The following is a 72,089-nucleotide window of genomic DNA, read 5'->3' as shown; positions in this document are numbered from 1 at the left end:
TACAGCTGAACCTTGGTATAATCTAACAGAGATAAGAAAATCTCTTATGTTTTCTCTCACTGTGTGCACAATAGTTTTAAAGGATAAAGAGATAATTTTATTAATTATGTATAGGTAATTTTGAAAAAAAAAATGAGTGAAATTATGTTTACTAGCTGATTTGATGGTTTCAAAAACTTGACAAATCTCATAATTTTTAAACTATGAAAAACTTATGGAATGTCACCATTCTTTCCAAACAGAATTGAAAAATATACCCTATAATAATAAATCATGGCTTACTATGATCCAAACAAGGGGTTAGTTGTGGATGGAAATTAAAGAGGAAAAATAAAAAAATAAAAAAAATTATTATTTAAGTGTTTTATTAAAATAAAGGAATTAAAATTTTCCTTAGAATAGAATTATTTAATTTTTATAAGTTGTAATTTTGTTATTATATAATATTATTTAATTTTTTCTATTTTTTATGTCACTTTAAATTAAAAAAATATTTTAAATTAATAAAAAATTTATATATATATATATATATTTTTTTTTTTTGTTTATTTACTATATTTGAGAAATTTCATTTCTCTTTTGTGTTTTCTCTTCATTTTCCTCTAAACAAATAAAGGTTTAATGCATTTTTGAAAGTACAAACATGGACTCGTTGAGTAAATAAAAAAGTAAGAGGACTTAATTTTAAAAATGGATAATTTAAAAATCTGAAGATGTGCAATTGGGCTTGGGGATTGGACAGTGCAATAGCAGCAGAAGAAGAAATGGAGAAGGCAGAAGGGAGCAAGAAGACGTGCTGCAAAAGGAAGATAAGCAAATCTGAAACCTCTTCCATTACCATGAACATACCATCTTTTCTCTCATATACTGGCAACCTTCTGCAAGCATGGAAACCGACCTAACTCTCTTCTCAAAGTCCCTTAAATTCTCTTCCCCTTTTCATCCTCTCTTTGCTCCCCAATCTTCTCAGTCCTCTCTCTCTCTCTCTCTCTATATATATATATATATATATATTATACCTGTTTTATCTTAATTCACTAAAATTGTATCTTAGATAGCGGCGGTGTCCAGACACTGCTTGTTGGACCGCAAAGATTGTGGGGCCCGCTTCGCTATTGTCCTTGGAAATGAATGAACGAATTGCTTTGGATATTGAAATTGTGAAGTTTTTTTATCTCAGCTTTAAGGAGTTCCATTAGGAGAGTTTCAATGGCTGCGTGAAATGCTCTTCTGGATTTGTCTCCGTTGGAAGGCTGTGGTTATTGGAGTTCTCTGCTCTACAGAAGCTTATGTGAGTATTTTAATTATGCTTCTTCAATTGGGTGCTATTTCAGATACACCCCCAAAGTTGTGGTTAAAGAATGTTCTTCTGTTTTTTATGTCTGAATCAAGGAATTATTAGGAATGATGTGGCTGTCAAAACTCAAACATGTCCAGTTATGATTGTCAATTCTGTACTCTCATCAGTGCAGTATGAGTAGCTGCATTTGTTTAGTCTAGTTGGTTTGGATGTCCTTTTCTTGGCAAATGGATCGTTAGGCTCTGTTTGGATGAGGGTGAAGGAGGGGTAAAAAAAAGGTAAAGAGGAAAATTAACTTATATGCCCTGTTTGGAATGAGCTAAATTCATAGAGGGTATGTAAGCAAGGGTAAGCCCCTTGCCCCTCAAATCTCAATTTTCTTTACGCCCATTTGGGGTGCTAGGAGGGATAAGGAGGGCAGGGTAAGGAGGAGGAGGGGAGGGTAGGTGAGAGTTATGATTATTTTGTTTCTTGCATATTTATATTTAATCTTACTTCACCTCATTTGCAAATATGAGGAATATATATTTCCCTATTTACCTTTTCATTAATTCAGCCTTTTTAAAATATGATTTTTTTTATTATAATCTTCTTTATTTTTTCTTCTCCTTACCTTTCTTACCTTTCCATTTATTAACCTTCCTTCACCCTATCCAAACAAAGCCTATCCTGGTTGACCTTCATGTATTTAGAATGCTATGGACCATATCCTTTGATCCTTTCTTACCTTTCCATTGAGGACCATATCCTTGTTGACCTTCATGTTTTTAGAATGCTATGGTTAACGCATGAGAAATTGCCTACCCTACTCAATCCACTGAACTTTTGTTAAGCATTTAGAAATTGAAGTTTTGCCAATAAGCATCCCACATGTGGATGAGTGGTAAATTGCAGAAGAAGCAAAAGAAAGTTATGAGCAGTAGGACGTTGCTGTTTGTATCACTTAATTCATAGGAGGGTCAGTATTTCTGTCTGCTTCATTATCAAAAAAATGCTTATATGTTTATTAAATTCACAGGCGGGAAAATATATTTGTAGCATGGTTTCCAAATCTTCTCCTTCCTACCTTGTTTCAGGTCCTCTCTCTCTATCCTCATCAGTTGGCTCTTGTGTTTCTCTATTTGCTTATTTTTATTTTGAACAACAATACTGGAAACCTTTCAGGTAACTGTAGCATCTTAGATAGGCAAGAGAAGACTATGAGTTTTTGTCTTAGAATATAGCACATATTTATCCCAAAAAAAAAAAGTATCCAATGAAGTTTAATTGATTGTCATTTTAGTACCTTTTTTCTGCTAATATTATTAAACCATATTTATTTGATGCTCATGTAGCATAAACAACAATTATGCTTTAATATTATTCATAATGACTCTTATATGGATAGCCACATGATCAGGGGTGAGCAAGAAATTTTTTTATAGGGGGCCAATATTTATAGATATAGAACATAATATCATTTTCTTAAAACAAAATTTTATATATCCAATGATCAATTCATTAAATTGTGAGCAGTTAGATTTCTTTTTCTATAAAAATGTAAATCAAGAGGAGCATGTATATATATATATATATATATAAAATTTTAAGTTTTATAATTGATCATGGTATTTATTTAAATATAATATAATAAATTAAATATATAATGTTATTTATTAAATTATATCATATTATAGTAAAGATAATAGTTATCATATTGAACAATTATGATTACATAAATAAATCAATAGAAAAATATAAAGAGTGAGCAAAACTAACATTGATACTAAAAAAAAATATAGGACAACCTTTCTATCTCATTGATCTTATAATCTAGCATTGATGGTGAAAGAAGCAGCAGTTTATGCATGTGAAGCTGCAGGAATACCAAAAGCCAAAGTTGGAGGCTTAATGGCTTCTTAATAAGGTGATAAATCCTCCAATTGGAAGCAAAATTTATATTTATTGATTAGGTTAGTCCAGTTAATGTTTATTAGACTAAAGTTTCTATACTGGAGTGCCAATGGCTTAAGCATGTAATTTCTTGAATGAATGTCTATCCCTTGTGTTTGGATTTCTTGAACATTTGATGGTGAAATATTCTGTTCTACTATAATAACTTAATGTCCATTAGGATTGGATTTATTCAGGTTCCTTTCTCTTCAACATTGGTTTATTTGTGCACTAAGGACAACAGAAGTGTAGCTTCTGTCAGGATAGAATTTAAAGAAGATAGACACCCTATCAATTTTTCATGATACAATATCTTTATTCTGTAACTAACATCTGCAACCTTGAGCAACCGGAAAAGGTCCCAAGGAATCTGTCTGAAGCTTTCTTTGTATTTTTGAAGAAGCTGTGGACAAAAGTACTTAGTCAAATGCTACTTTGTAACCCTTTGATATCTATTCCAGAGAGACACTTATGTATAGCCAATATTACAATTAACTATCTGTCAGAAGGCATTTTTAGGCCTTCAACTACTGCCATCCAATTTGCTCCTTTGCCATCTCTTTTGGTCCAAAGAAAGATTTTTGGTTGGAGTGAGGATAGTTTTAAAACTTTCATGTGACTTTACTGAGAGGCATCACCGTTTATTGTGAGAAGGCCCTCAACATCTATAGTTGAGGAGGATGACATTTTTAGTTTATTTGCAGAATCTCTGAACTATAAAGAATCATCTTATTCATTTCTTTCTCCTATGTTTCAGAGTTTCATTTCTTGTCTGTCTATTACTTCAGATGAATTAGACATCTTAAATTTCCTGGAGGGGGTAAGAAATGAATTGGGCATACCTATAATATATCAGTAGGATTTATGGGCATTAAGAACAGAGAAACAATAAAAAAGTAAGATGCATTTCTTCCTGAGAATTTAGATCCATTTTGCATTAGGATTTCCATTTTTTCCTCTATTGATGATATTATGAAGTGTGAAGAAGCATTCAAAGAGGGTTATACACATGCAGATGATTTTGGCTCTGGTGTACTTGCAAGATTATCCTTTCACTTCGCTTTTGTAATTGAGTGGAACCTACTTTTGAGTAAGTAAAATCTTATTAATTTCCTTTTTTTCCTTTCTTTTTCCTATTCTTTTGTAACGTTAGGTTGATGCCACAAAAATAGTGGAGTATAGTGCATCTTGGCTCACCAAAAGAATTTCAATACGATATCTTCTTCCTTACAGGAAATGCATATATGGCCACTCAAATTGCCAGTAAATAGTCTGCTGATTTTATTGGTTGATTGATAATAGGCAACTGTATTTAATGCACACTGATCCTAGTAGTTATCTTTGGCTGAGATTCTGCCAAGGCAATTGATCCATGTGAGATGTCTAACAATCTTATTTGTTAAAAAGACAAATTGATACATCACTGTGTTGGGCCACTCAATCAATGGAATTTGTTTCTTTGTAAAATGTGAGATGCCCCATGAACTGCAGCCAGTATTCTCAAGACCTGTAGCTGCTTTTAATCTTATTCTTGCTTTTATATTTTTAATTTATAATGATTGAGGTGAATATAAAAGAATTTAGAACATGAAACTTTCATGGATTCCGCTTTTCCAAACTTCCCATTTGCTTCACTTTATTTGCAATATATGTTTCTGTCATTCTCAGGGTTTTGTAATACCCACAACTACATACATGCGTTGAAGTACAAGCGGTGTGTCTGTTATATGGTGGTTTATTGTCTGCTGACATTTGTTTTGTTTGCTTTATGATCATCAGCATCTCCCCTTGTGTCTTCCTTATATGACTTTTGGCTTTTTGTATTTTCTATTCAATTCTATTTTCACTGTTTCTTATTTTCCTTAATTAGCTCAAAAAATGTTTGTAGTTAGTGCATCAATTTCATCTCAATGCATTTTGGATCTCCTTAACGTAGATTCAAAAATCTTTTGGCAGATTGTAGCTAAAGCTAACACTCAAATCACATGCTTACTGACCTATGATCTGGACAAAAATTGTGTAATGAAGGAGTCTTGTCTGTGAGACATGGAGCATGGCTTTGGGCCAATGTCTCTAAAAAAGCTGACTCATGGGCATGCCTTTAAAATATTCAGATCTGTTTGGCATTGTAATTCCACCTGTCTTTTTATTTTAATTTTTAAATTTTTTGTGGGGGATGCGAAATTGCCTTCTTACTTGCTTTTGAGAAAAGCAACAAATTGAGGCTCTTCTGAAAAGTAGGCCAAACCTGCTTTATGAAATGAAGATGTCAATTCCAAAAGCATCTTGCGCCACCAGTCATGAGTCACAAAAAGCAGCTAGTCTTGTGTCAATTATCATCTAAATGATATTGGTTGGCACTAATGTGCTCTTGAGTTTACTTTGAACAATTGAAATATCATAGTTCTCTATGTTACAATGCATTTAGTAGAACTTTGCTTGGTTAAATTGAGCTGAGATTTGTATAGTTTCAGTGAAGATTTACTTACTCTTATTTGTTTTGTTATTCTTGAAAATACTCCATTAGTGCACTTAATATGCATTAGAGTTTAACTTGGTAATACCTGTGTGCTATCATTGATAAAACCTGCAATTTGTGACATTTATAATCTGACCATATAGTGGAATTTGCTAAGTTCCACAATTTACCAAGATGTTAAAACTGACATTCCAAAATGGTTGGGAATGAGAATTAAATGACATGGAATGACATGGTTAATACAATTTTATTGAAATGAAATACACATTGGTGAGAGTTGTTAAAAGAGAGGGTTACCTCCTTTTGTGTAGCTTACCAATTGTTATTTAGCTTGTTAGGCCTCCTTTGAATTAAAAAGAAAAAGCCAAAAAAAAAAAAAAAGAAAGACATTGGTTAACTTCAGATTCAAAGATACATTGAAAGAGTATTTCTCACACGCTCTTTGCTGTATTTTACTTGAATACATGTGGGCAGGATTTGCACATGTTGCACTTCAACGTTGGAGCCAGACCAGAGAAAAGGCCAATCATGCTTTGGTTGAGCCATTTTCTGGTCTTTTTAACGTGATTACTGTGAATCTGTTCCATGCTATGATTGAGTTAATGGGTGCTTTTGATCCTACCTTCAGGAAGGCGTGCTTTGCTGGAGCAACCTCTTTGCCATTTGGAAAGGAAGAATTGGCTTTATTTTAACCAGAAAACCATTTTCAATTATCTGATCAATAAAATTATTATGGAATCTGGGTTCTTGGAAGCCCTTAGGACGGATGGTGGAAGTGGCTATTGAAAAGAAAGATCCTTTTCAAAGGATGAGGTGACTTCATCTTCTTAATAATGAGAGAGAAACCATCAAGGACATGACCAGAATACACCTCGCATGGAAATTGAAAATTTTTTTTCCGGTATATGTTCAGCACCAAGACCTGTAAGAAGCTGTATTCTTGCAAATTAAACTTGTCAGTGGAGAATTAGAATATGGGGGGGATGAGTATCAAGACAATTCCTTGTGACACAGATTCAGGTAGATAAAGAATTTCTTAGTAAAGAATAAAGAGATTCATTCAAACTTTTTCTCTTGGCCATTCCTGTGGAGCGGCAACATTCTCTCTTCTCTCATGGATCTCCTTCCCGTAAGAAAGGAGAAGAAACAGAAAAGATGAAAAAATATAGAGCAGTTGTAAGGAGATAGAATGAAGCTAGAAGCGAAAACTGTAGCTGAATCGATCAAGGATTTAAGTATCCCTGAGATAAAAGAGGCTGTGCAGGAACAAAAGCTTATAAAGATGAGTACCGCAATCAGAGAGAGTCTCAAATCAATTGTTAGTTGATAGGCTGGGTCTGGGGAAACACGTCTGAGCCCATATCGACACCATGCCATGCCAAAATCCAAAAAACTTTCTTTATCATTTCTATCTACATATATGTTTACTCCCTCGTCTATGTAGAGAGCATTTTTCACTTTTGTAAACTTAAGTTTCGTTTGATAAGACGTTGGATAAGTCATATTGAAATAGAACAATTTATTATATTATATTTTTTTAATGTCTCATATTGAACTAGACATTTTAGATTTAGTATGACTTACCCACTAGACAGGTCCAAATCCACCTATTCCAAGAAGATTAGTAGGATGAAAATTTTTAGTTGCCTTCTTCAATGTGTGCAGGTCAAAATAGCTTATGGTCAGAAGGTACCACTCCAACAAATCAGCAGAAGCTGCATTAAGGTATAAAAAATTTCAACTTTACATGGCTTATTATGTTAAACACTCAATTGTATTACCTTTCTGCCTTTTATTTCTTCTTAGTACAAACTTCGTTCTCTTTAAAGGTTTAACAAATTTCCAAAACAATATGTTAAGGATCAGCAATGTAATGAGAACAATCATCCCTCCAAAAGAAGAATACAATGAAGGTTTCATTTGTTTTATAAAAAATATTTTTCGTATTTTTTTTGTGTTTAGCATTCTTAATAAATAAATCAATAGAAAAGAGATTATTTTTTAAATTTTGATAATTTTATTAAAATATAAAATTACTTATATATACATGATATAAATATATAATTAATTTAATATTATAATTAAATAATTAAAAATATTTTTATGAAAAAATATTTTAAAAAAATAATTTTCATAAAAAATACCAGTCATTTTTTATAGAAACAAATTCAATCAAAGATTTGTGGTGGAGATGTCGAGCTCTGCATCCGAAGCTTGGCTGGATGTGGAGAGATCACTGCATGCGTTTGATTATTTACATTGCAGTGGTCATTTAAAGGAACATTAATCACCATATAAATTGAGCCAAATCACAGACATATTCCACTTCCACCCCAAGCAACATTCATCTCCCATAAGCTTTCCCCATTCAAATATCGTGTATAGAAAGTCTAAGAATGGCTCTAGTACCCGCTTTGTATGATTTGGCTTTCAATACATTCATATTAGTTGAGATTATCAGTGTTTTACCTTAGATTTCTCTACTTCAATTGATTAATTAAACACCCAAATTTTGTTTAGCTTTTAGAGTATTAAATTGTTATTTGAGTTAATTTTATTATCCATAACAAAAATATATTTTGTTTCGCTTCCTTATTACGAAATTTAAATTTTCTTAAATTAATTTTGATATTTAGTTATAATTTATGGTGGAAAAAATTTTAAAAAATAAATTTTGGAATATTAAATCTATTTTTTAAAAATTTATTTATTATCTACGATAAAAAAGTATCGACTTTTTTCTTTAATAAAATTTAAATTTACTTACATCAATTTTAAATTTTAGATATAATTACTCTAATTTTAAAAATTTAGTCTTTTTTTTATTTTTTTCGTTTGATTTATTAAGAAAGCTAGTCCATCCTCCAATGGCATTTACATTCCTGTAGAATATAGATACTGACAGATGCTGTGCAATCGGTACTTTTGTCCCTTGAACGTTAAGAGCTCCTTCAGACCCAAACCCCGTCTCATCATCCGATCAATATTGGGTATCTCTCACTCTCAGACAATGGAATTGGACGAAAACAACAAATACAAGAGCTCTCTGGATTTTCTCACTCAAAAACCCTACACTCCTCCTTCCTGGGCTTCCCATCTCAATCCCATTCCTCCTCACCGCTTCTCTCTTGGTCATCTTCCTACTCCTATTCATCCATGGAAGCTTCCTAATTTGCCCAATGGCACTGAGCTTTGGTTGAAGGTAATACATGACGGATTTTTATTTTAGTTTTAATTTTATCAACTTTTGATATATTTCTCTTGATTTTATATAGCGCGATGATCTATCGGGCATGCAATTGAGTGGTAACAAAGTCAGAAAGTTGGAATTTTTGATGGCCGATGCAGTGGCTAATGGCGCTGACTGTATCATTACCATTGGAGGCATTCAGAGCAACCACTGCCGTGCCACTGCTGTTGCTGCCAAGTACCTTAATCTTGACTGTTATCTTATACTTCGCACTTCCAAGGTCATTTCTTCTACCATTTTTTTTTTTCACGTCTATTGTTTATTATTTATATATTTATTTATGGGTCGTTAAAGTGAAACCTATTCCCACTTGCAAATTAAGGCTTGTTTTACCATTTGAACCAACCCCAGTTGGTATTTGTTATCATTATTGTTTCCGTTGTTTTTTTGAGAATTTTTTTGGATGAGTTGCAGGTTCTTGTGGATCAAGATCCTGGATTGACGGGCAATCTCTTGGTTGAACGTCTGATTGGAGCTCATGTTCAACTTATTTCAAAAGAAGAATATGCACAAATTGGGAGTGTGGTTTGTCGTTGCTCCTTAATTTACCACTTATTCTGCATGCAAGCATTTCATATTATCATCATGTGCCTCTACTTGGCTTTTCTGTGAGCTTTGTGTTTTTCTTTTGCTGCCATTACCTTCTGAACCTTGATATATCAATGAGCTATTTGCATTGCTGCCTTGTAACCCAGGCCACATTTTAATTTTGATAGTTGACTTTTATTTTATTTATTTCTGGTATCAAAGTGCTTAGGGGGATACAAGGTGATGATGCTAGGTTTCATATTTCAGTGTCAGAGGTCAGTTGTAATTTGAGCAGTGTTGTTAAGATGAGATTTTTCAGAAGATATTGGAGTAAAGTGTTTTTCTATCTCTATTATTTTGCAGGCAATTTTAACCTTTTTTCGGTTGTGCACATGCCTGAGTCTGTATTTCTTGTGCTTTAATTCTTTTCTTTGTTCTGTTCAACTCTCTGATTGCTGGTGCTGAGCATCACTCCATTAAATCAGTTCATCTGTTGCTAAATCTTTGTTCCATTAAACTTTCATATAACCTTGGTTTGGAATTGAGGATCATCAGCTAGAGCTTTTAATGGAACCAATTTAATTGATGTTCAACAGGATGATAAACTCTTATTTTTGGCAGTTCATTTTTTCTGTTGGTTTCTATTGTATTTTTCCTTATCTTTTTCGAAGGGATCTTTTATCTTGCTCTCTTCCTAGTAATTTCTTTCTTCAGCTTGTTTAACCTACTTTCTGATCCTTGTGTTGTATAAATTTTCTAGCCTTAGAGGTTATACTGTTATTCATGATACCATTCATTGCAACAATTACCCTTCTCTATAATTGTACTCATGGAAGGCATACTTGAGGCACAAACTGCTTAAGTCAAGTGGGAAGCACACACATAGGCTTGCCTTGATAATATTTAATTTTACATCTGTTTTTCTTTTCTTTCTTAAAATGTCACTTCATCTAGAATTCTCTACCATTGCTTCCGCTATGTTTGTGAGCTTGCTATTCTTTCATGCATAACAAATCAAATTAAAACAATAAAAGAAAGAAGCCTGTAATAGACAAGAAATTGAGAACATTCTACACAAAGGGGAGGAAAAGAACTGCTGTTAGGGTTTCTCTGCACAGAAACAGGTCCATTAGCTCTCTCTCTCTCTCTATATTGTTCTGCTTCACTACTCTTCTTTGCTCGATCAATTTTCCTTTTCTTTTCTTCTAGCTCCTCATGGTTCTCTTCACATCTTTGTCTTTCCCTTTTTCTTCCTTCCCTGTCTATTATTCTGCTTCACATAATCCAAAAAAATAATTACCTGAGACTCCCTTATCTACATTCTATCTTTTCTGCTTCTCAGTCCTCATTTTTCTTATTCTTTTCATGCCTGTTGTTCTCCTCCTTTTCTAGATGCCTCTTAGTCTCATTTTTCTCATTGTTTGCGCCAAATTTTTCTACAAGAACCTGCTGCAAACTATTCTAGCTTGCATGATGAGTAGTTGTCTTGGAGATGTTTTAAGGATTGTTGCTATTTACTAGGAATGTAAGATCATAGTTTTAAGATTTTCTTTAACATCCTTTTTTTTCCCTAAAAATATCGATATTGAGATTCTAATTATATTATGTTATGAGTGTAACTATTTTTCTTATATGCATTAGTCATCTTTTTGTGTGCTTGTGCATGTGTGTGTAACTTATCTCTCTTAGTTATGTGTTTTTTGCCTTGCATCTAGGCTTTATGATCCTTTGAACCTTGTTACACCTTTTTCCTTTAATAAAATATGCTTGTAAGTGAAGTTTGTAGTCATATTCAAAGCCATTTATGAAGAAGGATATTTAAAGAGAGTAAGATATTTTTTGCTTAGACCTCCTCTATTATTAGATGAGATTGTACCCCACTAACCCCATGTTTGGATATGGGGAAAGTGGTAGGGAAGCAAAATAAGTTGTGGAAAATAAGGGAGAATTCTCACTTTCCTTTGTTTGGAAAGGGAAGGGAAAATAGGAGGAAGGAAAATAATAATTATTTTACCCTATTTATTTTCTCTCCAATCGGGAGAGAAAATAATAAAAGAGGAGGAATTGTGCATTGAAATTTGTGCAATTATATATATAGTATTTATTTAATTTTTTATTTGTGTGCTTATTAAGTAAAATGGTAAATACAATTTATAAAGTATGGGTAAAATAGTAATTTTAACTATTTTTTCTTTCACTCATTCTCTTTTCAAGCAAGGGAAAATAAATTTATTTTCCTTTCATCCAAACACAAAAGGAGAAACTAAAGGAGATAAAATAAAAATATTTTTCCTTATGTTATTTCCTTCCCTTCCCATAAATTATCCAAACAGAGCGTAAATGATGGTCACATTCCTCACACCTGAATGAATATTTTCTTATCTTGTTTGGGACTTGACAATGTGTTGTTTTGACAAGAAAGAGACATGCAATTATACGCTATATTTTGTTCTTTGAACTTTGTTTCAGAGGTGCACGTGACTGTACTCCCAGATTATGATTTTTGGGGGTTGCAGAATGTGAAATACTTTTTTTAGAATGTAACACATTGTATGTATCCATCATTTAGCTTATTTTCAAGCTCTGTAAACTGTTATTTTCCTTTGCTTTGAAGTAGTCTCTAACATTCCATTTAAATGGTTACATTAAAATTATGGTTGTCAAATGTTTTGGATGGTTCTACCAATATTTTATTTCACAAATTCTGTTGTGTTTCTCCCCATGCAACCTCCCTCCCTTTATTCACTTGAATTGGTACCTGCATGTGTTTTTAGATCATATTTAATTGATAGGTTTCATTGTCTTTGGTCAACCTTTGTTGTCAGACTCTCACTAATATCTTAAAAGAAAAGTTGCTGAAGGAAGGGAGAAAACCATATGTTATTCCCGTTGGTGGATCAAACCCCATAGGAACTTGGTGAGTTCAGGTGAATAATTTATATCTTGTTTGATATGTCAGTTTTAGGTTTGCAATTACATTATTGATCCTCATAAACTGATCAGTATTTCATCATGTGAGACTGGTTAAGCTGTATTCTATATCAATCCTCTGGAGTGTCTCAAAATATTTCTGATGCAAGGATCCAAAATGCTCCAAAACAAAAATACATTTACCAAGTCAACAAAAATCAGCTTTTTTATGTGACTCTGAAATCCTTTTAATTATCTGATGTATAAATAGAGTTGCCGAGGTGATATTTTCAGGTTGCAATTCTATTCTTTAATCAAGCCATTGGAAAGAATGTTGAAATTTGATTTGGAAATGATGAACAATGGTAGGAGAAAGTACTAACATTCTTGTAGAGGGAAAGAAATCCTCAGATTTGAGGGTTGGTGGAAAATTGTGTTTAGATTCAAAGATTTGAGGTAGTTAAGTAAGAGGAAAAGAGATACATAGCAAAAAGTGAAGAGAGGTGGGTTTAGTTGTGTTGCATTTTGTTTTTGTTTATCACAATATCTAATATTAGGGAGAAGAAGGGAAAAAGCTACAGAGAAATATTTGGAAAGATGGAATAGAGAGGAAAACATACTGAGCAACTTGCAAAGGCAAGTTTATAGGCTTAGAGTTCAGAGCACAGAGCCTTTCCCATTCCACTTCCTTTATCAAGGATCCAACTGCTAAAGGCAAGGTACCTTGCACTAGTTGCACTTATGTAGCATCCATTTTCAGTACTAAATAATCTAACATTTATAATAAAAAAAATGTTGAAATATAGAATGAATTGATATAAATTAATATAAACATAGGCAAGGCCTCACTGCAGTCATTGCTGTGTCACTGCCACTTTCTCTTCCTTCTCTTCATTTTTCTCTCCTTCCTTCGCAATTATTAAGAGCAGTGTATCTCTGCAGTCCTCTGAAAGCACTCAACTATTTAGCAAAGCGGTTGATGTAACTACTTTAGTTGTGTACTGTTTTAGACTCTTACATATTATTGTACTGATCTCTTATAGCTGATTATGACAATTCATTCATCAAAATAAATATGGGACATTTCCATCAAGGGGGTTGTAATTCACTCCCTCTTCATAATAGCCACTTGAAGAGATTGGCTCATCTTCATATGGCCTTAACTGAAAGTCTACCAACATTCAATTGCTTCCTCTGATGTTGGCCAACTTCAGAAAATGTTGATCAATAATTGCATCTATATTATCTGTCATTGTAGAGAACAAATACAAGAAGTATGCAAGAAGTTTGGTACGTAATGGAAGGAGATAGGTCTGCTATTCCTTCAACAAGTTTGGGCCATGACCCTAGATTCACCCCTGTAGAGAAGGAAAGAGTTGATTATACTACTTTTTCTTCTCTCAATGGGAAAGGTTTCCCTAATAATGTATTGGGCATTTCTTCGTGAAATACTTTCCTGATATGGCCTTTTCTTCAAGCTTGATTGGCTAGGCCTTTTCTTCAATTTTATTTTCATATCTGCTCAAGCCAAGTCAAAAACCACCCTTTTAGGGAAATTTATTATGTATGTGTGTGCTTTTGTACTGTGCACCTTGCTTCTTTTGTTATTTTTTAAGATCAAAGTTCTCTAGTTTTTTATTTGCTAGTTTATTTTAATTGTTTTGTCTTTTCTATATCATTATATTAATAATCTAATTTATATGTTTGAATTCCATTCAGGGGTTATATTGAAGCAATAAGGGAAATTGAGCAACAAGTTCAGGCTAGTTCTGGCAGATTAAAATTTGATGATATTGTTGTAGCATGTGGCAGGTTCTTATCTACACTGTCTCTTAAATTTTGAAAGTATGCTGTTTCTTTTCTATTTCCTTCCTCTATCTTGGATGTCAGCAAGTTATATTTCTAGGATGGACTTTGAGTAATTTAAATACTAAGAATAGGTAGAACTCAAATACACAATTAGTAGCAGATTTTCAGATCTGATTGCTGTGAATATAAGGAATAAGGTAAAATCTTCTACGCTTCAGAGAGGCATAACTGCTGAAACTTTTATTGATTGAAATTTGAAATTTGAAATGCACAATACGCACTTTAAGACCAAGAAAAGTTGAAAATTGAGACTTGAACATCATAAATCACAAGTCTTTCCTACTTCCCTTGAGAATTAGTAAAGAGAGAATTTAAATTCATATTGTTACCCCTAGTGTTCTCATTTAGGTGGGAAGATGAACCTCTTGAAATTGATGGTTAAACACCGCTTGACTTACTTCTTTTTCTTTTGTTAATTTGAAAAAGGGATTCCTAGTGAGAGGCTTTAAACTCTCATATTGAGAGATATTACTCTATTGATACAAGTTAATAATTTAACCATGATGATTTTGATGTCTTGCACATGAATTTATTGAATGAGATCTAAGTTTATGTATGACATATGGACTTCAACTACTTATGAATGTCGGATAACAATCATGGCATTTAGTCATCAGAATGTTATCAATCTATACGTATAATGCAGAAAGAATCCCTTTCCAGCAAATTATAAAATTAATATTGTAATTTTTTTGGGTGTTGATTCCAGTGGAGGAACGATTGCTGGTCTGTCACTAGGATCATGTTTCGGTGCTTTGAAGGCAAAAGTATGTCTTCTGTTTTTCAAAATTCAGTTTCTGTCTTTTACATGTCAATTAACTCTACTCCCATATTCTTATATTATAGGTTCATGCGTTCTCTGTCTGTGATGACCCTGATTACTTTTATGACTTTGTTCAAGCCCTTATTGAGGGACTCAAAGCAGGCGTTAACTCACGTGACATTGTACACATTCAAAATGTGAGTGTTTCATCACACTAGCAGAGAATCCTTTGTTTATCTCCCCTTTTGGTGTCATGATATTGGTATGTCAAAATACTGTAATGCTAAGTTAGAGTCCGCATGTTGTTGCATTGTTGCACATAGATGATGGATGGAGATCGTGCTACTAGAGCAGACAGATTGTGGCTCACTGAGCCATAGACATATCCATGAAAGAGAGCTGCTTGCCTTTTCGCTCTTAGAGAGAGAGAGAGAGAGAGACTGCAAGTTTGAATTGTGTTCAATTTGTGCATGTCATTGCATTCCTACACCTGTAAGACGATATTTATGTGTTGACATTGTGCTTTAAAATCATCTAGTTTCTCTGTCTAAGAAATTTATGGTTGAAATGGTTAATTCAATTATCATTCCATTTTGTTAAACTTCAGGAGTGAAAGTTTTAATCATGTTGCAGAAGTTCCATGGATTGTGATCATCCAATAAACCACTGGCATGCTTAGTATAATGCTTCCATGGAATGTGTCTGCAATTGATTTTGACTATGGAACATGAAGTAATCCTATTCTTGTCCGTCATTTTCTTACCTCCTGTAGGCCAAAGGTCTGGGCTATGCAATGAATGCCTCTGATGAGCTTCAGTTTGTCCAGGAAGTTGCTACAGCTACTGGCGTTGTTCTAGATCCTGTTTACAGGTAGGGTAGCACATTCTATCATAACTCGCAAGTTTTTCCGTCACATTCCTGTAATTCATTCTGCAATAGTTAGCATGATTTTGTATCGTACTGTGACAAGTCAATTGAGGTTGTGAATGCTGAATGGTTAGTCATCTATGCGATACAATCCAAGGTATTAGCATTAACAAGGACCATTACTGGTATCTGGTAGCCTACTAGAAGAGAGAATGTAATGGTTAAATGGCTGACGTCAAATTTAATCTAGATACTTAGCATGGTCGTGATTTTAACACCAAATCAGCTAGGCATTCATTTTCTTGATCATAAAGTCTGAAAGTCCCCTTGAGTTAACAGTTAGTTTAATCTTTGTAGTGGGAAAGCAGCTTATGGAATGATGAAAGACATGAAAGAGAATCCAAAGAAGTGGGAGGGAAGAAAGATCCTATTCATACACACCGGTGGGCTTCTTGGATTGTATGACAAGGTCGACCAGATGGCTTCATTGGTGAAAAACTGGTCTCGAATGGATGTTGATGAGTCAGTTCCAAGGAACGATGGAATTGGAAAAATGTTCTAGAGAAAGAAAGCCAGCTTTGTATATAATACTATCTTGTCTCTTATTGGTGCATTAAAACTATGTGCTTATTTTTATCTATTCTCTGGTTCATCATAAGATTGTATCTATATAAATATAATATAATAAAGCTGGTTTTCAAAATAATTTCACGTGAAGCGACGAGTAGCATTTTATTCATTTTCCACCTCTCTCTCTCTCTCTCTCTCTCTCTCTCTCTCTCTATATATATATATATATATATATATATATTTTCATTTATCCATTGTGTCCCTCGTCAATCCCCATCTCATTTATCCTCTTAATATTTTAGTGCTCTTCCTCCTTATTCGATGTACTATTTAACATCAATATAATTTATCTTGTGTTTTTTGGAGTCGATCATCTATTATAAATTAAAATTAAATGTTATGTGAAACTAATTACTAACCAAAATACAAATCTATAAGTCAAATTTTTATTGCTCATTATAATTGTGAAATCCACATAATTTCTTATGATGAAAAGAAATTCTAGAAAATAGTTATATTATAATTGACACTAGAAAACTAAGAATCATAGTAATTAGCTATATAAATGAAAGTCACATTTTCATTGTCTAAAATAATTATAAAATCACATACTTAATTTCTTATAATAGAAAAATTATGACAATAATTATAATTTAATTAATAATAAAAAAAATTTAACAGTTATATAAATTAATATCATATATCAAATTAACCACTTTCTAATATAATACAAATAGAAGATATAATGTCCAATCAAAATTTTCTCTTTAACCGATCAAATGATATTTTAGTAACTAAAGTATTACAGGAAAATGAAAAATATTTTACACAAAATCACTAAAATAATTTTCATCTTACAAAAATTTATTTATAAACTTTTTGTTGACATCTTATTCTTTATTTTTTATATTCATTTTCAATTTATATTTATTTTCTTTATATTTTCACGTTCTTCTTGTAACAAATATATATATATATATATATATATATATATATATATATATATATATATATATATATATATATATATATATATATATATATATATATATATATATATATATATATATAGAGGGAATGAAGGGAGAATAATGGGATGGAAAAAAAATATATTGTTGAATTTAATAATGATAAATTTTCCTGATTTTGTTGATTAGATTAATTTTTTATTTAAATTTAAATATTATTCAATTAAAGAATAATAAATCTTAGGAGAGTTTTTCTCTGTATCTTTTTGTAAATAGTTTTCTACTATTAAAAAGATAATAAAAAATAAATTTCTAAATTAAGTGAAATCCTATTTTCTAATAAATTCCTAAATTGTTGATTATATTTTAATTTGGAATTAATTAATTGTAAAAAATTATATAATTTTTTAAACTATTTTCTATATTTTTCTCAAACAATCATAATATAAAAATTAAAATTCATTATCAACAATCTATTTTGAAAGGTATAATTTTAAATTTTAAATTCTCTCAATAATTAATTTATTTTCTAATTGTTATTTTTCTTATCGCCTTTATTATCATTATATTTTAATTATTATAATTTAAATTTGAGTCAAATTCAAACAATTATTATGAAACATGAAATATTTTAATTAGATGAATAAATGTATCTTGATGGTAAATGTTTAATATATAGTTTTTGTTGTTTATTCTTTTTTATTTGATAAATTTAATACAACAATGACTACCTTTATATTTAATGCTCATGTAATTGCTACAAGAAATAAATAAAATTTTCACATAAATGTTTAATTAAATAAATCATTTGTTTTATTGTTATTTTATTTTTAATAGATTAATTTATATATTTTATAATTAAATTAAAATTCAATAATTTATTCAATTATAGTTATTGGCAAAATAAGATATACTTATAAAAACTAAAATTAAATAATGTAATTTAAGTATTATTAAATTTATTAATGTTATTTTTTAGTTTAGTAATAAATTAAAAATATTCATATTGTAAATAAAACTTATAATTTTAATAAAAAATTACTAATTAAATTATAAAAATGTACTTACGTTTTTAATAGAACTAGTTAAATATAAATGTAGAAAATCTTATATAACTATATCTTAATTCAATTAAATAATATATCGATAATGATTAAAGCTTAATCTATTAATTTAGTAGATGGAATTCTCGATATCATTTATCTCTATTTGACTCAAGACAATGCATTAGACTATATCATTTGTTCATTACTAAGGGTTTGTATGATATTATTATATGAGTTATGACTGAGAAAATATTATTTTAAATATATTTATATTAAATTTAATATATTTTAATTAAAAAATTTTAAAATAATAAAACATTTTTAAAATGGAGATTTCAATTTTAATGTTAAATAAGTTTTAAATTTACAAAAAAAAAATATTTTAATAAATAATTAAGTAAAATTAGTTAACATATTAAAGCACATAAAGTCATGTAATGTTACAAATATATTAATCATCTAGTCTGAATTAGTATAATTTTTATTTTTTAGAAATCACCTAGTATCTTAAGTTTATTGATTTGATTAATTTAGATTCGCATTGGACATGCTCATGAAGGGTGGTAAAGCACTCCAGCCCAAGTTTTAAAAGTGCTTTTATGGTCAAAGCCTAAATTCAAGACTATTAATTAAAGAAGAAAGAAATCTTATCATCTCATTTTACTTTTAAAAAATTAATTTAATTCAAAATTTAATCATTTAATATATTTAGATTTGAATCTCCACTGTCCAATACAGTTAAAGAACCTTAACCAAAAGTAGACCTGTGTAGGGGTGAGCAGATTTCGGTTCAAATTAAAAAATCAAGCCGAATCGAATCAATTCAATTTTATTAATTCAGTTTTAAAATTTAATGGGTTTGATTAAATTTTATATTATAAAAATTTTGATTATTTCAGTTCAATTTGGTTTTAAAGAGAAAAAAATTAATTAAATCGAAGTGAACTGAATAGTAATTTTATATATTCAAATCGAATCAAATCAAACCGATTTAATTTATTTTTATAGGAAATTATGAATTATATTTAATTATATATATATATAAATTATTTAATTTCATTGATTAATAGTTATTATGTTCAAATTAAAATTAAAATTAGATCAAATAATTTAAAAATTAAATTTAAATTAAAAATTTAATTAAAAATTTAATTAAAAATTAAATCGATCAATTTGAACTGAATCAAATCGAAACGAATCAAATGAAAATAAAATAATTTGATTTAATTTAATTTTTTATTTATCCTAATTTAATTTGATTTCTAAAATAAATGATTTAATGTTTATAGTTTAATTGGATTCGATTTGAATCCATTGCTCGTTTCTAGATCTGTGTGCGAAGGACGGCATCCTGTGTGCGGGACATGGACATCCGTCCATCACTTCGATCCTTTTCATTTGAAAGAAACTCTTGCATAATTGATGAATCCTTTATCCTTTCCTATGGCTTTCCCTCGTAGTTAGCCGTTCATTATTTTATTAAAATATCTTGCCGATATGTCTGGAAATTTGGAATTTTATTTCTTTATTTATAATAATGAGTTTTGTTAGAGTGCTTAAGTAATATTGTACCATTATTAAATTTAACTTCCAATTTTAATTAAAAAATGTACACTATCTATATTTATTTATTGATAATTCAGGCTATAATAAGATATGGTAGCTAATAAATATATTAGTGATAGAGAAAAATAAAGAGACATTAGAGAGTGATAAGGCAATTGGCATAGTTGATTATTAGCTCTTAATGTTTATTTAAATTAGTTGATTAAATAACGAATTAAATTAAAAGAAATTTTATATGAATTTAGCGTATCATGTGATTGTAGACAAATTTAATAATATCACAATATATTATCTATAATTTAAAGATAATTATAAATAATTAATAAATTTATTTATTATTATTTTAATATAAAAATATATAATTATATTGAAACATATTTAATTTAACTTATAAAAATAAACTTATAATGCTTATAAGATAATTTAAATTTATAAACATTTAAAATTTTAAACAGTTTCGTGTTTAGTTAAATAAACATATTTTTAATATACAAACTAATATATTAAATTTTATTTATAAGATATTATCATTATTAATTTAATATATTAAAAATTCATTTATTCAATTTAATAATAATTTAATATTAATATTAATTTATAAAATTATTATTTATATAATATAAATTTAATATTTATTAAATATTATTAACAATAAATAATATGTCAATTAGATGGAAATTAAATTTCAAACCCTTAATCCTTACTTTCACTCATTCTCTGATGGAATTGAATCTGAAAACCTTTGCTTGGGATGATGCTTCATCTCTCTCGGTAAAGATGTTATAGAATGAACTATCTACGAGCAGTTCCTACGTAATTTTCCTTTTTTTTTAATGTATTAATTGAAAATTATTAAAAATTAATTTTAAGTAAAGTGAATATATTTTAAATCATAAAATTTTAAAATAATTAAATAATTTTTTTAACTAATATCCTTTAAAATGCATAAAATAATGCAGATAAGGATGAATATATATAAACCTATATCTATATAATAATGGTCTGTTTAATGATACAAATACAAAACCCTTAATACAATTCACATGGAGCTGCAAATTAATGTGTTTAACAATTTAACAGATTAAAATGATGAAATATTGATGCGTTTTGTCATTTTGAATTCCAATATCCGACTCTAGAAGCGAACAAATCAGAAAATTATTAAAAATGTGAAAAAATAAAAATATAAAAATATATATATAAAAAAAAAGATAAAAGAAAAAATTTTTAAAGGAGGAAAGGAAGGATTGACAGTAATAAGAAGCAATCTCTCCTTTTTACTTGATTGTGAGTTCATAGAGAATTTTAGAGTTTTAGAAAGAGAAGTTATTATATTTTATGTGTATTAACAATATACATATGTTTTAGACTAAGAGAATCAATTCAATAATATTAATTTAATTAATATTATAATAATTAATACGTTTTCTTACCACGGCTGCTTATTTGCTTGCTAATTAAAGTTAATTTAAAAAATTATTATTTAATTTTTCTATTCCGATAAATAAACCACTTGGGAAAAATATTTTGGTGTTGTTACGTAAGGATATAAAATTATGGTAAGTGATAATTATTTATAAAATATAGTTTTTTTTAATTTTATTTTTTATTAATTAATTATTTAATTAATTTAAATTATAATTAAATTATTAATTTCATCATATTATATATATATGTATAATTTTTTTTTTCTTTTGCACTATTTTAATACTTTTTAGATTATTAATATTACTTTTTAGAATAATATTAATATTATTAAATAAATATAATATAGTTCTTTGTTATATTAAAAAAAATAAAACAAAGTTATATTTTAAAATGATGAAAATATTTAAATAATTTAATCAACTTTAAATTATTATATATTTTAATTAATATTTCTATTATATTTCATATTTTTTATTTTTATTATGAAATTTTTATTAAAAAATTTGAAGAAAAAACTTTAATTTATATCAAAATAATAAAAATAAAATATAAATAATTTAAAATTAATTTAAAAAATTATTATATTTTTACATATTAAAATTAAAAAATATAGAAATTAAAATTATTATTAACAATGTATAAAAAAAGGAACAATTTTCTTGTAAATATAATAAAACTAAGCATTAATATAGGTTCATACTATTACGCTACAAAGCCTTCTATTATTGTCAAATTAACTCTTTATATTAATGACACTTGATATGATAATAGAGCCAAACCAAAAGTTAACAAATCTATCCGTATTCAAGGTGGAACTTATAATGGTTGCATTATAAAATTTATTTTTATATGTTATAATTTATATAAAATTTTAAAATAAGAATTAATATGCATAACAATTTAAAAATTAGATAATAATTTTAAAAAAAAAATATGCATAACAATTTAAAAAAATTAAATGATTTTCTATTAATCAAATATTCACACTAGGTAAGAAATTTCATCTCGTAAGTTCCAGCCAACAGTGAAGAGGTTGATGTGGCAGGCAATGGAGCCTGGACCGCACGACGTGTCTATCGGTTCATCATCATGTCGATGAGCCTTCACTTTTGGAAAGCAACTCACCATCAGCCTCTTCCACTACCATCAGTAACAGTTGCTTCTTCTTTATATATCTTGTCTTCTCAGGAATACTTGTGCATATTAATCCACTTCTCATTCTCATAAGAATAACTCAACAAGGATGGTCATCGCTAGCACCATTGCTGCCGACTCCGATGCGCTTCTGCACTCCACTTTTGCTTCCAGATATGTTCGCGCTCCTGTTCCAAGGTACCCTTCATTATTTTCTCTTTCTTCCTTCCAATAATTTCCTCTTCTCAGTCTTATAATATATATGCAGGTTTAAGATGCCAGAGAAGTCGATGCCCAAGGAAGCAGCGTATCAGGTGATCAATGATGAGCTGATGCTGGATGGGAATCCAAGGCTTAACTTGGCTTCTTTTGTCACCACTTGGATGGAGCCTGAGTGCAATGATCTCATTATGGCTTCTATGAACAAGAATTATGTTGATATGGATGAGTACCCTGTTACCACTGAGCTCCAGGTTTATTTATTTAGACCTTTTTTTATTCATTCTGTAATTATTTATTATGTAAACTAAACAGTATAGAAATTTTTTTTCTTTTTGTTGTGTGAAAGTGAAATGGGTCAAGCTGCCCAAGAATCAACTCCAGTAGCCAAACCAACAATCAAATAAGAATAAATGAAAATGAAGCATGTGTATTTTGTGTACAAATGTTTTCCTATATTTAAACTAAAGTTCTATTGGCTTATTGCTTTGTTTGTTGCAAACTTGAGTTTCACTTTGCAAATATGATTGGAGTTCTGCACATGTCCCAGTCGAAACACGTTCACTACTATTGTTACTTGTAAATTATGTAATTGAGAATATCTATTTGGGAAGTTTTGGTTTCTGTGTAATGTAAATGTTCCTTCCCCCTACTCCTTGTGTATGCATGTGTTTAATCTGAAATATCTATGACAAAGATCATGCCATTTGTGTAAAGAATTGTTGCCAGCTTTGTAATAGCCATGGTCACAATCCCTTATTTTTTTGGTTATTTAAAGAAGTTGATATACCTATAGTTATGGGGTAATACACAGTCTGAGAAAAGAGAAACGGTGGCAGGGCCTTAATCCAACAAAAGTAATTCTGGCAAAATTTCTTCTTTCTGAGTTTTCATTCTGTGATAAATTTTATTGCAATTAGTAATTTAATGGGCAAGGCTTAATTTCTTTGAAGATACGAGATCTGTTTGTCACATCGTAATTTTGGCCCTGCAGAATCGGTGTGTGAATATGATAGCTCACCTGCTCCATGCTCCTGTTGGAGATGATGAAACTGCAATCGGCGTGGGGACTGTGGGATCATCAGAGGCAATAATGCTGGCTGGATTAGCTTTTAAAAGGAAGTGGCAAAACAAGAGAAAGGCAGAGGGCAAACCATATGATAAGCCCAACATTGTGACTGGAGCTAATGTGCAAGTGAGTTTTAAATTGTTTTTCGACTTGTCATTCTGCTTAGTTTTAGAAGTGCAATCTGGTTATGCATAGAGAGAGAGAGAGAGAGAGTTTTGAAGTTAAGACATTGATTGACAGGTTTTTCCATATATTGCAGTAGTGATGCTACTGAAGGAACGGAAGCATGAAAAACACAAGTTTATACCATTGAATTCAAAAATTTTCACCTAGGGATACATGCATCATGCAAGATTTATTTTTATCTATTTGATTTCAATGATAAACAACATATTAAAACTCTTTTAATATGGTTTTTGATCTGTATTTGCCATTTAAGATTTTTAAATTAATCAGATTAATTTTAGAACCCTAGATTAATTCAAGAACGATTACACTAACCTCTTGATGCACTGCAGCGTGTCTGTGCCTTTGAGATTCGTCTTCAGGACACCAGATGTTGTCCCTCTAGCTTGTCCACACTAAGAACACCTATGGCAGCCCTTGAACAGCTTCTAAAGCTTTTTCTATTAATTAGAAATTCAAGTTCTGCCTTTTAAGAGATTAGAGATGTAAACAGGATACTAGAAATAATTTCTAGTGTTCTTAATTCAAGAGATTGATGGCTAATCTCTTTGAATTGATAAGAGATGAAGAAGAATAGATAGAGAGCCTCAAAATGGTGTGACAAAGGAGGAGTGGCTGCTGGTTGTCTCATTTTTTCTCATAACAACACTTATATAGCTAGGTCAACACATTAAACCCTTGCCACATGTCACCCTTTAATTGGTTCTAGGTTTAATTGACCCAATCACATTATGCCAAGTGTCAAACCTATATTTAATCTTAATTTTAATCATCTTACATGATTAAAAAAAAACATTTGGCAAGCTTACGTGTAATCCCATGTGTCACCATCTCATGGTGCCACGTGTCATACTGTGAAATGACAAAAATGTCCCTGTGTCTTAATTTTGAGTTCTTAACCCAAAATAATTATTTCTCTTATTCTAATCAATTTATATCAAATATAAATTAATTAATTAATCTCTATTAATTAATTTCTCATTAATTAAATTCATATTTAAACACTTTAAATATAAATTTAACTTATACTATACATCCAATAATCTAGATTTGATTTCAAGTCATGCTAGGGACTTTGCAATCTAATTGCAAACCAAACCTATTTAATTAATCAATTGAACTTTTTAATTAATTAATTAAATTATATTTAATAGGTGATAACTTGTGTATGTATGTGACTTACTAGGCTCATCACTAATTGGCAATGAGACATGATATCAACTCTTAATATCATCAGAACTCTTTCTTACCATAAATGATTTTTCTAAATCATTTTATGCAACTCATAGACCATGGTTAACACTTAGCATAGCATGCCATGGACACCCAATTAGTAATAAGGTTTACCTTAAATGAACCTATAATCATATGTTATCATGCACTAGAATCTCTCTGTTACAAAATCCCAACTCAAGCTGGAGTCATGGTTTATGTCAAACCCCATTTGCTATGAATATTATGTTCTCTTTTAATTCCAGTTCTTGATTAAAAAGATTTTCTCATCAGAAACTTTTTTCTGAATAAATCTATTTGTCCTGGCCAGGAACTTGAAACATTAAGAACAATTAAATGAACATAGGATTTTATCTCTATTTACTTAGAGGAACAGATTCCATCTTGATCAACACCTACCTCCATATATAACTAGTAGGAGCCAACACATGCCCATATACCCATACACAGTACAAGTATGAAAGCAGTATCAAACTCAAACTACCTATATACAAGATAACTGTGCTATCTCAGGTCTAAAGATTATATGCACTGATATGATTTATGACAAAACATTGACAAGAGTAAACTCCATGTGCTTGTCATAAGTGTCATTGGTTCGGCCTACTTATCATGTATAAGTGCCTATCATGTTTGTTATATGGCATGAGACTCACCATTCCATCTTATTTATATCTCATATAAATAACTTGGGAACAAACATGAATACAATCTTTCTGGATAAGTCATGTCCTTATTATGAAGTATCCTCGATTGTGAACCTATTTATGATACTTTGTGCTAGAAATATTGTCACTCATATTCTTAACAACTTAAGAATAATATTTTTAATAAAATATCAATGGACCTTTTCTATTACACATAAATATATTATGTAAATGGAAAAGTGAAAATGCCTTTTATTAATAAAAATATGTACAAGATACATACTAAATGATATACTCTAGGGCATACTACTAACAATATCCTACTAGCACTAGAGCCATTCATTACAATATCTTAGACCTATCTTCTCAAGTTGTCGGTCTAACTGAGTCTATGACATAGGCTTAGTGAATGGATCAGCTGGATTTTCAGCTGATGCTATTTTCTGCATGACTACATCTTCTTGCCCAACTATATCTCTGATAATGTGGTAGTGCCTTTCTATGTGTTTGGATTTTGGGTGAGACCTTAGTTCCTTAGCCTGTATGACTGCTCCATTATTGTCACAGTGTAGTGGAACTGCTGACTCAATGAAAGGAACTACTGTAAGTTCTATCACGAACTTCTTTATCCAAAAGCGACTTCCTTTGCGACATCGATGCGAGAATATACTCGACCTCGTAGTGGAATCTGCAATGTGCTCTGTTTGGAACTCTTCCAACCTCGCATCTCCATTAAAAATGAACACATATCCAGAGGTAGACTTTCTATCATCGATATCTGATTGGAAATCAGAATCAGTATAACCATTCAATTGCAAGTCTCCACCTCCATAAATCAAGAATAAATCCTTAGTTCTTCTCAAGTACTTAAGGATATTCTTGACAGCTATCCAGTATTCCAAACCTGGATTGGATTGATACCTGCTAGTCAAACTAACAGCATATGCGATATCCAGCCTAGTACACAACATTGCATACATTAAACTTCCAATAGCCGAAGCATATAGAATCCTAGCCTTCTTATCTCTTTCTTCAGGTGTCTTTGGAGACATCTCTTTAGAAAGATGGATACCATGTCTCACTGGTAACAATCCTCTCTTGGAATCAAGCATGTTAAACCTCTTTAACACCTTTTCCAAGTATAAACTTTTGGGATAAATCAATTATTCTTTTCGCTCTATCTCTATATATGCGAATCCCAAGAATATAGGTTATCTCCCCTAAGTCTTTCATGGAGAATATATTTGACAACCATACCTTTATAGTTGTCAACATACTTGTGTCATTACCCATCAACAGTATGTCATCCACATATAAGATAAGGAAAGTGATAGCACTGTTACTAACCTTATTATATACACATGGCTCATCCTCATTTTTGATAAAACCAAAGGATTTAATGGCTTCATCAAAATGGATGTTCCAACTCCTCGAAGCTTGTTTCAACCCATAAATGGATCGCTTTAGCTTGCATACCTTGGAACCATCTTGGGATTCAAAACCCCTAGGTTGTTCCATGAAAATGTTTTCTTCAATGTATCCATTGAGAAAAGCTGTTTTGACATCCATCTGCCAAATCTCATAATCATAGTATGCAGCTATTGCTAATAAAATCCTAATTGATTTAAGCATGGCAACAGGCGAGAAAGTCTCCTCATAGTCGATTCCTTGCCTTTGGCGAAACCCTTTCGCTACTAGCCTTGCCTTATAGGTCTCTACCTTTCTGTCAGAACCAATTTTCTTCTTGAAAATCCATTTGTTCCCTATAGGTACAATACCTTCAAGTGGGTCAACAAGATCCTAAACTTGATTCTTATACATGGAATCAATTTCGGATTTCATAGCATCAATCCATTTTGAAGAGTCTATATCTGATATAGCTTCTTTATAGGTAAGTGGATCATCTCCATGATCTACTTCTTCATGAGTAGACAACTTTTGTTCTTCTTCATGAAGGAAACCATATCTCACTGGTGGGTGAGATACCCTGGTTGTTCTACGAGGAACAACTGTAGATGTTTTATCAACGGGTGTAGGTTGACTAGATGGATCTATATCCATCTGATCTGTTGGTTGGTCAGAATTTTCCAATTCTAACTCTATTTGCCTTCCTTTACCTCCTTCTTGAACAAACTGTTGTTCAAGAAATGTGGCATCTCTACTTATCACAACCTTTTGTGAAGTAGGTAAATATAAATAATATCCAAAACTATCTTTTGGATATCCAACAAATCGACCATTTTCTGATCTGGTCTCCAATTTATCAATGTTCAGCTTTTTGATATAAGCTGGACAACCCAAAATCTTAACATGCTTAAAACTTGGTTTTCTTCCATGCCATATCACATAAGGTGTGGAATAAACTGATTTTGATGGAATCCTATTCAGAATATACAAAGCTGATTCTAATGCAAATCCCCAAAAGGAGATTGGCATATCAGTATAGATCATCATACTACGTACCATATCCAATAGGGTATGATTTCTCCTTTCAGATACACCATTCATCTATGGCGCTCCTGGAAGAGTCAGCTGGGAAACAATGCCGTGCTCTCTCAAGTATTCATCAAATTCAGTACTCAAATATTCACCTCCATGATCTGATCGAAGAGCTTTAATACTCTTTCTTGTTTGATTTTCTACTTCAGATTTAAATTCTTTGATTTTTTCAAATGATTCATGTTTGTATTTCATCAAATACAAATACCCAAACCTTGATTTATCATCAGTAAAGGTAATAAAATAATGAAAACCGCCTTTAGCCATTTCCTTAAATGGACCACATATATCACTATGTATTAGCTCCAAAATATTTTCAGCCCTTAGCCCTTGTCCAACAAAGGGTGATCTAGTCATTTTGCCCTGAAGGCAAGATTCACAAATTGGAGTAGGCTCAGAGCCCAATGAGGATAGAATCCCCATTTTCTCCAATTTTGTAATCCTATCTTCTACAACATGACATAACCTTAAGTGCCAAATATATTTTGAACTTGAGTTGGTTTTCACTATGGCATTGCATTCATTTAGATTGCTATACTCTGGCCAGTGGAAACACTTTCCTGTTGGCAATGGAAACACTTTCCTGTTGGCAGTGGAAACACTTTCCTTTGCCTTTATCAGCTTTGGTTTTCCTTTTCTGTTTAGCTATTTTCTTAGAAGGACTAGGAATCTGAGATTTTTTTTTTCTTATTGCCCTTCTTCTTGTTGGACTTTCCAGCAGAAGAAGAAGCAATCAAAGCTACCTCTTTTCCTTTATTACCCGGCATATTCTTTTGGGCAATAACCAGCATGTTGAGTAAATCAGCTAAGGTGCATTCCTGTTTAGTCATATGGAAATTTGTCACAAAATTCCCAAAAAACTCAGGAAGGGACAGAAGGATCAAATCCATCTATAGTTGGAAATCCATGTTGAAGTCAAGATGTTCCAACTGCTCAATCAGCCAAATCATCTTGTGGACATGATCCCCAATATTCTGTCCCTCAGACATCCTCATACGGAATAGCTGTCTAGATATCTCATACCTAGCATTCCTGCTATGCTCACCATACAACTCTTGTAGGTGAAGGAGGATCTCACTCGCACTCTGCATGTTCTCATGTTGCTTCTGTAACTCATTACTCATGGAAGCAAGCATGTAACACTTAGCTCTCATATCATGCTCCTTCCACTTGTCCAAAGTTTCATGTTCCTCTTGAGTGGCCTCTGGAGGTAAGGGACCAAGAACATTTGAATCTAGAACATATCCTATATGTTCAAGGTTCAGGACAAGTTTCAAATTTCTTAGCCAATCAGACAGATTAGGTCCTGTCAACCTATTGCGATCAAGTATGCTTGCAATGATATTGGATGGTGGTGGTTGTTCTGTGCTCATTATTATCAGAAAATTAATTGCAAAAATAAACAGATTAATTAGTAAATGTATCATGTAATTAACCAAAATGATTATGGTGTTTTAATCAAATTGGTCCTCCCACTAACTTAGCGAATCCTACACTTCCAAAGTAGAAAACGGAAATCCTAGTTGGATGGATTTCTAGTGGGTGATTGAATTCTTATAATTCTATTGATCATCCTCAGGTACATCCATTATTGGAATTACAATAAATTATAAGTGAGCAACTCCTTGCTCATCACATCTCATGTGAGGTTCAATCATTTACCTAGCCCCTAATGCTCAAAATCTCAGATACATCCATTATTGACTTATCTTGCATTAGTTAAGTTGATCCCATTGAGCCAGTAATTATGCAAATAATTTTAATGTCCTCAGGTACATCCAATATTGGCCATCAAACCATTTACATATTTACAACATCTCATGCTTAAAAATTATTCTTAAGAAAATCTCTTAAATTAATTGCATCTTATGCAACTATTTAAAATTTCTAAAAATAATTACCCCAATGGAGAGCCTATGTTATAATTACTTTAATTATAGCATTTCCAACTTAATCATTTGTTTGGAAGATTTTATTGTCATCCTAATTACTATTAAGGTCTCACTTTGCACATTATCCATTTAGCATGCATATATTATATAATTGCATACATTCCCATACATCTCATGCATTCATGGATAAGTAGTAAATATGGTATGATCATGGACTTTCTAAGGGATTCAATTCTGAGCCACCAAGAATTGAATCAGGGCATTTCTAGGTGCATTTCATTCAATTTACAAGAGTTGCTGAAGGAATACATAATCAACACTTGATCTTGAATTCCTCCCACTGGTCCTACCAATGCTCTTGACCTCCTTGAACTTCTTGCAATCCAATATTACATAGTAATCCTTGGCACACCAAGGTGAATTTACAAGAACTTAAATAAATAAAATTACAATCCAAAAATTACTATAAACTTAATAATACATGCCCAAAATAAATTAATTAATTTACAATGCTAAAGAAACATAAAAGAAATAAATCCAATCACATTGGTCTTTTATAGTCCATGATCATCCATCATGCATATCACTATTTAACAATTAAATAAAACATACATACTTAAATTAAATTGAATATCTCATATTTAACTTAAAAATTCAGATTTGAATATGATTCAAATAAATTTAAAAATTCAGATTTGAATCACATTCAAACAACCTTAAAAATTCAGATTTGAATCACATTCAAATATTTTTTAAAAAATCAGATTTGAATCACATTCAAACATTTTTTAAAAAATCAAATTTGAATATTATTCAATCAACTTTAAAAAATCATATTTAAATATGATTCAAACAACTTTAAAAATTCAGATTTGAATCACATTCAAACAACTTTTAAAATTCAGATTTGAATCACATTCAAACAATTTTTAAAATTTTGATTTGAATCATAATTTAATTGTGTGATTAAAACTACTAATTAAACACTTTAATTAGTCAAAGAATAGGCCTTAGATCATACAACAATTGCAGAATTAAAAGCCAAACCTTGAACCACCCATGAAAGCCAAACCATGCGCACCATTGATAGTGTTTTTCAAGCATGCCGCCAAACCTCCATTGCAACCAGCAATGGATAAATCATCTCATGATCATAATACACAATTAAATCATATAATCAACAATCTAAATGGCAAATATAGTGGCTCTGATACCAATTGAAGGAACAGAAGCGTGAAAAACACAAATTTATACCATTGAATTCAAAAATTTTCACCTAGGGTCACATGCATCATGCAAGATTTATTTTTATCTATTTGATTTCAATGATAAATAACATATTAAAACTCTTTTAATATGTTTTTTGATCTGTATTTGCCATTTAAGATTTTTAAATTAATCAGATTAATTTAAAAACCCTAGATTAATTCAAGAACGATTACACTAACCTCTTGATGCACTACAGCGTGTCTGTGCCTTTGAGATTCGTCTTCAGGGCACTAGATGTTGTCCCTCTAGCTTGTCCACACTAAGAACACTTATGGCAGCCCTTGAACAGCTTCTAAAGCTTTTTCTATTAATTAGAAATTCAAGTTCTGCCTTTTAAGAGATTAGAGATGTAAACAGGATACTAGAAACAATTTCTAGTGTTCTTAATTCAAGAGATTGATGGCTAATCTCTTTGAATTGATGAGAGATGAAGAAGAATAGATGAAGAGCCTCAAAATGGCGTGACAAAGGAGGAGTGGTTGCTGGTTGTCTTATTTTTTCTCATAACAACACTTATATAGCTAGGTCAACACATTAAACCCTTGCCACATGTCACCCTTTAATTGATTCTAGGTTTAATTGACCCAATCACATTGTGCCAAGTGTCAAACCTATATTTAATCTTGATTTTAATCATCTTACATGATTAAAAAAAACATTTGGCAAGCTTATATGTAATCCTATGTGTCACCATCTCATGATGCCACATGTCATACTGTGAAATGACAAAAATGTCCGTGTCTTAATTTTGAGTTCTTAACCCAAAATAATTATTTCTCTTATTCTAATCAATTTATATCAAATATAAATTAATTAATTAATCTCTATTAATTAATTTCTCATTAATTAAATTCATATTTAAACACTTTAAATATAAATTTAACTTATACTATACATCCAATAATCTAGATTTGGTTTCAAGTCATGCTAGGGACTTTGCAATCTAATTGCAAACCAAACCTATTTAATTAATCAATTAAACTTTTTAATTAATTAATTAAATTATATTTAATAGGTGATAACTTGTGTATGTATGTGACTTACTAGGCTCATCACTAATTGGCAATGAGACATGATATCAACTCTTAATATCATCAGAACTCTTTCTTACCATAAATGATTTCTCTAAATCATTTTATGCAACTCATAGACCATGGTTAACACTTAGCATAGCATGACATGGACACCCAATTAGTAATAAGGTTTACCTTAAATGAACCTATAATCATATGTTATCATGCACTAGAATCTCTCTGTTACAAAATCCCAACTCAAGCTGGAGTCATGGTTTATGTCAAATCCCATTTGCTATGAATATTATGTTCTCTTTTAATTCCAGTTCTTGATTAAAAAGATTTTCTCATTAGAAACTCTTTTCTGAATAAATCTATCTGTCCTGGCCAGGAACTTGAAACATCAAGAACAATTAAAATAGGATTTTACATTAGTTTTAGATGAACTGACGAAACATATACAAGAGAGTATTCCTTGGTGCATGATGTTTGCGGATGATATTGTTCTGATAGATGAGACACGAGAAGGAGTCAATAGGAAGCTAGAACTTTGGAGAAGTACTCTAGAGTCAAAGGGTTTTAAGTTAAGTAGAACGAAGATAGAATACATGCATTGCAAGTTCAGTGAAGGCCAACCGTGATAGGAAGGAGTTAGTTTGAATGGAGTGGCACTGTCTCAAAGTAATCACTTTAAATATCTAGGCTCGATCTTTCAAGTAGATGGGGATGTGAGGAGGATGTTAGTCATAGGATTAAAGCGGATGGTTGAAGTGGGCGTGCCACGGGAGTTTTATGTGATCGTAAGATTCCCAATAAATTAAAAGGAAAATTTTACCGCATGACCATACGACTGGCTATGCTATATGGTAGTGAGTGTTGGGCATGAAAGAGTCGTATGCATCTTAGATTAGAGTTTCAGAGATGAGAATGTTAAGGTGGATGAGTGGTCATACTAGACTAGATAAAGTCCGTATTGAAAGTATTAGAGAAAAGGTAGGAGTGGTGCCAATTGAAGATAAGTTGAGAGAATGGAGATTGAGGTGGTTTGGTCATGTGAAGCGTAGACATACGGAGGCTCCAGTTAGACAAGTAGAACACATTAGGCTAGAGGATAGAAAGAAAAAAAGGGGTAGACCTAAATTGACTTGGAGGAGAGTAGTACTTAGAAGCATTACACATTTTTGAGGATTTAACCCAAAATCGTTCAGAGTGGAAAAAGCGAATCCATATAGCCGACCCCAAATTTTTGGGATAAAGGCTTAGTTGAGTTGAGTTGAGTTGAGTTTACTTAGAGGAACAGATTCCATCTTGATCAACACCTACCTCCATATATAACTAGTAGGAGCCAACATGTAACACCCTAGGCAAATCCCACATCGACAAAACACGGGAGAGATGCTGGGTTTATAAGTTGGTGGTTCGTAACCCCTAGTGACGCGTTTTAAAACCGTACGGGCTTCGGCCTGTAACGGCCCGGCCCACTAGTGATATTGTCCGCTCTAGGCCGAAGCCCGCACGGTTTTAAAACGTGTCACTAGGGGTTACAAACCACTAACTTATAAACCCAGCATCTCTCCCGTGTTTTGTCGATGTGGGATTTGCCTAGGGTGTTACAATCCACCCCCTTATGGGACTCGGCCCTCAGTGAGGTTTGCCCCACCATCGTTCAAGGTTGCACGCGGAGTAGCTCTGATACCACAAATGTAATGGCCCGGCCCACTAGTGATATTGTCCGCTCTAGGCCGAAGCCCTCACGGTTTTAAAACGCGTCACTAGGGGTTACAAACCATCAACTTATCTTTTCTTCCCGTTTCCGATGTGGGACACGAAGTTTCCACCCCAGTACGTAGCTGGTTGAACAAGCATGTCCCAACCCCATCCCTGGGTCATGACAAGCCCACGGCTTCCGCCTGCGTCCTCGCACCACACCGTACTAAAGGGAGTCCACTCGATACCAAATTGTAATGCCCAATCCATCTCCGATCGGTATTGTCCGCTTTGGCCCATGGGCCTCACGGATTTGTCCCTTGGGAGGTTTCATTCCCAAAAGCGCGCGACTGTGTGAGGAAGACTCCCACATATATGGCCCAAATCTTTTCTTCCCGTTTCCGATGTGGGACACGAAGTTTCCACCCCAGTACGTAGCTGGTTGAACAAGCATGTCCCAACCCCATCCCTGAGTCATGACACAACACATGCCCATATACCCATACACAGTACAAGTATGAAAGTAGTATCAAACTCAAACTACCTATATACAAGATAACTGTGCTATCTCAGGTCTAAAGATTATATGCACTGATATGATTTATGACAAAACATTGACAAGAGTAAACTCCATGTGCTTGTCATAAGTGTCACTGGTTTGGCTTACTTATCATGTATAAGTGCCTATCATGTTTGTTATATGGCATAAGACTCACCATTCCATCTTATTTATATCTCATATAAATAACTTGGGAACAAACATGAATACAATCTTTCTGGATAAGTCATGTCCTTATTATGAAGTATCTTCGATTGTGAACCTATTTATGATACTTTGTGCTAGAAATATTGTCACTCATATTCTTAACAACTTAAGAATAATATTTCTAACAAAATATCAATGGACCTTTTCTATTACACATAAATATATTATGTAAACGGAAAAGTGGAAATGCCTTTTATTAATAAAAATATGTATAAGATACATACTAAATGATATGCTCTAGGGCATACTACTAACAGCTACCAGTAGCTTTTTTCCTGCAAGCAACATAAAATATTTTCTTGGTGAGCTCATTTCAGTGTTTCCATTTTGTAATGTTTACCTTTATGTCTACCGTTAGCTTCACCATTTTTCTACTAAACTTCACTTCATCTGGTTCAAAAAACTGGGGTCCTATTACAACATTTGTTTCTTCATTTAATCTGGGGTCCCACTCCTACTCCTATATTTTCTTTTGAATCTCAGCATATATTTTATCCAACATTTTACCAAGTATATCTCCTCTATCCTATGAGAATAAATTAGGTATTTTAGTCCTATCTCCTACATTCTCAAGCAATAACATACTTCAATACGCCTTTTATCTCTATTTAATTTGTCAGGGGATACATTAAAGTTGAAACTTTTTTATCCAAGCATGTAATTTCTGATTTCGCTAGACATTGTGTGATGGTAGAGAAAAGACAAGCGCATTGTTGAAACAGCTTAATGTTACTTCATCATGCTTCTCTCCCTTTTTTTTTTTCTTTTGCATTTCAAGCAATAATCTATGTAATCAATTGTGTTTTTTATTTTCTATGGCATCTCAAATCTCCACTTAATGCTTTATTTCACGAGCCGCTTAAATGTGAACAATGTGGTCATCTACCATTCTAACTATATTTGAGGAATTGTATGTGGCTCAATCATTTGGAGTTGTTGACTCTACTTTGCGACATCATTTTTTTTTGTTGACCTCACTGAGCTATTTAAAATTTGGAAAACCAAACTCCTTGCATGTGGTACAAGGAACTGAGTCATTTTCTTCTTGAGCATGTCGTGGTGAATTCTAAAGCAAATATATTGTAATTTCTTCCTTTTACTAGGTTATGAAAGTTATCATAGTGAAACTTTTTCTTTTATCTTACCCGTGAAACCACATAAATCTTGTATCCATTCTTCTTCGTTTCTCTTTATTGAAATTTGGAAAACCAAACTCCTTGCATGTGGTACAAGGAACTGAGTCATTTTCTTCTTGAGCATGTCGTGGTGAAATCTAAAGCAAATATATTGTAATTTCTTCCTTTTACCAGGTTATGAAAGTTATCATAGTGAAACTTTTTCTTTTATCTTACCCGTGAAACCACATAAATCTTGTATCCATTCTTCTTCGTTTCTCTTTATTGTGTATGTTTTAGATTTGTGTGCTTGTGCTCATTGATCCACTAAAGCGAAGAACAACAGCATTGCTGCTACAGCGTTATTACTAGTTTGGCTCCAAAATTTGCTATTGGAGCTTGGCATTCCAATACTTCCCTCACTTGTTTCTTTGTGATGATATTGGAATCTTTGTGTGCTTCCAAGTTTTGTATGATACACAGATTAAATGGTTACCATTCTATTTTGGATTTGATACATCCACTTTAAATAATCAAAAACCTCTTCAATTAATCTATAAAGGTTAAAAAAAATCTATTTTGATCTCCTACTTTTCTAACTTTACTCTGGTAGAGAAGGGTGAATGGGGGATCACCCTAGCATGAACTTTATTGCCATTTTACTTATTGTTGCTATTGATTTTTATTTAGAATTTCAGTCATTTGTCGCATTTTGTTAAATGCTCCACAAATTATGTTACACAGGTCTGCTGGGAGAAATTTGCAAGGTACTTTGAAGTTGAACTAAAGGAGGTGAAGCTGACAGAGGGATATTATGTGATGGACCCTGTGAAGGCAGTTGAGATGGTGGATGAGAATACAATCTGTGTTGCAGCCATTTTGGGATCAACCCTGACAGGAGAGTTTGAAGATGTGAAGCTTCTTAATGAACTACTCACTAAAAAGAATGAGGAGACCGGATGGAACACCCCAATTCATGTTGATGCTGCCAGTGGAGGCTTCATTGCTCCTTTTGTTTGCCCAGATCTTCTATGGGACTTCCGTTTGCCATTGGTGAAGAGTATTAATGTAAGTGGGCATAAGTATGGCCTTGTTTATGCTGGTGTTGGTTGGGTCATCTGGAGAGCTAAAGAAGACTTGCCGGAGGAGCTTATATTTCACATTAACTACCTTGGATCTGATCAACCCACTTTCACTCTAAACTTCTCAAAAGGTATTTGGTAAGCATGAGAGGAAAAACGATTCAGAAAAATAAAGGGGAAAGAAAAAGAATAAGCTTACCACATTTGTGCTTGTCTTTTGGTTTAAGTTTGTTCCACATTCTTGATGTCCTTCTGGTTTTAAAAGTGAGATATTGACTATAAGAACTGAAATTAGAGCTTGATACACCCACAAGCTTAGCTTGATACTAGGTGAATCTCTCAGCTAGGGAAATGTCCCAGGTCGAGTTCCTCTCCCCCTAACATGTAAACCAACAAAACTAATTAGAGCTTAATCGGTCATAGATCATAAGTGATATCTTTCGTTTTTCTATATGACTGCTTTCATGAAGTGCCTGTGGTTTATCTTTCCAATATTTTGCTGCCAACAAAGTTTTTCTTTTATTTGAGGGCTGTCTAAGGTAGGCAGGCTTGAGATGTGCATTTATAAGTCCTGACCTGTTGCAGACTACCTGATTAGTAAAATATTGATATGTTTTTATTATATGGGGATGGATTTGGTTAGAGATATAGCCTTGAATAGTGGCCTGGCCTGCCTAGAACTTCATTTAAGATGTTATATATATGTCGCATCTTTTATTGAATCGTCTTCTAGATTCATGTTTTACTTGCATTATTGAAATTAGATAAGCTCATCTTCCCCCTGGCCTTTATTAACTAAGGTTTTCTCTCACTTCTTCTGGGTGTCCCTCTCCTCTTTTTCTAAAAGATGAACCATTTGTGCCTTTGTTCTTTTAGTAGCTTTTTCATTTTATTAACTCCATTTTGGTTTCCTCATTTTGGCAGGCTCTAGTCAAATTATTGCTCAATATTATCAGTTTATAAGGCTTGGTTTTGAGGTAAACTCTTAATATTATACCTGAAAAGAGATACAGGTTCAGAGTTGACTCAAATCTAATTGTATTATTTATTTTTATTTTTTTAATATCATTTCTATGCAAATTGATCTGCATTTTTTACTTTCCAAGATCCCATTATATTTTCCCACTTGTTCAAGATGACAAATAGCAGGTATCTAGCAATGCAGTTTGATTCCCATTTTAAGATGGGAGACTTAATACAATGCGTGTTGTTGATATTATGTATGGCACATTGTGCGAAGAACATATATTGAGTAGCATCAATCAAGTAAATAAACTTCCATCAAACATATTGTAAAACTAGATTCATCCTAGAAGTCGGTACACTTGGAAAGATGTTTAGTTAGATATGAAAATCTACTCCATGTACTCTCACCTAATAATTTAAGTTGGCCAATCAGCTTAAAAAAACACAAAAATTATGGAGATCTTAGCCAATCTTGTCAATTATACCAATTATATCCTCAACTTTAAGGCATTGATGTCAAGTTTGTTTAGCTATCTTTTGCATTCAACTTTTATTTAGACACCCGACACATTAACATGTTCTGTGACTAAAAAACAAACATGCGTCTTTAAGTATTTATTAAAAAGTCTTTAAGTATTTATTAAAAAGTAGATGTGTGTGTGTCAACATCTGTAGCATCTATTACAATTTTTAATATTTTCTTTCCTTTTCTTTTTCCTTCAATTTTTAATAATTGCTAATGCAAAGATATATCTGTAATGCAAAGATATATCAGTATGCTACATTACCGTACGTAGGAACAATATTTATACAAATTAGATCAACACAATCAAGTGATAGGTCTATATTTAGTCTCACTGTTGAGCAAGTGGAGAGAGAGAGAAGGGAAGGGGGGGGGGGGGTGGTGTGATGGTCCAGGATGGGATTCAGAGGCTGAGAGCTATGTTTGTGCATAAGAGGATTTTTCAAGATCAAAACTTGCATATTTTATAAACTTGCATATTTTATACTCCCTCTGTCTCGATAGGCTTACTTTCTTTCTTTTTTTTTAAAATTATTTGTCTCAAATTTTAGGCCACTTTTCTTTTTTTTTTTTTAAATAATAATTTATTTATTAGTTTATTAACGTAGAAAGAGATGATTCTCCTTAATTTCAATTAATCTGTACATGGGTATATATATACAATTGATTCCTATAATTGTGTTCTACTAATTAGAAAGAAATCCTAAATAATAATACATAATACAAAATATACAGAGAAATAATATAGTGATTGACTTTCCATAACACTCCCCCTCAAGTTGGAGCATAGATGTTAATCATGCCCAACTTGTTACAAATGTAGTCAATCCTAGCTCCATTCAGAGCTTTTGTGGAAATATTTCCTAACTGCTCTCCAGTTTTGATGTGTCCTGTTGAGATGATCTGTTGTTGAATCTTTTCACGAATAAAGTGACAATCAATCTCAACATGTTTGGTCCGCTCATGAAACACCGGATTAGAAGCAATATGGAGAGCATCTTGATTATCACACCACAATTTCGCAGGCAGGAAGGTCTTAAAACCTGTCTCATCTAATAATTGAAGTATTCACATTACTTCACATACTGATTGTGCCATGGCTCTGTATTCGGATTTATCACTAGATTGAGAAACTATACTCTGCTTCTTGCTTCTCCAAGACACCAAATTTCCTCCAACAAAAACACAATATCCAGTAGTTGACCTCCTGTCAACCTTAGATCCAGCCCAGTCGGCATCTGAAAAATATTCAATATTCAAATGCCCATGATTACCATATAGCAAACCTCTTCCTAGAGCGCCCTTCAGATAACACAAGATTTGTCCCAAGGCTTTCCAATGAGCAACAGTTGGGGAAGACATAAATTGACTTACCACACTAACGGTATAAGCAATGTCAGGACGAGTGACTGTAAGGTAGTTCAATTTTCCTACCAATCTCTTGTATCTATCTGGATCTTCAAACAACTCACTATTCCCTGTTAACAATTGTAAAGTTGGAGTCATTGGTGCACTACAAGGCTTAGCACCTAATTTTCCTGTCTCTGTCAATAGATCGAGGACATATTTTCTTTGAGACAAGAAAATACCCTTCTTACTTCTCATAACTTCGATACCCAAGAAATACTTTAACAATCCCAAGTCTTTTGTCTGAAACTGGGTTTGGAGGAAAGTTTTAAGAGATGAAATACCTGCAGAGTCACTCCCAGTGATGACAATGTCATCTACATAGACTACCAGGAGAATCAGACCAGCCTCAGATTGCCTATAAAATACTGAGTGATCACACTTACTCTTTTGCATACCAAATTTCTGTACCGCTTCACTGAATCTCCCAAACCATGCCCTAGGACTTTGTTTCAAGCCATAAAAAGACTTTCGAAGCCTACAAACTTTACCCAACTCCCCCTGAGCAACAAACCGAGGTGGTTGCTCCATATACACCTCCTCCTGAAGATCACCATGAAGGAAAGCATTCTTGATATCCAATTGATGCAAGGGCCAATCATATGTAGCTGCTAAAGAGATAAACAAGCGAATAGAAGTAAGTTTAGCTACAGGAGAAAAAGTGTCAGAGTAATTAACCCCATATGTCTGAGCATATCCTTTTGCTACAAGTCGTGCTTTTAACCTAGTCACAGAACCATCAGGATTTACCTTTACTGTAAATACCCATTTGCAACTAATAGCTTTCTTACCAGTGGGCAAAGGCAACAGTTCCCATGTACCATTAGCATTTAAAGTCTCCATTTCCTCTTTCATAGCAGCACACCGGCCAAGATGAGACAGTGCCTCACCAATAGTATTAGGGATAGGAACAGAGTCTAAAGATGTAACAAAACACCGGGAACAAGAAGACAATTGATTATAAGAAACAAAAAAAGAGATAGGGTAAGTACATGAATGTTTACCTTTACGAAGAGCAATGGGTAAGTCTAGATCAGAATCATGATCAGTATGAGGTACAGGATCTCCCAACGAAGTAGCTGGAGGAGGATCTGAGTCAGGAATCTCCAATCTCTTGGAATAAACATGAAAAACGGGAGGTCGAGTAGGTCTAGAGATAGAAGGAACAGGCTGTGGGAGAGGACTAGACATTGGTTGGACATTATATATTAAGAGATCATCCTCCTCCCCCCGACTCTCATACACAGATGATTGAGGAAAAAATGGAGTGGACTCAAAAAATGTGACATATGCAGAAACAAGATAACGATTAAGAGTAAGAGAGAAACAATGGTACCCTTTTTGGGGCCGGGAGTACCCAAGGAAGAAACATTTGAGAGATTTTGGATCCAATTTAGTAACCTGTGAACGAACATCACGCACAAAACAAGTACAACAAAAAATACGGGGTTCAATAGGGAACAAAGATTTTGTAGGAAACAAAGCAGTATAAGGAATATCCCTATTAAGGACAAAAGACGGCATATGATTGATCGAAAAATATGCCGTAGAAACTGCATCCCCCTAAAAGTGTTTAGGAACTTTCATCTGAAAAAGAAGAGCACGAGTTACCTCAAGAAGATACCGATTTTTTCTTTCGGCCACGCCATTTTGGGATAGGGTATCCACACAGAAAGACTGATGAAGAATGCCATTTTGTGTCATATAAGATTGAAATTGTGCTAAAAAGTATTCTTTGGCATTGTCACTTCTTAATATGCGCACAGAAATATTAAATTGAGTTTTGATTTCATTACAAAAGGCACAAAAGATAGAAAACAACTCAGAACGATTTTTCATTAAATATAACCAGGTAACACGAGAGTAATCATCAACAAAAGTAACAAAATAACGAAATCCAGTTTTAGAAGTAATAGAACAAGGACCCCAAACATCAGAATGAACTAACTCAAAAGGGGATGAAGCCCGTTTATTGACTCTAGACACAGAAGGCAAACGATGATATTTTGCAAACTGACACGACTCACATTCTAGTACTGATAAAGACTGAAATTGAGGACACAGCTTTTTCATGGCTGACAAAGAAGGATGACCCAATCTACAATGAGCTTCAAGAGGTGTTAAGGTACTGGAGCAAACAAGCGACCGCAGTACATGATTTTTCAGAATGTAGAGACCACCTGACTCGCGTCCTCAAGAAAACAGAATAATTTAAGGTACGAGTAAGTTTACTAACAGAAAGTAGATTAAAAGAGAATTTTGGTAGACACGCATGTAAGACAAAGAAATTGACGGTTGGGTTCATTCAGCCTAACCCATGACACAAGAAGTAGAACCATCAGCTAAAGTAACAGTAAAGGAAGTGAGATTAGACTGAAAAGGAGATAGAAGACTAGAATTACCTGTCATGTGATCTGTCGCACCAGAATCAATAACCGTTTTGGATGAGGAAGACACAAGGCATGTAGTGGATTTACCTGACTCAGCGATCGCAGTGACAGGGGAACTGGTAGGCTTTAGAGATGCCTGATACTGGGAAAATTGTGCAAAATCCTCTGCAAATACCAAAATAGTTTTCTCAGAGGAAGATACTGTAGAATTTTCTGCTGCCATATTTGCCATCTGTGATCGCTGATTTTTCCTCTGAAGTTGCGGATAATTATATTTTGTATGGCCAGGCTCATGGCAATAATAACAAATGACTCCTCTTGAGTCCTGATTAGAACTAGCCTCTCCATTACGCTGATTACTTCTGTTACCTGTAATTCCTCCTCTACTTCCTCTTCTATTACCCTGTTGTCCATTTGGATTACGGCTAATAAGAGCACTACTGGCAGGCTATGAAGATTGGGTACTCTCTGTACGAAGGACCCGTGTGAACGTTTCATGCAAAGAGGAAATCTCAGAACTGGAGAGAATCTGAGATTTAGCAGTCTCATACTCTGAAGGAAGGCCTGCAAGAAAACTCATAACAGCCAGTTGTTCCCGTTGAGCCTGCTGAACTTTCACATCAGGACTAAAAGGCAATAATACATTAAGTTCCTCATATACCCGTTTAAAATCCATAAAATAAGCCGTGAGAGACTTATCCTCTTTCTCAGCACGGTAGAATGCCTTACAAACATCATAAATATGGGAGATATTCCCTTTACCAGAATACAAAAAATCTAAGTAATCTATCAATTCCTTAACAAATTCACAGTGATTAATTAAACTAATTACCTCACTGTGAATCGAGTTCTGAAGCTGTAAAAATAATCGAGCATCCTCCCTTAGCCAAGTTTGTTATGTATCATTAGTGGGTGGATCTTTAGTAAGGTGATCATCCTTATCAATGCTACGCAAATAGACCCTAACAGTCTTACTCTACTCCAGGTAATTCGAACCATTAAGTTTGTGTTCCGTGATCTTAGTCATCACTGGAATCACATCAGAAATAACATTCTTATTGTCTGCCATTTGTTGAGACAAAGAAAACTAATCGAAACACTAATCCAAAGAGCTTATAGCAGCAAAATAACCCAAAATCACAAATCAAGCAAATACCGAAATAGGATTTGAGAGCCAAACCTCAGAAGTCCTTTAATGGTGTATTGGATCAGGCAACAGCACACAGTGGTGGAACGAGGGGGTTGAGGCGACACCGGCGATGTTGATCGGGATCGAAACGGCCGGTCGGCGGCCAAGGTCTCTCCTGAGTTAGGTGGTGAGAAAAATAGTCACCCTAGATAGATGACCTGCTCTGATACCATGTAGAAAGAGATGATTTTCCTTAATTTCAATTAATCTGTATATGGGTATATATATACAATTGATTCCTATAATTGTGTTCTACTAATTAGGAAGAAATCCTAAATAATAAATCCTAAATGAGAATACAGAATACAAAATATACAGAGAAATAATATAGTGATTGACTTTCCATAACAATTAATATGCCCTTATTTAATAAGCATTGAAATTGTAAAATCTATTAATTTCAAAAATAATTTAGTAACATAAGTTATTTGATTTTTAATGGAGCAATATCAACGGAGGTATATTAGGAAGAAACTAAATAAGCCTATTTTCTTGGGGACCGAGGGGGTATTTTCTGATAGCAGAAATATTGATAATTTGATATCACTTTTTTCCTTCAGATAATCAAGATTTTGTTATGTAAGATCTCTTGATTAAATCTTTCTTTCGAGTATGTTGAATATAAGGAGTAATATCAATCAACTAATAGCTGTGATGGCTTCAATTCTCTCACATTGTCTTGCGGCATGTTATCTTTTATTGCTGCAAATGGCCTGTAAATTGAAATCTTGAAAACCATCCATTTGAAAAAGATGCTTTGGGCAAAGACTATGCAAATAAAGAGAGTCATTGAAATGCTGCTTTTATGAAATACATTTGCAATTTAGGGTGCTTCATCTTTCTTTCTCTCTCTCTCTCTCTCTCTCTCTTTTTTTCTTTTTTTTTTTGTTCTGATTTTACTTTGGTCTTGTACAAGGGTTATAAGAGAGTCATTGAAAACTGTATGGAAAATACAAGGGTGCTGAAAGAAGGACTAGAGAAAACAGGGCGATTTGACATTGTCTCCAAAGATGTTGGTGTGCCTCTTGTTGCCTTCTCTCTCAAAGACAGCAGTAAATACAGTGTGTTTGATATAGCTGAGAATTTGAGAAGGTTTGGCTGGATTATTCCAGCATACACAATGCCGGCAGATGCCCAGCACATTGCTGTTCTTCGGGTTGTGGTCAGGGAGGATTTCAGCCGCAGTCTCGCAGAAAGACTCGTCTCGCATATCGAGCAAGTTTTGAAGGAAATGGACTCTCTTCCTGTCCATGTTTCCACCACAACTGCTACTGTTAGGGAAAAACTGGAGAACACTGAAGGGAAGAAGGTAGTTAAAAAGAGTGAGAGGGAGATACAGGAAGAGATCACTCGGTATTGGAGGCGACTTGCGGATGGCAAGAGAATTGGAGTGTGCTAGGCATCTAATAAGGACTTCTGTTCTTGTCGTTTGCAATAGTAAGGTCAACTTGTTTGTAATATCATCAATGTGAGGAAATATATGTTGTTGTGTATAATTAATTTCCTGGTTGTAGTTGCTGAAAGTGAATATGCACTATATTTTGAAGATAATCAATATGCACTTTATTTTGGTGTAATTATCTTAATTGTTGTGGGTGAAATAGAAAATCCATAGAAAATGTTTCTCTCAACTCTTGCTTTTTTATCCTAAGGTAGAACATACTACAAGATTAAATTCATGACCAAAGAGAAAATCAGGGAAATCATCTTCATCCAGTGAATTCTTGGGAAGGAGAAACCAATGAGCACTCTAACGCCATGTTTGGTGTGACGAAATGAACTGTGAAGTAATTAGTAATGGATGTAAAGATATATGTATTTGTATGGTTTCTGAAAAGATCAGTTGAAGAAAACCTTTCTTACAGTTCGGTTGATGGATGAAAGTACTGAAACCATAGCCATGCAAAGGAATCCCAGAGATAAAACAGCAGTAGCAAAAATCCTTTGTTAAGGTATTTATTATAACTAGCTTTGGATTCTTGCATCTCTGGAACAGTAGGGGCTTCAATAGCAGCAAATAAATAATTGATAAGGGACTTCAAAACTCAAAACTGACAGCAAAACCAGTGGCAAGAAAGAAGCTGATCACCTGTCAAGAAAGTCATTTTAACTTGAAATTGTTTCGAACAATTTGCAGGAATATAAGCTTCTATGTTTTAGTGAGTAGTTGGACCTCGCCTCCATAAAAGTCGAATCAGCATTCATTGCGCATCATTCTCTTTCCAGTACATACATAATTCAGCAAAAGGAAGCGGCAACGCTGTACATGCTGTTCAAATAACTGCGGCAGAGACCACAAACCTGCAATTTTAACATGACTCCAACATGAACATAACCAAAATATACTCTTCTTATGTTATGTCTTGGAATGCCATAATCTTTTCATTTGAAATTTCTGCCTCTCAAAAGTAACCTTTTTATTGGGTCAACATAAATATAATTCTTCGGTTATTTCAATTTACAGAAGTGCTAACTTAGGATATTAAATAACGTAACTTATGGCCTATACAAATTTTTCTTTGCTTCTCATTTGCAAATCTTTTTTCCTGCAACATGCAAATCTAGATTTCGAAGTGGCTCAAAATGCAAAATAGTAAAATGTTATACTGAAATAAACCATTCTAAACTTTAATAATAAACAGTTGTATGACTTTCGGGAAAACTTATGAATGAGCCAAGTAACCATCCCCAATACACGTTAGCACAACAAACATCTCCTTTACACATGTATATCACTAGAAAACTAAAATCTTCACAGAACAGAGAAGCCAAGAACCATGCGCTTTAGCAGGATGGAGCAGGATGAAACTTCTATATGGATTCAACCATTCCTAATTTTACCTTCATAGTTGACAAGCTATGCATAGCAATACCTTTATTACTAGCACGAAGCTCCTCCACCAAACGAAGTCATTTCACACCAATTGTACATCTCCAACGGCAATATCTACAATTCTGATTGATGCCTTTACAAGCATAATCAAATTCTATTCAGTTAAATGTAACAGCAATTATCATGATACAAGCTCATCTTGCAAGAGAATCTCATAAATATCTGTCCTCAGATTCAATTCCTTATCCCGCATTACTTCTTGGAGATCAGACAGCTCCTTCGCAGATAGGACGGAATTCAATTTTAAAAAACCATCAAGCCACAGTTTTTTGGACCTGAAATTTTTGAAGAAAATGAGGTCAAGCCAGTTGATTAAATTAACAAGTGACTCAAGATAGAATGTGGAAGTCCTTAAGCACCCAGTACACACCCAACCAATTCTCAGTTTGAAATCAGTAATCACTGAGACAAAACATAAAGTTCAATCCAAGCCATTCAGTTGCAGACAGGTCAGTGATTGTGATACAGATAAGTAAAAAAGATTTAGCTTTCCTCCTCATCTAATTATTGGCTTTTAATAATTTTCTTTAGGGTATTCTTTTTTTCTTTTTTAAATTTTGCTTATTCTACTTAGAAAATTTCTTCTTTGAGAAAAGTACGAATTCTTACATGTTTTAGAAACATCTTATCTAGAGTCCAATTAGAATTAGGGTCCACTAGCAGTGAAAACAAATCAATGCAACATTTCAATTGAAAAGAATCAAGAATGAATAAGTTATAAAAATTCCAGCAGTTTTACTTATTCAACCCCCAAAAAGAGTGATGCATTCTTGACATGATTGAGCCATTAAACCTACCAACTTACTAGTCAGAAACTAATAGTTCTAAACAATAGGGTATACATAATCAACTCCATAATAGGGGTTTTCTTGTAGCTGACCCAATATTGTTTCACTGCCTAATCTGAATATACTAATAAAAGATATTTCAATACCAGCCTATTTCAGCATTCCAGATATATAAATGCATATATCTAATAATTTTTATTGAGTTACTTCAAAATTTTAATTATTTTTAGTATGTTATATTAGTTATTATGATGTAGATTGTAGACCACCAAGAGAAAGAATTTTAGAAATTATCTTGATTAAATTCTTAATTACAATATAAACTACTATAATTATCACGTCTTTTCCACCTGAACCTCATACCTCATGCAAGGCTTTGTTAGAAATTCATTTCTAAATGGCAAATATCAGAAGAAATAAAGTACAATTTCAAATGAAAAAATTTTACTGCCTTAAAATTTGGCTAATTTACTTCGCATTTTGCTATTTTGAATGCGAAAAGTAAAATGCAATGCCTGGCTGGACAAAGAAAACAGTATTTCAAAGGCAAAAAAAGTTACATCTCATGAAAAACAAATTTTAATTCCTTATTGTAATTACTTTATTCTCATGCAAAGCAAAATTCATATATTTATCAAGTATACTTATTTATTTTAAGTATTACATTTTTTTTTTATTTCAAGCAAAATAAAATTTCATATGGATAACATTTTAGGAAGTAAGAAACAAGCTAACCAAATGGAACCTTAGTTATCCAGGATTCGGTGCATTATCGCATTAGCAAATTCAGGTCACTCTTTTAGTAAATTACCATTTAAAATTTGAACAGATGAAAAAGTAAACAAGAAATATAGCAGCATTGGCTGCCTTCTTCGACTAATTAAAAAGAAGTTTTGAAAAACAAAAAAAAGTCTACATCCATAACATCATGTCATCATCAATCTCTTACCATGGACAGGCATGAATAGCTCGGAAGAAAATTCGCCTAGCAGCAGAAGGATTGCATGCTATGTCAATTTCATAAGCAATGTAAGTACGCCAAAGTATGACCGATTTACGCAAGCTCTCATTTGCCAATGCTCTTTCAAATAACCCATGGATTCTGTGATGGGAGCCTCCTCTGCTCATCTCAAAAGACAATGCAAAAATCCAAACAATAACAGAAGGTTTCCTGAGAACATCAAAAGCATAATCATCCAAATTAATCAGCACATGCACATACAAATTTAAAAAACAATCATACATGCTGATACTAATTACTGTAAAAAGAGACAAATGATCATCTTACTTGTAACAGTAATCATCAAACATCCACCGCAATTTATTGGGTGTTGCATAACGATGGCTGATCTCCACTAAGGCCCTGAAGAGTTCAGGACTGCAAGGATATACTTGCAGCCCCTGAGAGATGGACTCCCAGAGTTTCGATGAGCTTGATTGCTTATGATGTCTTAAAAGCATCCTCATATAATAATTTAACAAAAATTCAAGTTGGTAACTGTGCCGCCTCCTTTCTGCAGATTAGAAACATTGTATGTCACAAGAACAACTAAAAATGAATCAATTAACATTGTAAAACGCCTTGACCCTTGTGCCCTGTCCACTGAATAAGAACTTCCCTTCTACGTTTTTTTGCCTAACCAGTTCATACATGAATGGTCAGTTGACAAAGAAAAACATTCATAGCAATAATAAATGCTTCATCAATTCTGAATTGCACAGATGAACAAAAAAATGAGACAAGGAAGACCCCAAAATATCTCTTTCTTATATCTAAACAAAGCTAAGAGAACCACAATCACTGCCTTCACCAAGATAATTAAACTAAAATGTGAACTAAAAAGATATGCAATTGAAATAGACAAACAAAATCTCTTCCCACTGTCATGCAACCATCATGAATCTCCATATTTGTGTCCCTGTTTTACGTTTCAGTTTGTACTTCTCACGGACCACACAAATAGTAATAAATGAAACATTTCTCTAGAATTACAAAGATGAATGCTGACTCTGATACTACAAGAGCCATAATTATTTCATTAATTCAATCTAAAAGGATTAGCTTGTCAATGAAACACCTTTGCACCCCCAAAATAAAATGTATTAGAAAAAAAAGAGGAAGCAAAGGAAAATCATGTAAAGGCTTATGAACCTGGAAGCACCATAGTCAATGCTTCATCTACAACTCCAATGCCTGCAGCCCACCCAGTTGTCAACTCTTCAAATAAAGCTGCTGAACAAATTAGAGCAATAGACTGATCATCTACAACACCACGTACCCATGCTGATTGAACTGTTCTCATTTTTTCTTTAAACCCTTGGTGTGCTCTCAGCAATTGCAGGCCTGATGGTTTGTGCTCAAATGGATAATACTTTGGTCCAGTTCCTAAGCAGGATAGAATGTGCAATGCTCTAGGTGACGATTCTTGAGTATTCCCATAACTGTTGGCAAGTTCTGCCTCAGCATACCAGAAATATAAAAGGGGAGCATTAGATTGTAAATGCTGCAGGATAAAACAAAATAAGTTAATATGATATGCTGATACCGCAAGCACTGAAAAATCAAATTTAATATGATATACTGATGCCACAAACACCAACAGACAAATCAAAACAAAAACTCAAGGGAAAGACTTGATTAAACAAATTCTCATTTTAAATTTTTCTAGATGCTGCTGTAGTTCAGCTAGAACTTGGTCTGGTTGATGTATTTCTTAGTCTTTGTAGGTTTGAATGGGAGGCTGGATACCAGGAGTTGGCCACTGCTTTATTTCAGGCTGAAATTGAATTTAGTTTGTTTTGTCCTTCACTACTACTAAGTGAACATAGTCAACTGAGATTCTTTGAGCACTTTTGGAATGGCAATGACCCAAGGGTTGGAGAAGAAGGGGCTATCAGTTGGTCATCTTGGTTGGAGAAAGAGGAACAAACTAGGCAAAGGACTCTGAAAGAGGAGACTTCGCATGACAATGAGAGAGGTGGTTGGACCGCTGGTCAGAACCGCTACCCAAATTCAGAGACACTTATAAAAGACCAGCAAATGCAACAAATGATAATGCTGCCCAAATTCACAGAAACCTGTAAAAGTCCAGCAAATATCCTGATACTGCAAGCACTAACAAATCAAATTTAATATGATATCCTGATGCCACAAACACCAACAGACACAAATGAAAACAAAAACTCAAGGGAAAGACTTAATTAAACAAATTCTCATTTTAAATTTCTGTACATTCAAGTATCAGTCATCCTCATCAAATACAAGCAAAATACAACAATAACAACTAAGCCTTAATCCCAAACTAGTTGGGATTGGCTATATGGATTTAAAAATAATTGTGTAAATATCTAAAAATTGTAAATTTTTTGATAATATTTCCCTCCATGTCATTTTAGATGTCCCTTAGCTTTCTCACTCCTACTATCACTAACTCCTCACTTTATTCTCAATGTGTGCTACGTGCACGTCATCCTAATTTTGTCCATTATTATGTTACCGGACATCCATCTTAATATCCACATTTCTACCACTCATTTTATAGGTATGTTTTGCCTTTCATCCCTAACATTCATCCCATACAACATAGCTGGTTAGACTACAATTCTATAGAACTTACCTTTCATTTTGTTAGGGATCCTTCAATTGCATGGAACACCCGTTGCGTTCATCCATTTTGTCCATCTTGTTTTGACCATATGTATTACATCCTCATTTATTACTCCATTATTCTTGTTGATAAAACCTAAAGACTTGAAGTGGTTATATTTTGGCACTAAAACTCTATCTAATCAAACCTCCCTTCAATTTTTTCTATAAGAGGTTAACTCATAATACATGTATTTTGTCTTACTTCTACTTAGTATATAACCCTTACTCTCAAGAGTTATTCTTCACAACTCCAACTTTTGCTTTACTCCTTAACTAGTTTTATATACTAAGACAACACCATTTACAAATAACATGCATCATGAGACATCATCTTGAATATGATTGGTTAGCCCATCTATAACTAAGGTAAATGGGTATGAACTCAACACTGATCACTGATGTAAACCCATCATTACAGGAAACTCATTTGTATGCCCTCCCACTGTTCTTACACTTGTGACCACCCCTCATATATGTCTTTAATGACATTTATATATTTGAGATGGACTCCTATCTTCTCTAGCATCCACCAAAGAACTTGTCTCTATACTTTATCATACGTCTTCTCTACATCATTGAATATCATATGGAGATCCTTCTTCCTCTCCCGATAAATTTCAATTGATCTTCTTAGTAGAAAGATATGCTCTGTTAAGAAAACATATTGAAAATCAAATGTTGCATCCTTAAAAACACATTTTTACAAAGTAAAGTCCTGTTAATTTAGTGAATAATTCATTATGGGACCAAAATAAAATGAAAATAAAGAATAATGATATACATGAAAGATGATTCACAAGAATTGAAGCAAAATAAGAGAACATACATGAGCAGAAATGCACACTTACTAGTGTCACCAACTTTTGGCACTTAATTTGATTAAATGGAGAACATATCTCAATAAAATATAGAGATTTACCAATGGAAGCCCATCAATTGATGACAATGCCATATCAAAAACTCTTCTTGCATGGTCAATATTACCAGAAGCAGCTTCTCGTTGTGCATAAACTCCACATAGCAACAAATCCTATAAAAAGCACAAATTAGATCAACGTTAGAAGCTCCTTCTCTTTCTTGGTCCTTATGAAAATCCAAGAACATCCAATAGTTTCCTAACATAGAACTCAGAAATCACATATTCTTTTTAGAGAAAGTTAACATTGATCACAGCATGTGTCCTTAACAGGCATTCAGCTGCCTAAAATCTGACTAATGGACAAACATAAGTCCAAATGTTCCATACTTTTTCCATGATAGTTGCTAATAATATGAAGAATGTTATACTTGCATTAATTCTTCTCTATTACTAGAAAATCAAAACAACAAAAGCACTTCTATTTTTTTAATAATGACCTATTTGAATATTGGGCTTAATTGATTAGAACATTTTCATATGTCCATTTAAGAATATTATTTGCAGCCCATTCAATATGTTAGTTAGGTTTTTAAGATAAAATGTTTAGTTATATCTATTTGCACTTTGATTAGTATATTTTATACAGAACACATATTATATGCATCCTAATATTAATATTGCTTAGCAAACACAGACAAAAATTCACATTTTGTATGGCAGTAGTGAAGAGAACTCAATTTTTGTGAAAATGATTGAATAGTTCTTGTAAATGGCCATTAATGATGATTTGTTACAATTATGTGAATATAATTGTTTTAATTTTATCATGAAAGTGTTGAAAAATTTCTTGCAACACACGGAATAACGATCATAAAAAGTTAAAATAATAATAATAATAATAATAACAACAACAACAACAAAAACAACAATAATTTTACGTGGATTGGCAATGTGTTTGAAAATAATCAAATAGTTACAATTATATGAATACAATTGTTTTTTTCTATCATGAAAGCGCTGAAAAATTAAATGATCACAGAAAGTAAAAAATAAATAAATAAATAAATAAAATACACAAAATGTGTTTACATCCACAAAGAGCCACTTGTAGTTTTTTGGTATTAAGGAGAATATTACAAGTGTTCACGGAAAACACCATTGAACACACACATGCGCAGATAAGGAATAAAGAGAGAAAAACGAACACAAGAATTTTACATAGTTCAGCAAGTGTGCCTACATAGCTTGCTTTTTCACTATTGAGATTTGAGAATGAGAATAATACAGCCTAGTTTATATTGACCTGATCCTTATACATTCAGGGTTCCTAATACAACTAGGATTTACATGATCACCCAGTAATAGAAAAAGCCAAAGACTATCAACACCTTACCATCCCATTGGGTTTGAAAAGGCATGTAATCATTGGAATTCTTTTATCATTACACCTTAAAATAATGTTTCTCATTATCCATACAAAGATTATTAGTCTTGAAATCTAATTATAAGATTTTTTTTTTTTTTACTCAAATGCTTAATTTGACGAAAAAGTCATTAAACTAATTTACGAGTCTCACATTTTCTTACAAAACATTAAACTCATAATGTGATAAAACAAAACTAATTCATGTTAATGCCATATTGAATTATTGTACAAATGCAAGAATTCAGGATCATCCCACTTTTTCTCATTCAGTACCTTTTTTCCATTCCAGATCCAATTAGAGCCCTAATTGTAGCAATGGGAAAAAAAAAAATTCTAAATTTAGGTATGACAGAAATTTTTTGGCAATGAAAGGCTCGACTCTTTACAAATGAATTTAACAAAAGACTTCTCTAGAAACCACTTCATTTCTTGGTGTTAAAATAGAATATGTGATATAAAAATCGAGAATAAATTTTTTTAAAACTTGAATTTAAATTACATTCATACTATCACGTGATATGAAGTACTTATCAACAATATGTTTACATCCTTAAAACATGACACTCCATTATTGTTAACGGTGTAGTTTCAACATATGCAATTTCAATGAAAAACTGAAAACATAATTTAGAAATTTGCTGCTTCTTTGACTCCCTGTTAGCGTCAGAAAATTAAAACACATTGCAAAATTTTATATAAAAGAAACACATTGCACAAACCATAAGAATAGAATACGAATCTTGTGCCATTACAAGTAAAATACAAAGAGTACTACCTGTCTATCACTTTTTAAGAGATACTTTGCCAGAGCTCGACATGGAGTAGAAGAATCCATTCTCGTAACAGATAACTCTTCAGCAACAAGAGCAGCTTCTTCCAATATGTGGTTCCGAGGAAAAGCAGTGAAGCAAAGCAAGATAGCATTGCGAAGAAACTTCATAACATCAGTCTGCTTGGAATGGTCACTAGTGTTGCCCAAAAGGAAGACCAAACCATTACCAGTTAAACTCAGATTCCGAACTATTGAATTTGGCAACACTTCCATGCTAAGGATTTTCTCAGTACAACTTGAACTGTTTGTGCAAATCCTAAAAGGAAAACAAACGAAAAAGGATTAATTTATTTAATAGATAACATATACTAAAATAATACACAAAGAGCATGTTAATCACAACAGTTAAGATAACATTAAGCAAAAATTGCCAGCAAGTAACTGCATATGTATAAAGCAAATCATAATGCCCTTAGATCATACATCTACCAATAACCAAACAAGAAGCAACAGATAACATATATCAATACAACATATATGTGGTAATTAGATTCATAGTGGAGCAAAACGTCCGGAATAAAAAAAAAAAATGTATGCGGACCATCAGTTTATTTAGTAAAGCAAAGGTGGGAACCTTGGTTAGGTTGCTTTTATCAGGCTTGACAATTTATATCCAGTTTAATAGACATTTGAGCCATTTTGGAGTTCTATGCACAAACTGGTTAGTAAGTAGCTCTCACAGGTTAGCCAGAAGCTTCTTTAAGGACTAGAACACTTAGTTCATCTAAAAAATGAAAAAGAAAAGGAAACACCTTAGTTCTTAAGAGTATATCCATATCTATAATCTATATAAATATAATATGTAAAAAATTACAGATGGTGAGAACAATATTTGAACAGAGAAAAAAATTACATGATTGATAAAATAACTGAAAAGATTGAAAGATGCCGTAATAGCTGTGAAAAGAGTAGGAGATAGAATTATACTAGTAAAGTTAGTACTAGAAGGAGAAACAACAAATGTAGTTAATGCTTATGCACCACAAATAGGACTAGATAGTGAGAGTAAACAAAGGTTTTGGGAAGATATGGATGATCTAATTCAAAGCGTACCGAATAAAGAAAATGTTCTTATCGGTGGAGATTTGAATGAACATGTAAGACGTGACAGGCAAGGTTATGAGAATATTCATGGAGGTTTTAGTTTTGGTAGCCAAAATGAGGAGGGGAAAAGCATCCCGGACTTTGCCATGATGTACGACCTAATACTAACAAATAACTACTTTATAAAAAGGGAGTAACATTTAGTGACTTTCAAAAGTAGACAACATAGAAGCTAAATTAACTTCCCCTTAACCAGAAAGACAAATAAAGGTCTATGCAAGGATTGCAAGGTTATTCCGGAGAGGCTTTAACAAGTCAACATCTGTTAGTGGTCTTGGATGTCAAGTTTAGGAACAATTCAAGTAAGGTTAGAAAAAATATTGTAGCTCAAACAAAATGGTGAGAGTTCAAAGGAGTAAAGCAAGTGAAGTTCAAAAATGAGCTTCTCGAGTCCAAAATATGAAAACTGGATGTGAAGGCCAATGTTATGTGGATACAGATGGCATCAAATAATAGAGAAGTAGCTAGAAAAGTACTTAGAGAATCTAGAGGACATGGACCACCCTCAAAAGAGAGATGATAGTGGAATGAGGAAGTACAAAAGGCAGTGAAGAGAAAAATGGAATAGTATAAGAAATTATGTAAGTGTGATAATAATGAGGCTTATGAACAGTACAAAATAGCAAAAAAAGAGACAAAAAAGGCGGTTAATCAAGCAAGAGCGCAAGCCTTTGAAAAGTTATATGAGAAACTTAAAACTAAGAAGGGGAGAAGATATTTATAGATTAGCAAGGAAAAGAGAAAAAAAATGTCAAAATCTCAATCAAGTTAGGTGCATTAAGAACAAAAGGAAAAGTGTTGGTAAAAGATGAGGACATTAAAGAAAGATAGAAAATTTATTTTGATGATCTCTTTAATAATAGTCAAAGTGGTTATAACGTAAATATAGACTATAGAACAATAGAAAAGAATGTGAATTACACTAGAAGGATTAGATCTTCAGAAGTAAAGGAAGTACTTACGAGAATGAAAGTGGGTAAAGCCTATGGACCCGATGGAATACCAATTGAAGTGTGGAAGTATTTGGAAGATGTGGGAGTAGCATAGTTAACTAAATTATTTAGTAAGATTCTAAACTAAAAAAAATTGCCTGATGAATAGAGGAGGAGTATTTTAGTATGTATTTTTAAAAACAAGGAAGACATACAGAGTTGCTCAAAGTATATGAAAATTAAACTCATGAGTCATACTATGAAGTTGTAGGAGAGAGTTGTGGAATATCGACTATGTCATGACACTTCTATCTCTCCCAATCAATTTGGCTTCATGCCCCGTCGTTCAATTATGGAAGCAATCTTTCTCATTAGAAGCTTAATGGAGAAATATAGAGATGTGAAGAAAAATCTACATATGATTTTTATCGATTTGGAAAAGGCTTATGATAGTATTCTAAGAGATGTCTTATGGAGAGTGTTAGAACAAAAGAGGATATCTATTAGGTACATACAAGTATTGAAAAATATGTATGAAGAAGCAACTACTATTATGCACACAGTGGGAAGGTATACGAGATTTTCCTATCTCAGTTGGATTATACCAAGATTCAGCTGTGAGCCCTTACCATTTTACATTAGTTCTAAATGAATTGACGAAACATATACAAAAGAGTATCCCTTGGTACATGATGTTTGCGGATAATATAGTTCTGATAGATAAGAGGAAAGAAGAAGTCAATAGAAAGCTAGAGCTTTGAAGAAGTACTCTAGATTCAAATGGCTTTAAGTTAAGTAGAACGAAGACAGAATATATGCATTGCAAGTTCAGTAAAGGCCGAATTGGTGATAAGGAAGAAGTTAGTTTGGATGGAGTGATATTGCCTCAAAGTAATCACTTTAAATATCTCAGCTCAATCCTTCAAGTAGATGGAGGATGTGAGGAAGATGTTAGTTATAGGATTAAAGCCGGATAGTTAAAATGGAGACATGCCACAGGAGTTTTATGTGATCGCAAGATTGCCAATAAGTTGAAAGGAAAATTTTACTGTACAGCGATGCGACTGGCCATGTTATATGGTAATGAGTGTTGGGCAATGAATGAACCATATGTGTCTACGATAAGAGTTGCGACGATGAGAATGTTAAGGTAGATGAGTGGCCATACTAGACTAGATAAAGTCCGTAATGAAAGTATTAGAGAAAATGTAAGAGTGGTGCCAATTGAGAATAAGTTGAGAGAAAGAAAATTGAAGTGATTTGGTCATGTGAAGGGTAGACATATAGAGACTCCAGTTAGACAAATAGAGCACATTAGGCTAGAGGATAGAAAGAAAAGAAGGGGTAGACTCAAATTGACTTGGAGGAGAGTAGTACAATATGACCTAGAAGCATTACACATTTCCTAGGATTTAACCCAAAATCGTTTAGGGTGGAAAAAGATAATCCATATAGTCAACACCAAATAAATTTTGGGGATAAAAATTTAGTTAAGTTGAGTTGAGTTGAGTTTTTAATAAAATAACTGAAAAGCATAGTTATTAAAGGCTCAAGGCGTACTAAGGTACCAAGGGGTCCTAGAGCCTACACGCAAGGCGCAGAGCGAGATGAGGCCAAAATAATAATAATAATAATAATAATAATAATAATAATAATAATAATAAATAAAAGTCAAATAAATTTGAATATTCCATCAAACTTCAAATAACATAAAAGTAAGAATAACATTAACTAATAAATATTCAAATACTAATATATTAAAACTTGAATAATCTTTTAATGTCTCAAAACTAAAGTCAAGCAATTATAGAATAACTACTCTTCAATCTTCATCAAGATTAGCATCATAATCTTCTTCTACACCTTCATCCTCTTAATACTCATCTTCAAAATCAATATCATCATCATCTTCCTTATCTTTAAGAACTAAAAGAGTATTATTTAGTTCTCACGTTAGTTGATATTGTTTCCTTTTTCTTTTGGCATAGATCTTGAAATAAGTGTAGATGTAACATTTTTGTTTTTGGAAAAGATAATAAGAGAGTGATAGTATTGAAAATAGAAATGTGAGAGGTTTGTGATCTTAGGTGTGGTGATTTGATGAGATTTTGACAACTAGTTATCACTGGCGATACTAATTTCAAAAACTTCCTAGTGCGTCAATATTGGATTTTGGTATATTGACAAATTTCAAGTTGAGTGGTAATATTTTTTGACAATAGAAGTGCTCGCCAAAGGTAAAAATAAAGAAGGTGCGCCTTTCTAGAGCCTTATGCTTGGAACAAGGTGCATACTTAGGCGTATAAGGCGAGGGCCTAGTGAATGTCACCCGCCTTTCTTCTGTGGAGGCGCTAGGATTGAAATCTGGTGAGCCTTGAACTTGAGGCGCACCTTTAATAACTAGACCAACAAGGATAGTTTCAAAAAAAAAAAAAATATCGAACATAGGCAAGTTTTTCAATTCTATTCCAAAGTTCTAATTTTTGCAATTAGGTCTTTTAAGTTTTTAACATTTTTTTTTCAATTTTATCACCAAGAGCTACTCCAGTTAAATTACTAGTACGATTATCTACATCAATTGTTTATGCTACTAGATGCATATTATTGACAATAGTTCATGCGTTGTGGCCACACAGTCAACAAAGCAACCTTTTAGGCAATCTACCGTTTTAAGTTTTGGTCTCTTCTCGAATTGATCTCCTTTGTCCAATCACCATAATTGCCACCTTTGGTCTCAAATAAAAGTTGTAGTTGTGATGAGCTTAGCGATATCTCCCACTAACTTTATGGTTGTCAACAACGAAATTTGACTTCAAATCAATTTAGTGATAGAATTGAAAAGAAAAAAATTCAAAATTCAAGCACTAAACAATTATAGGATAATTAACTTACAAAATAATGTAACTATATAATATACAATTTACAGCCATTATAATTAACTAATGGTGTCAAGATCACCCTCAAAAGAGAGATGGCGGTGGAATGAGGAAGTACAAAAGGCAGTGAAGAGAAAAAGGGAATGGTATAAGAAATTACCTAAATGTGATAATAATGAGGCATATGAACAGTACAAGATAGCAAAGAAAGAGGCAAAAAAGGCAGTTAGCCAAGCAAGAGCACAGGCCTTTGAAAAGTTATATGAGAAACTTGGAACTAAAGAAGGGGAGAAAGATATTTATAGATTAGCAAGGAGTAGAGAAAGGAAATGTCAAGATCTCAATCAAGTTAGGTGCATTAAGGATAAAGAAGGAAAAGTGTTGGTGAAAGATGAGGACATTAAAGAAAGATGGAGAAATTATTTTAATGATCTCTTTAATAATAGTCAAAATGGAAATAGCGTGAATATAGATTATAGAACAATAGAAAAGAATGTAAATTATACTAGAAGGATTAGATCTTTAGAAGTAAAGGAAGCACTTAAGAGAATGAAAGTAGGTAAAGCCTGTGGACCCGATGAAATACCAATTGAAGTGTGGAAGTATTTGGGAGATATGGGAGTGGCATGGTTAACTAAATTATTTAATAAGATTCTAAACTCAAAGAAAATGCCTGATGAATGGAGGAAGAGTATTTTAGTACCTATTTTTAAAAATAAGGGAGACATACAGAGTTGCTCAAACTATAGGGGAATTAAACTCATGAGCCATACTATGAAGTTGTGGGAGAGAGTTGTGGAGCATCGACTACGTCATGATACTTCTATCTCTCTCAATCAATTTGGTTTCATGCCTGGTCGTTCAACTATGGAAGCGATCTTTCTCATTAGAAGCTTGATGGAGAAATATAGAGATGGGAAGAAAGATCTACACATGGTTTTTATTGATTTGGAGAAGGCTTATGATAGTGTTCCAAGAGAAGTCTTATGGAATGCGTTAGAACAAAAGAGGGTATCTATTAGGTATATACAAGTATTGAAAGATAGGTATGAAGGAGCAACTACTATTGTGCGCACAGTGGGAGGGGACACAAGAGATTTTCCGATCTCAATTGGATTACACCAAGGATCACCATAAGCCCTTACCTTTTACATTAGTTTTAGATGAACTGAAACATATACAAGAGAGTATTCCTTGGTGCATGATGTTTGCGGATGATATTGTTCTGATAGATGAGACACGAGAAGGAGTCAATAGGAAGCTAGAACTTTGGAGAAGTACTCTAGAGTCAAAGGGTTTTAAGTTAAGTAGAACGAAGACAGAATACATTCATTGCAAGTTAAGTGAAGGCCAAGGGGGTGATAGGGACTGAGTTAGTTTCAATGGAGTGGCACTGTCCCAAAGTAATCACTTTAAATATCTAGGCTCATCCTTCAAGTAGATGGGGATGTGAGGAGGATGTTAGTCATAGGATTAAAGCGGATGGTTGAAGTGGAGACGTGCCACGGGAGTTTTATGTGATCGTAAGATTCCCAATAAATTAAAGGGAAAATTTTACCGCATCTGACCATACGACCGGCTATGCTATATGGTAGTGAGTGTTGGGCACTGAAAGAGTCGTATGCATCTAAGATAAAAGTTGCAGAGATGAGAATGTTAAGGTGGATGAGTGGCCATACTAGACTAGATAAAGTCCGTAATGAAAGTATTAGAGAAAAGGTAGGAGTGGTGCCAATTGAAGATAAGTTGAGAGAAGGGAGATTGAGGTGGTTTGGTCATGTGAAGCGTAGACATACGGAGGCTCCAGTTAGACAAGTAGAGCACATTAGGCTAGAGGATAGAAAGAAAAAAAGGGGTAGACCTAAATTGACTTGGAGGAGAGTAGTACAGCATGACTTAGAAGCATTACACATTTCTGAGGATTTAACCCAAAATCGTTCAGAGTGGAAAAAGCGAATCCATATAGCCGACCCCAAATTTTTGGGATAAAGGCTTAGTTGAGTTGAGTTGAGTTGAGTTGAGTTGGTGTCATTATAATTATTAATTTAATCATTATGATTTATTGGGCATATCATTAAATGCATTTAAGATAATAACTAATAAAACATTTTTTGAGTAATTTGGCTAATTAAGCTCGGAAGCTTGGTAAATGAGCTAAATGAGAGGCGAGCTCACAAACTTGATAAACGAGACATGCTCAACTCCAATTAAATATAAGCATGCCAAGCCCAAACTCTTCTAAGCTCAATAAAAACATCAATCCATCTAATTACTATTCCTTCTATTACTCAACAAGTATGCCTTCACCATGCATCCCATACTAGCCAAGGTGCATTATGAGGGTGAAAATTTTAATTGGATTAGAAAACATTAACAGTGACCCAATGCACCAATTATTAATTAAATTTTATAATATGGATAAAAAGGATTAATTTCAATTCTTAAAATTTTTAAATCTATATAAATTCTTAATTCATTATTATATATTACTAAAACAGAGCGTACTTTTCCTATTCCTAAGAATAGTAAAAATACTAACTTGCCCTTCTTTCACTTCTTTGCATATTCCTAATGTGTGCAGTGAGTGGTATAGCAATCTGGTAGACCCATATCCGTGCTGTATTCTGCTCCTTTGAGAATCACAGTCCCACATGCACTTCAATGAGACATGATGTTCAAATTCTACAACTAAAGTCTATGTCAAGTGTCAAAAGCAAAAAGCCACTTCTTTCTTTCTTTCTTTTTTTAAATCCAAAATTCTTTGAAAAATGACATCCAGTCCCAGTGTCAGTGTAGGTTATCTGGCATAAAAAATTTAACAAATAACTTTTTTCCCCCTTAACCATTCATCATGAGCTTTCTAATGAAATTTTAGGAAATTTTATATTAATTTTTTTTAAAAGAACTTTATAAAAAAAAATTCAGAATAATATGTAATTTTAACAATTGAATTATAAATTGAATGTACAAGGCATTTTTAATTTTTTTCATAAATTAATACGTCAAAAAAATGAATTTATAAAATATAATTTTTTTAATTGACAATAAACTAAAAATAATTTATACTATTTTCATTAAAAAATAGTGCAAATTATAGTATTATAGAATTAATTTCATACACACTGTTATGCATCAGATCTGATACAATCTCTGGAACAGAGATTAGATCTCAGAACAGAGAAGTGAGATGAGATGAGATGAGAAAAGAATAGAGAAATGGGATGAGAAGAGAATAGAGATTCAAAGAAGAGAAGAGAGTATATTATTGAATTGAATCTTGAATGAATCCATACAGGTATGAACCCACCCTTTATACACATGGTAGTAACTGCTCTCTAACAGATTAGATATCTAAAACTTACTCTAACAGACTTGAACTATTTTAGGTATTTCCCTCCAAAAGAAGTTACACTACTTTCCTCTCCAAATACCCAACCACCCAAAACTAACACTACTACTTATTAACATTCCTTCTCCTTTTCTATAATATGTAACACACACACACACACACACACATATATATATTAAAACTCAATTTTGAGTTACCAGTCCAACAACAATATTGTAAAATTTTTATTATGTGTTTTTATTATTTTTTTTTTCCTTATTTCAATTAGTTGAACCCTTTCAATTTTTATCTTTTTTTTTTGCAATACCTAACTTTAAAATTTTATTTCATTTTAATTGTTTTTAATTATTAAATGATTACATTAATCTCAATTCCTCTCACAAGGTCATTTTTAGTATATCTCCTGATCTTCTTGATTCTTAAAATTTAAAACAGTCAACTCATGGCATCAATATATCTTTTATTAAGCATACAGTACTATTCTTAGCTTATGCTAATCTCAAATCCAATAAAAAATGAATACTCACGTTTATTTTACCATTTCATTTTCACTGTATTCTACAGGTCGCCTGCCTTTACCTGGTAGAGGCTTCTGCTTTTAACAACTATGGCATCTAGCTATTCTTGCTAATAAGTCCAGTTTGATACTGACACAAGTGCTGTTTCCTTAGGTATCAAACTAGATTTTATTAGCAAGAATAACTAAAAGACACAATTAATAAGTTTGTCTCTTTCAAATCAATCCAAAATTAAAATTGAATAATTAGTCCCACAAGCTAATCGAATCATGTCAGATCCAAACCAATAAACTTCAAAATCATAAAACGTAAGAGACCAGAAAAATGACAATTTGTTTCACATAATTTGTAATCCCATATAATTGAAGTCAGCCGCTTTTGCTTAGAAAAAGAAATAAAAATAGATAGCTTTAGCACAAACAGATGATCTGGCTAGAGAAGTTTTCAGAAAAGCTTACCACTTGGACACGTCGCCACCAAAGAATTCAATAAACTGACATATTAGAGATAAGCGGGCCTCTTCTGATCTTAATGAAAACAGGTATTCACTGACATCTTCAAATAATATGACTCTCAAAAATTGTTCATCGTCTTCTCTATCTGGTGTCCCAACACTCTGAGATATCCCATCTGTTTAGACAATTTTTGTTAGCTACATGAGTGACAAGATATCAAAAATAGCAAAATCGCATAAACTACAATTTTTGTTAGCACATTCACAATTTTTAACTACAATCACACCTTAAAAGAGTAAGATTTTGCTAGAAACACAAAAACACACATCACAAACAAACACAAACACAGAGAAAGAGAAAACACCAGATTCTCCGTGAACAGGCATCCATTGTTTACAATCTCGCAAGGACTCTTCTTCAGACCATCTAATCCAGGTTGAAGTGTCTTTAATATCACTGTTAGGCCCAGTGTCCACATCAATGCCAAGTTGTTTTAGCAATGCCTCAGTGTCATCTTCCTGCTTTATTTCTTCGTTCTCAAATTCATCTTGCAATTCCTCAGAGGCCACATTATCATCAGTTGCATTTGCTGGGCTTTTATCAGTTTTGGTGAATTTCGGCAGTGGTTCAGACCAGCCAGTCCAACCACCTCTCTCATCGTCATGCAAAGTCTCCTCCTCTTTCAGTGTCTTTTGCCTAGTTTCTTCCTCTTTCTCCAACCAAGAGGACCAACCAACAGCCCCTTCTTCTCCAACCCTTGGGCCATTGCCATTCCAAAAGTGCTCAAACAATCTCAGTTTACTATGTTCACTTAGTAGTAATGAAGGACAAAACAAACTAAATTCAATTTCAGCCTGAAATAAAGCAGTGGCCAACTCCTGGTATCCAGCCTGCCATTCAAACCTACAAAGACTAAGAAATACATCAACCAGACCCAATTCTAGCTGAACTATAGCAGGATCCAGAGAAGAAGCTTTTGCATTTTGATAAACCTGTATTAAAAAATCAATAAATAAATAAATAAGAAGTTAAAGCATATTATTGAAATAACATGTACACATTTAAATCCATATCCATGTCAGATAAATGAAAATAAGACAAAAAGGCACAGATTAATGGTTCTTTTGTCAAACTTCTGTTCAGTACTATCTAATATATTAAACCTCTTTTAAGATGGTAAACCATATGTATTTGATAGTTGGATTTTTAAACCCGTTTTAATTGAGTCACAGAATCCAGAAGACACCCGAATGTACAAGTTTTGATATTAAAGATGTTCAATGCCATGATATTTAAAAATTTAGGTAAAAGTCAAAATAAAGAAACTGTGAATTTTAAACAATTTGCAAATGTAAGTGGAAATAAGATGCTATTGCCTTAAATCAAATAAAGATGATCACAGTCACCAACACTACAAGGTAAATTGAATTAGAACCTGCCTAAACTGCTTGCTGCATGCAGTTGATAGAGCTTGGATTGCATGTGCATAAATTTTTCTCATATCTGAAACCTTAAATCTGGAGAATTCCCCTTGAACAACATGCAAATACTCCTTCCACAACTTGGAACTGCCTGAATGACCCATAAGTACCTTTTCCCATCGGCCAATTAGCATATCAGTGCTGTCCCTGCTCTGGTAAGCCTTCAGAAGGCAAAGTAACAGTTCCTCATTATCCGGGTTAAGCTCAACAGCCTTTTCCAATATGCTAATCTTCTTCTCAAGCATCTGCAAGCGAGCACCTTTCTGGGGTTGCATTTTTGCGACCCTGTCTTGAAACTCTGCAAAATCTAACCACACTTTTTCATCATGAGGGTTCTCCCTGGTTAACTGGTTAAACTCCCGGCTCTTGCGTAGCACTTCATCTTCCCAAGATTCTTCAACAAGTGAAGCTTTTGAGATTGAACCACGATCAACACCTTCCTGGGATAATTTGGTATCTGAAAAAGGAATGTAATCATCCGAACCATCGAGCACATGCTGCTTGGGTGCAACAAGCCGAAGGCGCTTTAAGTTCTTTTGGAATTCCAGAGCTGCATACTTTCCAGACCAATAACGACCATTTGATTTTAGTTTAACGTCCAATGCATCAATATCGTCATCTCTATCGAACATAGTACTCCTCCTATTGAACCGGTACAGACCATGAAAATCCATAGCAGATAGTTTTGTGTGATTATAAGGTTTATAGCGGGGAACATCCATTCTGCATCGTATTCAAGGAACAAAATAAGAGGATTGTAAATTCTAAAACAGAAATGAGAAACCTAGGATTTAATTGAAATTCAAGAAAAAAACAAATCCACTCGAGTGATCGTATCGAAGCTATTTAACTTGATTATAGACAAGCACAAAGCGAGAAAACAAGTTACCTGTAAAGAGAGCCGTAGACCAAATTATCAGCATCTCCATGAGAATCAAAGTAATAATCTTTAGCAGGTTTAGTATGGGAATCGGCCCAAGCCCTAACATTCGACTTTCTGGAACCGACATGAACATCAGCATCCTCACCTCTGGATCTCTTCCTCCTATTTTTCTTTTTCTTGTAGGGTTTTTCCTTTCTCTTCTTCGTCTTTCTCTCACTACCACTATCAACATCAGAATCGGAATGAGAATATACTTCATCTTCTTCTTCAAGTAACTCATAAGAAGCGGATGATGGTGGCGGCTTTAGTTGGGGCCTTTGTGGACTTGAATCATCTTCTTCTTGGTCTGATTCTGTTCGGGCGTGGTCCTTTTGGAGAGAGGAAACCGTATCGTTAATGACAGAGAGGTTGGTGGTGAAGCTGGTGTTGCAAAGCCACTCGGGGGGAGAAACGGTGGTAGTGGTGGCGGCGGTGGTCGAGGAAATTTGCTGAGTGCCGGTGGAGGCCGCAAACAAAGGGAACAGAGAGGTGTTTTCATTCGTCGCTGCTGCTTCTTTCTCCATTGCAACCCGCAAATCCAAAAACTGGAGTGTTTATGTAAATGTTTTCTTTATATAAATATAGCTGTCCAGAATTCTATCTAATTTAAATTTTTATATCCGTCAAAAAAATTTTAATTTTTATACATTGATTAAATTTCAATAGAGTTCGAAAAACAATAATTTTCAATAAAATTTGTGTAAAAAATTATTTTAAAAAATAATAATAATATATGTCATTATTTTAAATTATTATAATTAAAATATATTAAAATTAGTTTAAAATAATGTTTAATACTATTTGACTAATATATATATATATTTTTTTTAAAAGTGGCAATAATACTAAAAACTTTAATTATTATGAAAGAGTATATTAATGCTATTTCAATTAAGCCAATCAAGATAATCTGATTGGTTTTCCTCTACCTTAAAAGTGTATGGATTAGAGAAATATTTAAATTTAATAGGTTATTAAACATTTTATAATTTTGTACTTGAAACACATTCAAATTTATGTTCATTTCAAATGCATAATTTTAACAATCTATATGCAATGTTTAGCTCTCATTTCCTCTGTTGTTTTAAAATACTAGAAGCAAGAAAATTGACTAGGAAAAGTCTGATTTTTATTGAATTTCAACTTCAAATAAATACAAGTGCAGCAAAACTAAATTTCAAAATAAAATGCTAAAAATATGCTAACATGACTCAAAAATAGCAACAACCATGATAGCTATTTTCATAATAGAAAAATAAAATAAATTTCCTAAAAACTAGGACTCAACTTTAACAACAAAAAAATGCAATCAGCTCCTGAGATATAGCAACATCTCCTCCTAGATCAGGAGCTGCAAGCTCCCAACTTTTCTATGAGAAATTCAAATCTATTAACATGAAATGATTTAGTAAAAATGTCTGCCACCTGGTTTTCTGTTTTGTAGTAAACTAACATCACTTCACCATTTTTCTACACTTCTCTCAAGAAATAAAACTCGATATTAAAATGCTTAGTTTTTTCATGAAACACTGGATTTTGAAATATAGGTATGGAAGCTTGATTGTCCACAAAAATCTCAGTGCTTTCTTCTTGCTCTAGCTGCAGATCTAACATAATTTTCCTTAGCCACAATGCTTGACTAACAGCAGTTGTTGCTGCTACAAACTCTGCTTCAACAGTTGATTGTGCCACCACTTCTTGTTTCTTTGAGCACCATGAAAACACCCAGATTCAAAAGTGAAACAGGATTCAAAAGTGAAACATATCCAGAAGTGCTTTTTATATCATTAATTGGCTTGGCCCAATCACTGTTAGAATATCCATAGAGCTTGAAATTCTGACATTTGCTGAATTTGATGCCATAAGTTAGAGTTCCTTTAAGATATCTAACCACTCTTTTGGTAGCCATCACGTGTAACTCACTAGCACAATTTAGAAATGTGGATAAAACACTCACAGGAAACAAGATGTCAAGCCTTATTGCTATGAGATACATCAAACATCCAATTAAGCTTCTATACACTCCATCAACTAGTTTAGCTCCATCCTCTTTCTGCAGCTTTTCTTTTTGATTCATTGGAGTACTCACACTCTTGCATTCTTCCATTCTAAAACTTTTTAGAATTTCCTTCAAATATTTCTTTTGGTAGATAAAGACTTCATTATGAGTTTGCTTAATCTCCATTCCTAGAAAATAAGTCATCTCACCAAGGTCTGTCATCTCAAAGACCTTTATCATCTCCTTTTTGAGTTCTTCAATCTGCACAGCATTATTTCCTGTCATAAGTAAATCATCCACATAAAGAGAAATGATAACAATGTTAGAGCCAACTTTTTAACATAAAGAGTTGATTCACTTAAGCTTTTCTCAAAGCCTAAGTTTAGCAAATGTTCATCCATCTTGTTGTACCAAGCTCTAGGAGCTTACTTCAATACATAGAGAGCTTTCTTCAATAAATAGACTTTTTCTTCATGTCCTGGTATACTGAAACCCTCTGGCTGCTCAACAAAAATTTCTTCTTATAGTAAACCATTCAAGAAGGCAGACTTCACATCCATTTGAAAAATCTTCCACCCTTTATGTGCTGCCAAAGCAAAAGCATTTTAATTGTATCCAATCTGGCTACTGGGGCAAAAATCTCAGAGAAATCTACTCCCCAAACTTGTGCATAGCCTTTCACCACTAATCTAGCTTTGTGCTTGTTCATTGAGCCATCAGGATTCAAGCTTTGTCCTGAAAACCCATTTAACCCCAATTACTTTTCTATCTTAGGGCCTCTCTACTAGCTTCCAGGTCTGGTTCTTTTCTGTCATGGCCAACTCCTCCTTCATTGCATCTATCCATCTTTGATCTGCTTTTGCTTCCTCATATCCTGCAGGTTTAAAAACAGCAAAATTGCATATTTGATAAATATCTGACAGTGATCTTGTTCCCCTGATAGGCTGTTTATCTTCTAATTCATTAGGATCTAGTGGCACAATCTGATGTTTAACTTGAGACTCCTCATTCCAGTCCCATTGCTCATGTTCAACGAATTGAACATCTCTGCTTGTCACTATCTTCCTTGACTAAGGTTGAAAAATTCTATAAGCTTTAGAAACCAAACTGTAGCTAATAAAAATCCCCGGTTCAGCCTTCTCATCTAGCTTGTCTCTTTTAACTTATGGAACATAAGAAAAACATAAACATCCAAATGTTTTGAGATTTTTTAAAGTATGTTTAACACCATGTCAGGCCTCATATGGAGTCTTCTTTTTCACAGCCTTTGTAGGTAGTCTATTCAATAAGAAAACAATTGTGTTTGTTGCTTCTGCCTAGAATTTCTTTGGTAGATTTTTCTCATGTAGCAAACATCTAGTCATCTCTATAATTGTTTTATTCTTCCTCTCACTGACCCCATTTTGCTGTGGAGAGTAAGGGACAGTGAGCTGGTGCTCAATTCTAGCTTATAAACAAAAGGAGTTAAATTTGTCTGATGTATATTCAGTTCCATTATCTGATCTAATGACCTGAATCTTGCAACCACTCTGATTTTCAATCCAATTTTTGAACTTCAAGAAAACTCCAACAACTTATTACTTAAATCTCATAAAATAAATCCAACAAATTCTTATTAGATCATCAATGAAAACTATATAATACCTGTTGCCATTTAACGATGGAATCGACTGTGGACCACAAAGATCAGTATGGATCAATTGCAACTTCTCTATAGCTATCCATATAGACCTTTTGAATGGAAATCAGGTTCACTTGCCAAGTAGACAAGCCTTGCAGCTTGAGAGATGCTCCTCCAAGTTTGGTAGACCTTTTACCATTTCATTTCTTTGCATAAACAACAGAGCTTTATGATGAAAGTGTCCTAGCCTCTTGTGCCAAGTTTTTGCAATGATGAGTTGACTAGGAAATGCCACCTGCTCCTCCTCTAATGGATTCAAAGAAAAACTTTTGCCCTGCATCTTAATTTTGAATAATTCCTGACCACTGGGATTAATGATCAGACATATTTTGTCTTCAAATAATAATTTGAACTCTTTTTCTAGCAATTGTCCAACACTTAGCAAATTTTGATCAATTTCAGGAACATACAAAACCTCATAAATTAGTTTTGTGCCTGCAAAACTCTCAATGGCTACAGTCCCCTTTCCTTTTACTGAGATGTAGTTTCCATTTCCAATTCTGACCCTTGATGTTGCTGATTTGTCAAGCTTTCTAAAGAGCTTTTCATCATTGGTCATGTGGTTTGTACAACCACTATCAATGAGCCAGCTATCACTTGGGATACTCGATGCAAAGCATGATGCAACAAAGAGCTATTCTGCCTCTTGTTGTTGATTTGCAACTTGAGCCTCTCCCCGCTGTTGTGGCTCCTTTTCCTTACAAATAATTTCTGCATGCCCAAGTTTTTGACATCTTCTACATCTCATATCAGGTTTTCTCCAACACTTGTAGTGAGGATGATTCTTCTTACCATAATGTTGACAAGGAGGATATTTTCCCCCTTTGTTGCTACTTGTAGCGTTGGTGTTATTCTTAGTTCTTGCAGTTTCAGAGTTGCTAGCACTCCCTTTCTTTCCTTTCCATTTCTTGCTTTTACCTCCAGAATTCAATTGCAACTTGGCTTGCAAAGCTCCTTCAGTAGTTCCCTCTTGTCTTATCATCCTTCTTTGTTCCTATGACTGCAGTGCACTTAATAATTCTGCCAAACTAATCTTTGACAGATCTTTAGAATTTTCCAAAGAAGCAATAGTTGCCTCAAATCTCTCAGGTAAGGATACAAGTATTTTTTGAACTATTCTACTGTCAGTGAGCTCAGTTCCAAGTATTCTTACATTATTTGCAATGCCAATCAGCTTATCTGAGTAATCTTTATAGTTTCTGATTCTTTCACATGCTGCATTTCAAATTCTCTAACCAAATTTAGCACCTTCATTCCTTTGATTCTTTCATCTCCTTGATACTCATTCTTGAGGAAATCTCATATGGCTTTAGTTGAGCTACATGTCATGATTCTACTAAAAATGGTTGGAGAAACTGCAGCAAAGAGGCAGGCCTTAGCTTTGGATTTTCTTGTCTTCTTCTCCTTGTAGGTTTTGATCTGAGCCATGGTTGGATTTCCTGGTAAAGGAGGTACTTCATAATCTTCCTCTACAGCCTCCCACAAATCACACGCATCCAAATAAGCTTCCATTCTCACTGTCTAGACTTGGTAGTTTTCTCCATCAAACACTGGCAGAGCCATAACTGAAAAAGAACTTTCACCTTCCATTGTTTTAATGGTCTTTTGCAGAAGCAGTTTTGGTTGCTTTATTTATTTATTTATTTATTTTGGTGAACACTCAGTTAAATAACCTCATAAGTCTCTCACAAGTCCCTTAAGAAAAAAGGGCTTTGATACCAATGTTGTTTTAAAATACTAGAAGTAAGAAAATTGACTAGGAAAAGTCTAGTTTTATCGAACTTCAACTTCAAATAAATACAAGTGCAGCAGAACTAAATTCCAAAATAAAATGCTAAAAATATGCTAACATGACTGAGAAATAGCAACAACCATAATAGTTATTTTCATAACAGAAAAATAAAACAAATTTCTTAAAGACTAGGACTCAAGTTTAACAACAAAAAAATGCAATTAGCTCCTGAGACATAACAACAACCTCGAAAGAATACTCGATTTGTTCAGGAACCTCTTCTACTGGACTAGCACCATATGAAACTGGCTGAGGGCCTGGGGTCATAACTGTCTGCATAGGAACAAATAATGTTGAAGGGGTTGTTGGCATAGAGATTGACAATGCCTTAGGAGTCCTACTCTCTTCATTTGCAACATAAGTTTTTGAAGGGGCAGTAACAGTAAAGGATAGTCATTAGCTGCAAGTGTCCTCTCACACGTCTTAGTATGTCCTGTGATCTCGTTTTCTAAGATGTTGGCTTTTGATGATCCTGTGGAAGAAATAGGTGAGAAACGTTTCCGCAGCATTGGTGAATCTGGTTCATGAGCATTTGAAGTTCTGAAGGAATTTCTTTTTGCAAGAAGACCAACAATATCCAACACTCTCCTACCTATTTAACAGCCAAAAGAAAATGACATAATATATATATATATATATATATAAAAGCTTAAAGCATGCTGAACAAATAGCAGACATCCTTGTTACCAGTAACCATCCTGCCAAATATCCAATCTTTGCAATATTAATAAGTTTCTTTCTTTCTGAAACT

At 33.1% G+C, this 72,089-nt stretch overlaps 3 protein-coding genes, 1 long non-coding RNA gene and 1 pseudogene across 5 annotated transcripts; 3 read left to right on the top strand and 2 right to left on the bottom strand.

Moving 5' to 3' along the window:
• Positions 1-682: 682 nt before the first annotated feature.
• Positions 683-4,241, top strand: LOC131171808 (uncharacterized). Of its 2 annotated transcripts, none has more exons than XR_009142456.1 (3): positions 683-2,376; positions 3,117-3,206; positions 4,021-4,241. It is a non-coding gene; the product is annotated as an uncharacterized LOC131171808 (long non-coding RNA). The 2 variants fall into 2 exon arrangements; XR_009142457.1 differs by having other exon boundaries at positions 3,990-4,241.
• Positions 4,242-7,381: 3,140 nt separating this feature from the next.
• Positions 7,382-16,637, top strand: LOC110642365 (bifunctional D-cysteine desulfhydrase/1-aminocyclopropane-1-carboxylate deaminase, mitochondrial). The gene is made up of 10 exons (XM_058131758.1): positions 7,382-7,436; positions 8,600-8,913; positions 8,987-9,181; positions 9,376-9,486; positions 12,315-12,406; positions 14,119-14,211; positions 14,978-15,035; positions 15,115-15,228; positions 15,804-15,901; positions 16,256-16,637. The coding sequence occupies exons 2-10, from the start codon at positions 8,617-8,619 to the stop codon at positions 16,458-16,460; spliced, it is 1,263 nt and encodes a 420-aa protein (XP_057987741.1). The 5' UTR covers positions 7,382-7,436; positions 8,600-8,616; the 3' UTR covers positions 16,461-16,637.
• Positions 16,638-22,571: 5,934 nt separating this feature from the next.
• LOC110647677 (glutamate decarboxylase) lies at positions 22,572-45,359 on the top strand. Its single transcript, XM_058131757.1, has 6 exons — positions 22,572-22,808; positions 22,879-23,083; positions 23,824-24,024; positions 36,970-37,438; positions 38,232-38,284; positions 44,699-45,359. The coding sequence occupies exons 1-6, from the start codon at positions 22,720-22,722 to the stop codon at positions 45,179-45,181; spliced, it is 1,500 nt and encodes a 499-aa protein (XP_057987740.1). The 5' UTR covers positions 22,572-22,719; the 3' UTR covers positions 45,182-45,359.
• Positions 45,360-46,363: 1,004 nt separating this feature from the next.
• On the bottom strand, positions 46,364-66,439 carry LOC131171807 (uncharacterized). Its single transcript, XM_058131756.1, has 10 exons — positions 65,834-66,439; positions 64,899-65,667; positions 63,828-64,455; positions 63,467-63,638; positions 54,173-54,485; positions 52,032-52,142; positions 49,616-49,967; positions 48,752-48,977; positions 48,413-48,634; positions 46,364-46,950 (listed from the first exon to the last, which is right to left on the bottom strand). The coding sequence occupies exons 1-10, from the start codon at positions 66,388-66,390 to the stop codon at positions 46,797-46,799; spliced, it is 3,504 nt and encodes a 1,167-aa protein (XP_057987739.1). The 5' UTR covers positions 66,391-66,439; the 3' UTR covers positions 46,364-46,796.
• A 4,859-nt stretch (positions 66,440-71,298) lies between these two features.
• The window catches only part of LOC110650041 (65-kDa microtubule-associated protein 3-like), a 3,516-nt pseudogene continuing 2,725 nt past the window's right edge, over positions 71,299-72,089 (bottom strand).

This window comes from Hevea brasiliensis, chromosome 13, assembly GCF_030052815.1.
Source record: "Hevea brasiliensis isolate MT/VB/25A 57/8 chromosome 13, ASM3005281v1, whole genome shotgun sequence".
Lineage (NCBI taxonomy): Eukaryota > Viridiplantae > Streptophyta > Magnoliopsida > Malpighiales > Euphorbiaceae > Hevea > Hevea brasiliensis.
Note: the sequence above shows the minus strand (reverse complement) of the source record. Positions and strands in the feature narration are given on the sequence as shown.

What these genes read in the sequence shown, in the direction of transcription:
- LOC110642365 (XM_058131758.1), top strand. Translation starts at nt 8,617, where the DNA reads ATGCTGTGCAATCGGTACTTTTGTCCCTTGAACGTTAAGAGCTCCTTC. An exon ending in ATTGTTGTAGCATGTGGCAG is followed by an intron (nt 14,212 to 14,977) that starts GTTCTTATCTAC and finishes TGTTGATTCCAG; the next exon opens with TGGAGGAACGATTGCTGGTC. An exon ending in ACATTGTACACATTCAAAAT is followed by an intron (nt 15,229 to 15,803) that starts GTGAGTGTTTCA and finishes TACCTCCTGTAG; the next exon opens with GCCAAAGGTCTGGGCTATGC.
- LOC110647677 (XM_058131757.1), top strand. Translation starts at nt 22,720, where the DNA reads ATGGTCATCGCTAGCACCATTGCTGCCGACTCCGATGCGCTTCTGCAC. An exon ending in TGACTGGAGCTAATGTGCAA is followed by an intron (nt 24,025 to 36,969) that starts GTGAGTTTTAAA and finishes TATGTTACACAG; the next exon opens with GTCTGCTGGGAGAAATTTGC. An exon ending in CACTCTAAACTTCTCAAAAG is followed by an intron (nt 37,439 to 38,231) that starts GTATTTGGTAAG and finishes TCATTTTGGCAG; the next exon opens with GCTCTAGTCAAATTATTGCT.
- LOC131171807 (XM_058131756.1), bottom strand. Translation starts at nt 66,390, where the DNA reads ATGGAGAAAGAAGCAGCAGCGACGAATGAAAACACCTCTCTGTTCCCT. An exon ending in GCCTGTTCACGGAGAATCTG is followed by an intron (nt 63,639 to 63,827) that starts GTGTTTTCTCTT and finishes TTGTCTAAACAG; the next exon opens with ATGGGATATCTCAGAGTGTT. An exon ending in TCTTAAAAAGTGATAGACAG is followed by an intron (nt 52,143 to 54,172) that starts GTAGTACTCTTT and finishes TGCTTTTTATAG; the next exon opens with GATTTGTTGCTATGTGGAGT.